Raw genomic sequence first — 66978 nt, forward strand, 5'->3', positions numbered from 1 at the left:
GCCTTTCTGCATATTTTCTGCACCAATGCAGAATAACTGACCTCTTCAATAGATGTCTCCATTCTAAGAGATTGATGAACTTTTTCTCTTGAAATCCATCTTAGTTCATTTTCCCTTGTTGCATAATATCCCCCGTAATCAAAAACGATGATTATCCGACGATTATTATTCATTGTGCCTGAAATAAAATAAAAAACTCACATTGGAACCTCTGTCGTGTAAATAGTATTACCAAGTTGTACCAAAATTGTATCAGTTGTACCCGTTTAAGTTGTACCAAACTATTACCAGTTGTACCCGTATCAGTTATACCTAGTCTACGAGTTGTACTACATCGACTCCACAAAATCACTATTTATTTCGGAATATTTTTACGATTCAGTTCGAATGAAGTGTTACAATCCACTTAGTATGCGACCCATTTCGACACTAATACAAATGAGAATAAATTGAATGAGCATTCAAGGTATATATCCTAATTGCTTTAGGATGAACCTCAAGAACCCTAATTGCATTGGTAAATAAATGTAAGAATATCACCTGAATCTTCTGCTTTGCTTTGCTGTTTGCTTCAATTCCAATCTTTTGCTTTCGTCTGGAATCAAATCGATTTCTATGGACTCGATTTGTATCAATTGGAAGGGGGAGAGGAGCAACAATGGGGGAGCGGGGACGAGATCGGGAGAGAGAGGGGAGAGAGAGGGGAGAGAGAGGAGAGAGAGAGGGGAGAGAGAAGGAACCCGATTGGTGGAGAAAAATTGATGGGGTCCACATGGTTTTCTTTTTAAAATTTTATGATTTATTAAATAAATAGTTAGGGGTAAAAATGAGATATGTTGGTCAATCCTTTGTCAAAGGGTACTTAGACCACAAAAGATATTGATGAATAAACTTTTGATTGCAAGGGTATTATAGAGTTTGATCCAAATTTTTTTTGAAAAAGGTAGCGAAAAAGGTCTCTCTTTGGAAATTTCATCTTTAGTCTAGAGAATCAAAACCAAGAATTACGAGGGGATTCAAAGGAACAAAAATGTTGTTTAAATTAAAGGAAATAAAACGAATATACAAGAGTAATAAAAGTGCTAAGAACAATGAAATTATATTAATAGAGGAAATGATAGGAAATAACCTTTTCACTTTTCACTTAAAAAAAAAAACAAGTCTTCAACTTTTTAGTTGGCTGATAATTACTTAAATTTACATCGACCATACAAAACTGGATTCCCCATAGCCAACATTGAATATTCCAAAAAAGAAGTTAAGCCCCGGTGAAGCTTGGGGGCTTGTAGGCAATGAAACTAATGCATTGGACTTGACGGTTGTTGTCGAATCCGATGATCCTAATGAAGGCGTTAGGGTACTCTTTCTTGCACTCTTCCACTTCCTTCAACACTTGAGCGGAGTCAGTGCATCCGAACAATGGAAGCTTCCACATTGTCCAGTACCGTCCATCGTAGTATCCGGGAGTGCTTCCGTGCTCACGGTACACGAACCCGTGCTATACACACATCAGAAAACCATTTAATTCAATTGGTATTGGGCGATTCACATTTTTTTTTTTGGTTTAGAAAATCCGGCTATTGACTTTGGTTTCTTGCAATGTAAGTAAAATTAGAGAAAAAGAAAGAGTTATGTGTTAATTTACCTCCAACTCGAATTCAACACAAGGAATCCACTTGTTGCGGAGAAGGTAGTCAACTTCCTTACCCAATTCGACATCGGTAAGGTCAGGAAGGTAAGATAGAGTCTCAAACTTCTTCTTTCCAATTGGTGGCCACACCTATATAATTCCCAATTCCAATTATTTTCAGTTTTGTTTAATTGTACGTGACAAACGAGTGTTATTATCAATGACATTTACCTTCATGCAGCTAACTCTTCCGCCGTTGCTTGCGATGGAAGTAATGTCGTTGTTGGCCTTGCGGGTGACGGGGAAAGCAGCGGATGACTTCAAGCCGTTGAATGGAGCGACCATGGTGGCTTGAGCTGGGGTGGTAACCACAGCAGCGGAGGAGAGCATAGAGGAAGCCATTACTACTTCTTCTTCTTTTCTTTCTCTTTTGTCTTACTTAATGGTATTTCTATTGGTTTCCTCACCTATATATAGTGAGAGCAACAAGAGGCAAAAAACCCTAAAGATAAAACGCTTCATGATAACGTGGTTCACTGCCACAGGATTAAGGAGAGGTACAACCTTATCTTATCTTTCTTTTGTGAATAAACGAGTGAATGTGTATGCTTTAGTACTAGTCTCCACTTGATCGGTTTGCTTTTGGCTCCTTCCTTTTGGAAGAATATAAATTATAAGCATGACCGTAACTTTTTTGTTTTGGACCTTTTATTTATCTTGTTTGTAGTTTAAAATTTTAGTTTAACGAGATTAAGTTAATAAGTTCATAATCAACAAATATTATAGACAAAAATATCTAAGCAAATCATTTTAATTAAGCGACTAAATGTTCACCTCTATATTTTTGTTTTAATTTCAACTTACAATCAATACAATAAAAGAAGGATGTGTTGCTCTCATGCTATGACACATCAGCCTCAACATTAAATCTATAAAAATCAATAATCTATCAAAATATAAGAAATTGCTAAGGTGGAACATAAACAAAAATCACCCTTTTAGCATTTTTGACAAAGGAACGAAATTGTCATATCTGCTACATCTTCTTCCACTTGAGAATTTAGAGATGGATGAAAAACTCCGATTTGTTAGCCTCGTTTTTTTTAGTTCTCAGTCACTCTTGTTGTCCTCAATGCTTGTGTTAAGGAAGGATCTGGTGTCATCTATGGGGTTTACACAAGAGGATTTGAAGCATCAAGAAGGAAAACTGATACTGCGATGATCTGGTGTATTAAACCTGGTTGATAAACTTTAGGATCTGATATGATCTGATAAGAAACCTGATTATCCTGCGTTAATTTAGACAAAAATATGATCTGATGATCCTAAACTGCGATGATATGAAAACAATCTAAAGTTTTAAGCATCATATATATTATTTTTGAATCACTAAATCATATGATCATATTTTAGTCTAAATTAACGGATGATTTGAGTCAAACGTCAAACATACGGCGATAAGAAATCTACAAAATATAAAAATAAAAATACCTCTTTTGTACTTACAGTTAGATCTTCTTTATACTTTGCTTCAAACACTGACATGGCAGCAAGGGAATCAAAACCCATTGTAGCAAATGGTAGAGTATTAGTGGAACCATGTGGGTATATCTTTATTTTAGTCAGAACGTTAGAGATGAATACAAAATGAAAGAACCTGAACTATAAAAGCTTTTAAGAGCATATAACTTTGATCAGGAGTTAAAAAGTTACTGTATGAAGATGATGCCCGGTAATATCAAATCAACCAAGCACAAAAGCAGCTGAGACATGACCTTGATAACTGAATGATAGTTCAGAAGCTCAGTTACATATGCCTATTAGTAAACATAACAAGATTTTCTGGTCATGGTGAAGCGAAAATACCTGAAAAGATGTTTTTTGAGAAGGGTCAACGCAATAATGACTCGGGAATCTCGACCTGTCTGGTATCTATGCAACCGTGCAGATGTGAGCTTACCATATTTGTACAGTGAAATGGTAAACAAATTAACTATTACATGGAGCAAGTGTTAACTTCTGGTTTAAATTAACAGGGGTTCCAAGGAATAAACTTCGATCTGGCATAGCAGTATAGAAATTTGGTAGGTGAAAATTATCAATTTCTGCTTCAGTGTCAACATCAGTTCATGCACCACAATAGTATATATCTGGTGCCATATAGTGAATCTTCTCACAGTTCTTATCGGCCACAATGGGCCCTTCAGTTGCCCATGTATCAGCTCATAGTATCACACCATCCTATACAAACAAGTAAAGGAAACCAAAACAGGTACTTAATCCCAGCTCTAGTAGTTAAACATTTTATATCGGGTATAAAAAAAAAACCGGTCACTACGTTGGTTTTTGCTCGCTGAATCTATCATACAAACATTTGGAGGATGCATATATTCATAATTCATTATAATATGGGTTCTAAAATGACAGCGGTTGACACTACTCTGTACAAACGGATGATCGGAAGCTTGATGTATCTCACCGTCACGCGGCCTGATTTGATGTTTGTGGTGTGTCTTGCAAGTCGCTACATGGAGAATCCTATGGTGGTTCACTTTTAGATGGTCAAACGGATCCTAAGGTATGTGAAGAACACTACAGGAATTGGGATTATGTACAAGCATGGAGGAAACTCAGGGTTTCAACCTTATACAGACAGTTTCTATGTGGGAGATTTGGATGATCGGAAAAGTACTTCAGGATTTGTGTTCTTAATGGCTAGAGGAGCAGTTTGATGGAGTTCGAAGAAGCAGCTGATCGTTGCATTATCAACAACAGAAGCCAAATAGATGGTTGCAGTCTCGTGTGCAAAACAAGGAGTTTGTATGGAAAGAGTACTTGGGGATATCGAACATGATCATGAAGAATATATCACCATCAAATGTCATAACAGTTCAACTATTAAGCTCTTTAAAAATATGGTTCATCATGGACGCAACAAACACATTGAGGTTTGTTTTCACTACTTAAGGGAGTTAGTTGGAGAAGGAAGGGTGGAATTGGTACATTGTGGCACCCGAGACCAGTTGGCAGATATCATGACCAAACCATTGAAGCTAGAGACATTTGTGAAGTTGAGGGAGATGCTTGGGCTTGTTGATGAGCCAAGGTAAATTGTTCTTGCTTACAAAAAACAGTTTAGGGAATGAATTTGTTAGTGTTATTTGACTAAGTCTTTTATAGTTCGAATAAACTCCGAGTTTGTAGGAGTCGTGGCTGTTGAATTGTTCTCTCATATTTCCTAGTTGTAGAAAATCCTATGTATGATGAGGTGCAGTGGTTTTGAGTTTAGCTATTTAAAACCTTATGAAATAAGAACAAAGGTACGGTTTTATTCCATTTGTTTTGCTCTGTTTTCAACAAATCTCAGTAACCCATTTAAAGGTATGATTCACCAAAACTTACATTGAATCAGTTTAAACAAGAAAGAGGCTATACTAAAACCTAACCACGTAAAATATATCCCTAAAAGTGATTGACATGGTTACTAACATAGCTGAATCCAATTTTAATTAGGTTTTCCGGATCGGGTTTTGGATATTGAACTTTATTCCCAAGCCTAAGGGATGCACGGTTGAAGCTTTTTTTCAATTGACATTTTAAACCTTTTTATGAGTTAAGAAAGTTTAGGGTTAGGGTAATGGGTTTTAAATTTATCTTCAGGGTTTAGGGTGTGATTACCCTAATTTAACTAGGCATGTCAATTAGGGCCAAAGATCGCGGGCTGACTCGGCCCAATCCTGAAAAATACCGGGCTCAGACTTAAATATATATGTTCAAAACTAAAATACCTGAAATACCCGATCCAAAACAGAATGGATACCCGGTTGTCCACTCCTATTTTATATGATTTATATACATTATTTTATTTGGTTAAAGTATTAAAAAATATTTGGTTTTCAAATTTTTATTTGAAATTAAGTTGGTTTTAGTGAATATTCATGAGTTATTTAAATTTTAATTGATTTGTTTTATAATGAATTTTTAAACATTGCTTTTGAAGACGTGTTTTTAACCTATAAGTTTGAATTTTTATTCGTTAAGCCCGAAAAAGTTTGAAAAACCATATAACCATGTAAGGACTAGGCGAATTTTGAAATATATGCTCGAAAATATTTCAGGTAGGACCGAGCCAGACTCAATTACCGGACCGGGCCATGCCAGCCCGATTGACACCCTTAAATTTAACATCCCTATTTGGCTACAACAATCGGCTAAGGTGGTTAGGGATATTTGAGAGAGTATTGTCAACTGGACAATACTGAGGTTCACCCTATTTTCTTATAAAATAAGGGAACAAAATCTGTGTACAACATTGTAAAATTAAAAATCCAAACCGACAAATAATATCGTTTTAATTGTAAAATCTAAATGCTAACCACTTCATTTGTAAACCCAAACCGATATATAATTGCGTTCGAATTGTAAAACCTAAACCCTAGTCATCTCATTTGTATACCCAAACCGACATATAATTTTGTTATAATTGTAAAATCTAAACTCTAACCACCTCATTTGTAAACCCAAACCGACTATAATTTCGTTTTAATTGTAAAATTTAAACTCTACTCACCTCATTTGTAAACCTAAAACCAACAAATCTAATCCAAGCTAATATTTAATTTTTAATTAAAAAGTATACAGAATTTGTTTTCTTAATTTGTTCTGTTTTTTTAATATAATTTTGATTTATTTTTCAAATGAAAGATTATCTAGAAGATTCTGATTGGTTGAAATGAGGAGGTGAATAGAAGGGATGTTACTTTTTTTGTTTTATGTAGAGTTTTAATGACTTTAATTGTTATGTAAGGACGAAGACGACAAGATCGAAAACCATTGGTGCACCCTCTTCAATCCCGAGGAGAATGGCAGCTTTACAGAATGCCAGCTGATGTGTTCGAATTCGCAAATAGTTGTTGTTTAGCAACATGTGGAAACTGTCTCCTTATGGCAGATCATTGGTCTGATCTCTACATGTTGAATTTGTTTACCCACGAGTGGATCTATTTACCTCCGGTGGAATCACAACTTTGTACGACAAAGGTGGAGCGAACCACCTCGATAGGTTAATTTTGTATTTCAAACGGAAACGATCAACCTCACCACCGCCCAAGGAAGTTCAAAGGTATTAATATGAGTCTGCATTCCCTTGTGTTTTGGATTGACGAGCAAACTAAAGAGTATGTGGGGACTTGACGAATGGTGTGTGGTTTATTCCAAGAAAGGAGATACGTTCTGGAGTTAGATTCAAATTCCCCAAGGTTATTTTGCTGATATTTCTCAGATGGTTTCCAAAGATCACAAGCTTTACTACCTCCTCCGAAATCGTAGAACTGGTGGTTGTATCAAAATATTCAATTTCTCCAGAGAGATTCCGCAAGAGAATTTTCACTGTGGTGTTGCTGGTGACCCCTCTCTACTTCATCCAGTAGTAACAACAAGCGATTCATGGCGAATATGGCGTACAAAACTTGTAGTCACAGTAACCAGAGGTGTCCTCAAGGTTGAACAATTGTTCAAGTGCGAACAACTGGTAAAAATCTGGTCCTTCCACGTCTACAATGTTTGCTCATCAGTTTTCATTAACAAGCATGATGAAAAAGCTGATTCTTGATCTAGGCATCACTTTCCTCGCTAATGATGACATTGTGGGTTTTAATGGAAACTCCATCTACTTCAATGATATTTGGTATGAAAAAAACTACTCAAATTTGCATCTTTAATCTCGTGACACAGGAGATGGAGGAGTGATAACAGGATTTTCACCCAGAGTATCAATTCCCTATTCAGTTGTAGTACAAAGGGTTATCAATCCAAATGGTTGTTATGCTAGCATATGAGATATGATCAGAACTATGCAAGTCAAGCCAAGCAATAAATGGGTTTGATCTAACAATCCTAAAATAAATTAAAGAAAGCAAATGAATAAGAACCACATGACCTAAGCACTCGATGCAAGCATTCGAGTACAGGATCGGGTGGGGTGATCGAGTAAAGAAGAAAAGTAAGAACAGCTCGAAGGTATACTCGAAGCAGGTGATCGTGTACCTGTTCGGGTAAGTGATCGAGTTATGAATAAAAATGTAAACAATCTAAATACGAAAGCTCCTAAGGATGGGGTAATCGACTCCTAAGTGTTCCTGACCAATATGGATGCCCTACATGCCTCAAGCAAATATTCCCTAGACAATGAATCTCTAAAATCTTGTTAAAACACTCTCGTGATAGAAACTGATAACTCTCTAATTTACATGTTTTAATCATCACTTTTTGTCCATATTTTGCATTGTTTCTATCCTAACCTTAGTGTTTTAGGTCATTTACTGTAGGAATCCACATTTAGGCCATTTAGGGTGTTACATTCTTGCATTTGCATAATTTGGATGAAAAAGGTGCTTAAGAGCCGAAAGAGGGGAGAAACAAGGTCAAATCCGAGCATGTACCCAAAGGAGCTATGGAGCAGGAAGAACAGTCCGAACGCCAACCCGATCGAAGATGATCCAAGAACAGAAAGAACAATTCGAGGACCTACCCAAAGAGCAACTCGAGCATATCCTCGTGCACCCCATCGAGCAGACCCTCGGGCAGGACTGGGAAGCTAGGGTTAATGTGTTTCCATATATAAACCCCCCTCTTCTTCCTCTAGCCCTAGCACGCCGCAGACCCTCAAACCAGAGAGCGAGAGCTTCTGAGAGAGATCTAGAGCGACTCAAACCCTTTTCCACTTTTGTTAGGATTTATTTTATATCTTTTTGTTATTTCTTGAGATTTCTACTTTGTACTCTATTTTCTCTACTCTATCTCTCAATACAATGCAAGTTTCGTTTATCCTTGTTTCTATGTCTTTTGCAATGATTTCCGAGTAGTGTAGTAAAGTTTCTAGGGATGGGATAGATGATTTTGTGTTCTTGATCGGTTAGGATGTCTTAATTTGATTGTTTATGTTTTATAAATTCCCTTCTATATTGGGGTTCTTAATGCTGTCAACAAACCGAGAGGGTGAGATTAGATCTAAGGTGTTTTACCGCCTAGAGGTGAAGATGAAATGCTTCNAATATGGATGCCCTACATGCCTCAAGCAAATATTCCCTAGACAATGAATCTCTAAAATCTTGTTAAAACACTCTCGTGATAGAAACTGATAACTCTCTAATTTACATGTTTTAATCATCACTTTTTGTCCATATTTTGCATTGTTTCTATCCTAACCTTAGTGTTTTAGGTCATTTACTGTAGGAATCCACATTTAGGCCATTTAGGGTGTTACATTCTTGCATTTGCATAATTTGGATGAAAAAGGTGCTTAAGAGCCGAAAGAGGGGAGAAACAAGGTCAAATCCGAGCATGTACCCAAAGGAGCTATGGAGCAGGAAGAACAGTCCGAACGCCAACCCGATCGAAGATGATCCAAGAACAGAAAGAACAATTCGAGGACCTACCCAAAGAGCAACTCGAGCATATCCTCGTGCACCCCATCGAGCAGACCCTCGGGCAGGACTGGGAAGCTAGGGTTAATGTGTTTCCATATATAAACCCCCCTCTTCTTCCTCTAGCCCTAGCACGCCGCAGACCCTCAAACCAGAGAGCGAGAGCTTCTGAGAGAGATCTAGAGCGACTCAAACCCTTTTCCACTTTTGTTAGGATTTATTTTATATCTTTTTGTTATTTCTTGAGATTTCTACTTTGTACTCTATTTTCTCTACTCTATCTCTCAATACAATGCAAGTTTCGTTTATCCTTGTTTCTATGTCTTTTGCAATGATTTCCGAGTAGTGTAGTAAAGTTTCTAGGGATGGGATAGATGATTTTGTGTTCTTGATCGGTTAGGATGTCTTAATTTGATTGTTTATGTTTTATAAATTCCCTTCTATATTGGGGTTCTTAATGCTGTCAACAAACCGAGAGGGTGAGATTAGATCTAAGGTGTTTTACCGCCTAGAGGTGAAGATGAAATGCTTCAATTAACCAATGCTAGAGATTTACTCACTTAGCCTAAGAGATTAGATGAGTAAGGGATTTATTGACAATAATGAATCGGTTCTTATTGCCTGCTTGGTCATGTTTCTCCAACGAGAGTTGGGTAGGGAGTGATCAAGGTTGATTGTTTCTATCACGAGAGTGTTTTAACGAGATTTTAGAGATTCATTGTCTAGTGAATATTTGCTTGAGGTNGGAATCCACATTTAGGCCATTTAGGGTGTTACATTCTTGCATTTGCATAATTTGGATGAAAAAGGTGCTTAAGAGCCGAAAGAGGGGAGAAACAAGGTCAAATCCGAGCATGTACCCAAAGGAGCTATGGAGCAGGAAGAACAGTCCGAACGCCAACCCGATCGAAGATGATCCAAGAACAGAAAGAACAATTCGAGGACCTACCCAAAGAGCAACTCGAGCATATCCTCGTGCACCCCATCGAGCAGACCCTCGGGCAGGACTGGGAAGCTAGGGTTAATGTGTTTCCATATATAAACCCCCCTCTTCTTCCTCTAGCCCTAGCACGCCGCAGACCCTCAAACCAGAGAGCGAGAGCTTCTGAGAGAGATCTAGAGCGACTCAAACCCTTTTCCACTTTTGTTAGGATTTATTTTATATCTTTTTGTTATTTCTTGAGATTTCTACTTTGTACTCTATTTTCTCTACTCTATCTCTCAATACAATGCAAGTTTCGTTTATCCTTGTTTCTATGTCTTTTGCAATGATTTCCGAGTAGTGTAGTAAAGTTTCTAGGGATGGGATAGATGATTTTGTGTTCTTGATCGGTTAGGATGTCTTAATTTGATTGTTTATGTTTTATAAATTCCCTTCTATATTGGGGTTCTTAATGCTGTCAACAAACCGAGAGGGTGAGATTAGATCTAAGGTGTTTTACCGCCTAGAGGTGAAGATGAAATGCTTCAATTAACCAATGCTAGAGATTTACTCACTTAGCCTAAGAGATTAGATGAGTAAGGGATTTATTGACAATAATGAATCGGTTCTTATTGCCTGCTTGGTCATGTTTCTCCAACGAGAGTTGGGTAGGGAGTGATCAAGGTTGATTGTTTCTATCACGAGAGTGTTTTAACGAGATTTTAGAGATTCATTGTCTAGTGAATATTTGCTTGAGGTATGTAAGACATCTGTATTGGTCAGGAACACTTAGGAGTCGATTACCCCATCCTTAGAAGCTTTCGTATTTTAATTGCTTTCATTTTTATTCATCACTCGAACCCTTACCCGAACAGGCACACGATCACCTGCTTCGAGTAACCCTTCGAGCTGTTCATACGTTCCTTGTTTACTCGATGACCCTACCCGAACCTGTACTTANATCCGAGCATGTACCCAAAGGAGCTATGGAGCAGGAAGAACAGTCCGAACGCCAACCCGATCGAAGATGATCCAAGAACAGAAAGAACAATTCGAGGACCTACCCAAAGAGCAACTCGAGCATATCCTCGTGCACCCCATCGAGCAGACCCTCGGGCAGGACTGGGAAGCTAGGGTTAATGTGTTTCCATATATAAACCCCCCTCTTCTTCCTCTAGCCCTAGCACGCCGCAGACCCTCAAACCAGAGAGCGAGAGCTTCTGAGAGAGATCTAGAGCGACTCAAACCCTTTTCCACTTTTGTTAGGATTTATTTTATATCTTTTTGTTATTTCTTGAGATTTCTACTTTGTACTCTATTTTCTCTACTCTATCTCTCAATACAATGCAAGTTTCGTTTATCCTTGTTTCTATGTCTTTTGCAATGATTTCCGAGTAGTGTAGTAAAGTTTCTAGGGATGGGATAGATGATTTTGTGTTCTTGATCGGTTAGGATGTCTTAATTTGATTGTTTATGTTTTATAAATTCCCTTCTATATTGGGGTTCTTAATGCTGTCAACAAACCGAGAGGGTGAGATTAGATCTAAGGTGTTTTACCGCCTAGAGGTGAAGATGAAATGCTTCAATTAACCAATGCTAGAGATTTACTCACTTAGCCTAAGAGATTAGATGAGTAAGGGATTTATTGACAATAATGAATCGGTTCTTATTGCCTGCTTGGTCATGTTTCTCCAACGAGAGTTGGGTAGGGAGTGATCAAGGTTGATTGTTTCTATCACGAGAGTGTTTTAACGAGATTTTAGAGATTCATTGTCTAGTGAATATTTGCTTGAGGTATGTAAGACATCTGTATTGGTCAGGAACACTTAGGAGTCGATTACCCCATCCTTAGAAGCTTTCGTATTTTAATTGCTTTCATTTTTATTCATCACTCGAACCCTTACCCGAACAGGCACACGATCACCTGCTTCGAGTAACCCTTCGAGCTGTTCATACGTTCCTTGTTTACTCGATGACCCTACCCGAACCTGTACTTAGAATGCTTGCATCGAGTGCTTAGGTCGTGTGGTTCCTTGTTTATATTCTTTTCTTTTATTATTTTAGGATTGTTAGACAAAACCATTTATTGCTTGGCTTGACTTGCCTGCTTCTAATTGCATCCTATCTGCTAGCATAACAACCATTTTGATTGATAACCCTTTGTACTACAACTGCATAGGGAATTGATACCCTGGGTGAAAAAACCTGTTATCAGAAACAATCAACCTTAATCACTCCCCTACCCAACTCTTGTTGGAGAAACATGACTAAGCAGGCAATACAAACCGATTCATTATTGTCAATAAACCCCTTACTCATCTAATCTTTTAGGTTAAGTGAGTAAATCTCTAGCATGGATTGATTTAAACATTTCATCTACACCTCTCGATGGTAAAACACCCTAGATCTAATCTCACCCTCTCGGTTTGTTGATAGGATTAAGAACACCAATCTAGAAGGGAATTTATAAAACATAAACAACCAAGCTAAGACATCCTAACCGATCAAGAACAGAAAATCGTCTATCCCATTCCTAGAAACCTTACTTCACTACTCAGATCTCATTGCAGAAAACATAAAAACATAGATAAACGAAAATTACATTGTATTAAAAATAGAAGTAGAGTAGAAGAGTATAGAATCAAAATGCAAAAAGAAACGAAATTAAATCCTAACAAAGTAGAGAAAGTGTTTGAGTCGTTCAGTTTCTCTCCCAGAAGCTCTCGCTCTCTGTTCTGAGGGTCTGCGGCGTGCTAGGGCGAGAGGAAGAAGAGGGGGGGGTTTATATATGGAAACCCATTAACCCTTGCTTANCTACAACTGCATAGGGAATTGATACCCTGGGTGAAAAAACCTGTTATCAGAAACAATCAACCTTAATCACTCCCCTACCCAACTCTTGTTGGAGAAACATGACTAAGCAGGCAATACAAACCGATTCATTATTGTCAATAAACCCCTTACTCATCTAATCTTTTAGGTTAAGTGAGTAAATCTCTAGCATGGATTGATTTAAACATTTCATCTACACCTCTCGATGGTAAAACACCCTAGATCTAATCTCACCCTCTCGGTTTGTTGATAGGATTAAGAACCCCAATCTAGAAGGGAATTTATAAAACATAAACAACCAAGCTAAGACATCCTAACCGATCAAGAACAGAAAATCGTCTATCCCATTCCTAGAAACCTTACTTCACTACTCAGATCTCATTGCAGAAAACATAAAAACATAGATAAACGAAAATTACATTGTATTAAAAATAGAAGTAGAGTAGAAGAGTATAGAATCAAAATGCAAAAAGAAACGAAATTAAATCCTAACAAAGTAGAGAAAGTGTTTGAGTCGTTCAGTTTCTCTCCCAGAAGCTCTCGCTCTCTGTTCTGAGGGTCTGCGGCGTGCTAGGGCGAGAGGAAGAAGAGGGGGGGGTTTATATATGGAAACCCATTAACCCTTGCTTACCAGTCCTGCCTGAGGGTCTGCTCGATGGGGTGCACGAGGATGAGCTCGGGTTGCTCTTCGGGTAGGTCCTCGGGTTGTTCTTTCTGTTCTTAGATCCTCTTCGATCAGGTTGGTGTTCGGACTGTTCTTCCTGCTCCATAGCTCCTTCGTGTACATGCTCGGATTTGACCTTGTTTCTCCCCATTTTCGGCTCTTAAACACTTGTTTTCATCCAAAATATGCAAATGCAAGAATGCAACACCCTAAATGGCCTAAATGTGGATTCCTACAGTAAATGACCTAAAAATGCTAAGGTTAGGGTAAAAACAATGCAAAACATGGACAAAAAGGGGTGCTTAAAACATGTAAATTAGAGAGTTATCAGACCCCCAAACTTAAATCTTGCTAGTCCTCTAGCAAGGAAGTAGGAGGATGAGGGTTAAAAATGGGACTCATAACCTTTTGAGCTAAGCGAAGGATTCAAGCTATGGTCCTTAAAGATAGTTTAACAGTGCTAAAATCAATCAACATACTTACAAATATTTTTCTATGCTTATCACCATGCATCAATCTAGTTCATCCTCCAACTAAAAGTAAAGACTTGCAATTCCAAGGAACATCTCTTTCACATTCATTAAAGTGTTTGGCGAATTCTTGTAAATAGAAGGTGAATCTAGCCCAAACGGGTTCAAGGGTAAAAAAGTCCAGGTATTTACAAATCATAAGAGCTTGAAGTACATTTTCACTCAGCCTTAGCTGAATTTGAGACAGAGGCGTTGGATGAAGTTAGTAGCAGACTATGATCTGGAGATAGCTTACCACCATGGTAGAGCTTACCTGGTTGCAGATGCTTTGAGTCAAAAGCGGGCGGCTTCGGTTCAGGAGCATGACATGGAGTCATTAGTGAGTGAGATTACTGCATTAAGGCTATATGCTATCTCACAGGAGCCTTTGGGCTTGGAGGCAGCTGATAGAGCTGACTTGTTGTCCATGGTTCGGTTAGATCAAGAAAGTGATGTGGGGCTGGTGAATGTCTCTAAGGCTGCAGGTTCATAGTATCAGGTCTCTGCTAATAGGACTATCCTAGTGCATGGTCGGGTTTGTGTGCCAAAGGATGAGAGTCTGAGGCAAAAGATACTAAGAGAGGCTCATTCAAGCAAATTCTCTATTCATCCAGGAACGACAAAGGTGTACCAGGACCTCAAGTGGTATTATCATTGGGTTGAGATGAAGAAGAATGTAGCCGACTAGGTTGCGAAGTGCGACACTTGCTGGCTAGTGAAGATTGAACATCAGGTTCCAGGTGGTTTATTGCAGAGTTTACCCATTCCAGAGTGGAAATGGGATATGATCACGATGGACTTCGTGGTAGGATTGTTAGTGTCGCAAATCTTTGATGCGATTAGGGTCAATGTGGACCGGTTGACTAAGTCTGCATACTTTCTGGCCATCAAGAAAACCGATAGAGCGGTTTTGGCTAGAAAATATATGAGAGAGATAGTCAGATTGCATGGTGTGCCTGCAAGTATCGTGTCTAACAGAGACTCTAAGTTCACTTCGGTGTTTTGGAGGGGATTTCAAGCAGAGATAAGTATGACGGTGCATATGAGTAGAGTCTATCATCCTCAGATGGATGGTCAGTCGGAGAGATGATCCAGACTTTTGAGGATTTACTGAAGATATGCATGCTGGATTGGGGTGGTCATCAGGCAGATCACTTGAGCTTGGTAGAGTTTGCTCACAACAGCAGTTACCAGGCGAGTAATGGGATGACCCCTTATGAGGTGTTGTATGGGGGAGAGGAGCATTTATGGTGCAGATTTTGTTCAAGAGACCTCCGAGAAGATTCGGGTTCTAAAGATGAACATGAGGGAGGTTCAGGATCGACAGAGGAGTTATGCTGATAGGAGGAGGAAGGATCTTGAGTTTCAGGTGGGTGATAGAGTGTACCTCGAGATGGCCATGTTGCAAGGTTCGAACAGGTCTTTGACTGATACTAAGTTGAGTCTGAGGTACATGGATCCGTTCAAAGTGGTTGAGCGGGTAGGACCAGCTGCATATAGGTTGGAGTTGCCAGATGTCATGCGTGCGTTCCATAAGGTGTTCCATGTGTCGATGCTGAGGAACTGTCTTCACAAGGATGATCAAATGTTGGCTAAGATTCCCGAGGATCTTCAGCCCATCATGACTTTAGAGGCGGGGCCAGTGAGGGTTCTCGATAGGAGAGTTAAGGAACTTCAGCGGAAGTGGATTCCTTTGATGAGAGTCTTTTGGGACTGTGATGATTTTGAGGAGCAGACCTTGGAGCCAAAGGCGAGGATGAAGGCAAAGTTCAAGAAGTGGTTCGAGAAGCAGGTCGCGGCTTGAACTTGTCAAGCCTGGTTCCAGTTGTTGTGGTAGATGTTGGTGCAGTGAAGTGCGTGGCTGGAGCGAAATGGAGTATTCCAGCGCATCTCTCTTGATACTTGGTCGCTTAGGGGTGGTTGGTTGTGCGACTAAGTACCAAGATGAGGTTGTGTTCGGGATACATGATTCTGTGAAGCGCAATGCTAAAAGTGGGAAGTTTCTAAAATAGAAAGCATTGAGGTAGATCCAGTCGGGAGATACTTGATGGCATCAGACTCGTTTGCTCAAGGCCATGTGGGCGCAACTCATGTGATACGGATAGCCCGATGGACTTTGTGGCCATAGGGTGGGGTATGTTAGCTTTGAATGTCTCTCCAAGAGCGTGCTCTAGGGTGATGACCCAAGAGCAGGATTTTGAGACTCCCTGGATACCGTAGTTGTGGGCCGTGACTCGTCAGTGAGTCGGTATCTCTCAAAGGTTGTTACCTGGGAGCGAGGGAAGAGGGTGTGAGTAACTTCCTCGATGTCTTAGCTTAAGGCGGATAGCCTGATAGAAAGCCAACAGGGTTTGTTGGTTGCGACCGAAGATGGGGGCAGCACTGAGTTGTGAGAAAATAACGTCTAGGGTGTGAGTATATTGACTAGAGGGAGACCTCGATGTTTCAGTTGAAGGTGTGCGGGCTATTGCGATAATTGCACGGGAAACATTGGTTGATGTTGTTCAGTCCATTCGAATGATGTGCGGGCCGTGGTGACGGTTGCAAGGAGGTCCTTGGCGGATGTAGTGTACTGCGGGATTTGAGGACGAATTCTTGTTGGCGGGTGAGAATTTTAACACCGTGAACCGGAACCCCGATTTAAGGTGTGCACCAATCGATGTAGGCACTAAGTGAAACACTCGTTTTGTTGCATTTTGGTTTTTGGAAATCCTATGATCGGGTATAAAAGGCGTAGGCTCGACATATGTGAGGGTGTTTTGGCCGTTCTTGTGTTCCAAAGGGTGTGATAGAAGGAGAGAAAGGTTCCATTGAGTTTTTGTGAGTTTTTGGTGTCGTTCTTGAGAGCTTTCCTCTATAGAAGTGAAGATCCCTGATTGAGGGGGTGTTAGGGGTTGCTGCGGAGTGGTTTTGGTGCTTCTAAGATCAGATTCGTCATTCTCAAGGTGAGTGCATGAACACGGCTTATCTGAGCATAGGATCTCTGAGTTTTCTATGTTTCCTCTGTGTTTTGGTGGATTGGTTCATTGTTGGATGTGATTTTCATGTTTTTCTATGCCTTGTTTTTGTTGTGGATGTGTTCATGGTTGAATTGTGGTGATGGAGGACAAATCTCGACGAAGACTGCATTAAGGAATATTGGCGCTAGGGCAGCTGCATCGATCGACGCAGTTGCAAGGATTCACGAGTAGTCGGTACACTGCATCGGTAGATGCAAGTAGTGCATCGGTAGATACAAGGGGTGCATCGGTCGACACAACTAGGGATTCGAAGGATTTCATCAGTCGTTGCTAGGAGTGCATCGGTCGACACAACGGAGTATCATCGATCGATGCACGGTGAGAGTCGGTCGATTCAAATCCACGTTGCATCGGTCGACACGAGCCGTGTGTCAGTCGACAGTGGATCACAACCGATGACTGTCATATGTGCTTTCTGGTTTGGTTGAATATGACTTATTTGTGATTGTTGTTTGTACTTAGAGTTCTTATTGCTTGTGTGTATAGCCCCGTTGATGGGAGGATTACCTCACTAAGTATTTCTTGTAATACTTACGCCTCTCTTTTGTATTGTGACGCAGGTAAAGACAAGGTGTTATCGTGAAATCAGAACAATGAAGAGGTTTGATTGATTATGGTCTAGCTGTTGTTAGGGTGCTAAAGTTGAGTCGTTAGAACATTGTAGAATGTTGATGATTGCTTCTTGACTTTGTTAAATTTTGGATTGTTAGAGTTTGGAGTAGCTTATTTATTATTGGAATTATTTATTGGATTCTTGATGTTGTTTATGTTATTTGCTGTTATTGATTGATGTTAGGTTGTTAGTTGGTATAAGACCACTAGAAATTTATAATATATAAAAAAAACGAGATGGGTTGTTTCAGGTGTAAGATGAAACACATTCCGAGTAGTTTGAGAGATGATGACACACACAGGTTATGCTTAGCTTTGACGTGGTGATGATGACAACTGCAGTGATGATAACACACACACAGGTTATGCTTAGATTTTAGTTAGAGTACGTAGTTGGGCTCTTAGTGGGATGATGGTTTGGGTCTCACATTCTGAGTAGTTTGAGAGATGTCCAAGAGCACCCCTAGCTAGAAGGACCATTTCCAGGACTTGGAAATTGCCTAACCACAATAAGAAACAAATCTGCTAAGAGACTAGATGGAAGATATCATTACAACCCTAAAAGGAGCAACAACCACCTTATTCAAAGTTCACATTAATTGGGGATCACTAGAAATCTTAAAGAAAAGTGACAATTCTAAAGAAAATAATCGGAAAAAATTGAACGTTCAAAGATCAACACGAAATTAAATGTAAATTAATTGAATTAGTTAAGTTATTCGTGATTTATTGTTAAGCCTCATAAATAGTTCTACATATATTTGTAGCATTCTCAAAACAACTTAAGTACTATATGGAAAAGATTCAACTGGATTCAGTTCGGAAACATCATAAGAAAAATAAATCAGCTTGAACGATCACTACAAAATACATAATGAAGCATGAAAAAATAGTCCAGCTTCGACAAATCGAAACTAATTTAATATATTAATATACAAAAACTAAAATTAGATACACACAAATCACAAACATAGGTAAGTTATATGACCAACACCATAACCATCATTTGTAATTTCTTGATTGATCTGAGATTCTAGTAAATTTTCTATATACTATTCATCAGAGATATTTTTCTTTACACATAATTATGCATCTTTTTGATATATGTCTATATAATAGCCAAAAAAACCATATTAAAAATAATTATATTCGTTGAGTTATACATTTTTCTGGTTTTTTATTGATTTTGCCAAAATCATTTTGGTATCAATATTAAAATAAATAAGTAAGAAGCCAATAAAAAAAAAATAGAGATTATAGCGTAATCTCTTGTGAATGTTAATAAAATAATTTAGTCAAGTGTTAGATAGTATTTCGTATAATTTAGTTAAGCAGAAAGCAATTGAAAATGGTTGAGCGAAGAAGATCAAATATATAAAGACACAATATATATATATATATATATATATATTTATTTACACGATATGGAATAGAAGGCATATACAATCGAGGGATCGATAACCTTCTACTTTTTTGTCATATACATGACAATTATTGAAACATAAAAAAAAAAACACATTGTGAATGACGATCACACGCTTCACCTCAAGATATATGTGGTATATTCATCGATATGGTTGTTTAGGCAGTTTCAACTGCATTCATTGAGCCCTTGGTGCAGACTGTGGAACATGCCATGACACATTTTTCAACCGCTCCCCATTGACGATTTCACTTGAATCTAATCACTGAATATTTTTTAAATGGATTATCTATTCTCTTAGCGATTATTTTTAAAAAAAAAGTTGATAGCAATGATAATAAGTTTGAGGAGTTTATTTTACCGGAAATCTGGAGAGTCGTTAAAGCACCGCACACAGAGGATGTACACCCAACCTTGCAGTATTCATTGACAGCATCACCTTGAAACAAAAAAAAACAAAACAAAATAGAACAAAATGAAGTCTCTATCCCATCTTATAACAAATAACATTTAATAATGCATAATATTAATCAGTTTACCTGAGTTTTCGAGAATGTCGTTTGTATATCCGTAAGGACATGAACCGTTAACAATTTTGCAGCCACTGAGTGTAGCACATCTCTCCCTGGAAGCTCCCGCAAAGCGGCAAGTATTATAGATATTTCTAGCAGTGTTGGACGTACAGCAGCTCTTTGCGTCAACTTGGATTTGTGCCATGAAGAGACTTATTACTAGCACACTTAGAATCAAAGTTTTGCCTTCCATTTTCCGATTGATTAGTTGTTTGATCGCAAATGTATGTGGAGAGAGTTATAAGCTTGTATTGATAAAATGGTGAGGAATCAAGGCTCTCTTAAATACTGGTTGGTCTACAATTAGCAACCACAAACTTTGTTTGATACCTTTGTCACGCTGTACACGCTACGTGGACCAACCTTATATTAAAGGCTACTTCACCTCCATGCAATCTGATTCAGACTAAGGATAGTATTCTTCTTCCTTTTCTATTTAATTAAAACAAAAACAAAAGTTGTTAAAGTTTTGTGTGTTACTTAATATTTGAATTATTAGGATACTTAATATTCAATATTCCGTACTAGTTTTTCGTGGTTAAATATTGTATGTTCGTGCTAACCGTACAATAAATTATTTTGTACGTTCTTAATTTTGGATTATAACAACGAGAGTTGATATAATGATTTTTCTGTCTATAAAGTTTTATATGACTTCTCGTGTAAATATTTTTTAATTAAAAATAGCTTAGGATTGGAGGGAGGGAGGAAGATAAGAACGTAGTTTGTTACAACGTGTTTTTTTGTTTCTCCATTTAATTTTTTACCAACTCTCTTGTGGTTTAACGACGTAATGGCAAATTAAAATATGAGTTTTGAGTTTGTTAGAACGTGTTTTGTGTTTCTTTTTGGTTTAATTTTAACCAACTCTTTTGTTTTGAGTTCAAATTTGTATTATATTCTGTAGTGGAGTTGTCTTTTTAACCAAAAAAAAGAAGTAGTGGAATGGTCTAATCGTTTATTTTGAGTTTAAATTTGTTTGATCTTCGGTAGTGGAATTGTGTTTTTGAATTGAACAATTCTTCGGTTCACTTTTAGAAGTTAACACTTCACTTCTCCTTATTTTAATCAATAAAAATCTGGCATGTCATAATACATTTAATAACCTATTTATTCAATTTTTTATTAAAAAAAGAAACAAAATCTTTATATATTATTATAAAATTCATAACTCAAACCGGTTTTTTTTATAAACTCAAACCAATATATATTTCCATTTTAATTGTAAAATCTAAACCCTAACTATCTCATTTGTAAATCCAAACCGACATATAATTTCATTCTAAGTGTAAAATCTAAATCCTAACCATCTCATTCGTAAACTTTTCTAATTGTAAAATCTAAACCCTAACCATCTCATTTGTAAACCCAAACTGATATATAATTTATTTTAATTGTAAAATCTAAACCTTAACCACTTCATTTGTAAACCCAAACCGACGTATAATTTTGTTTTAATTATAAAATCTAAACCCTAACCACTTTATTTGCAAACCCAAACCGACATATAATTTTGTTTTAATTGTAAAATCTAAACTCTAATCACCTCATTTGTAAACCCAAACCGACACATAATTTAGTTCTAATTGTAAAATCTAAACCAAACCAATATTTAACTTTCCTTAATTAAAAGTATACATAATTTGTGTTACTTTAATTTGTTTTGCTTTTTAATTTAGTTTGATTTATTTTAAAAATGAAATAATGTATAGATAATTCTAATTGGTTAAAAAGGAATAAGTTAACAAAAGTAGTGAATACGAAGTGTTGTTTATTTATTTTTCAATAGCACATCAAATTAGAGGGTTATTCTTTAAATCTGAAGAAGCATTGTTTCCAACAGCGAGATAAATAAAAAACGATCGAGTTCATGGAATACAAGATAAATAAGCAGCCTTATCAAGCAGAAAACATGTAATATGTTTTGGAGCAAACCAATCTCCTCTATAATAACAGATTAGAGAAAATTTGTAACTCATCAGGAAATTGTATCACTAAACCTAACTCTGCACTCATCAGTTTTTTTGTTATATATACATACATCAAAAATAGGATATCAGGTTTTCGTTTAAAGATATTGATTGGTTTGTTCATGCGATCGGAAATTAATTATATGGGTTTCATCAGTATTATAACTTGAGTGGTGTGCCAAAATTTTGAAACAAATTTCGTATGATTACAAATAACATCAGATGAGATCATTAAGAAAACGTTTGCAATTGATTGTAATGTGGTGTACGGCGAGTTAAATTGTAGTATTATATATTCTTCATCAATTCTCAACGAATGCATTCTAAACCTAGCCATCTCCTGTTTCTACACAAACCTAAGATAGAATGAGAAAACTATGTATTCTTCAAGAGTTCTTTTGGTCGAAACAATGTCTTGAAGATTTATTGATATCAAACGACGACCAAATTGTAAAAGAAAGGGAGGATTAGAAAGGTCATTTACTTTGTTTTGGGTCTTGATGAGTCTCGTTTTGGTAGTGTTATGGGTCCGAAACAACAACTAGCTTAGGCCCCAGTAAAAATATGAGACTTAGCACAAGAAGAAAACTGTTCAGAAATCTGAGTAGGGGTTTTCTCGGTTTTGACAGATAAATCTGATTCTTGGCAAACAACAACCAACATGGGGAAAGGTTTACCTCTTCTGGTATCTTGTATCATCACTTGAGATTGTTGAGTTAAGCTTGATAGCCAAACAAACCTAAAAAGGGATTAGAATTAGGATATGTTAAATTTGAGATCTTAACATATCCTTAGGAGAGAGTTCAGGAAATTATCCTTTTAAAGGAAAAGGAAAAATAGGATTCTAAAAGCTTATAAATAGAAGCCGCGTGTTTTGGTTTTTCAATAGAGAGAGAGATTTGTAAGCTTGAGAGAGATAAGAGAATTCTTTAATAGAGAGAGAGAGCTTAGTGTTTTGAGCAAGTTTCACTAAGTTTGATACTCGTACTTCTTTGGTCTCACTTTCTCCTCATTGAGGTAAACCACTTCGTGCATCATCAACTCCTCAGCTTCTTGTGTTGAATCACAGTCATTCTCATGAATTTCTTGCAGTTTTAGCAACCTCTCAGGGCGATCATACGCCATGTGCCCCAACTTATCACATTTAAAGCAAACAATTCTTGATTTATCTTGAGGTCCACGTTAATTCTGTCTCCCACGCCCTCGTCCTCTTCCTCTACCAGAAGTGCGACCACCTCGTCCACTGTTATTGCTTGTAGACTCATGATATGATTGAGAATCATTATTCGCATACATGAGTTTCCCTTGATCCTCTAAGTGATTCTCTTCTTCATTACCTCGATAACGGGACGAGTAATCACATGACTGGCAATAGGGCGTTCTTTAACAATCTGGATGAAACAATAACAGGGAAGGTCCGGTTTGGTGATGACTCAAGAGTTGACATTATGGGAAAAGGCTCTATATTATTCGTCACCAAGAATGGTGATGACAAGGTCTTGGCCGACATTTATTATATACCAAAGCTGAAAAGTAATATCATTAATCTTGGACATGCAACTAAGTCTGGATGTGAAGTCCGAATGCGAGACAAGTTTTTAACTCTCTATGATAACAAAGGGAAATTACTTGTTAGTGCCACAAGATCGCGAAACCGGCTCTACAAGGTTCTCATGGAGGTTGAGAATATGAAGTGTCTTCAGACCTCTGTTTCAACTGATGTTGAACGATGGCACGAGAGACTAGAACACATTAATCGAGAGAAAATGAAGATGATGGTCAAAGAAGAAGTGGTTATAGGTATACCGAGGATAGAAGTTGCAAAGGAGACTTGTGAATCTTGTTTGCGTGCGAAACAAACGAAGACATGTTTTCCCCAAGCTACATCATTCCGAGCATCAAAACCCTTGGAACTTGTACATGGCGATCTTCGTGGTCCTCTCACACCCTCTACAGCCTCACAGAAGAAGTATATCTTTGTCTCGGTACACGATCATTCACGGTACATGTGGTCACTTCTTCTAAGAGAGAAAAGTGAGGCTTTCGAAAGATTCAAGGTATTCAAAGCAACGGTTGAACAAGAGACGGGGCTGCTAATCAAAACATTCCGAACAGACAGAGGAGGAGAATTCACTTCACTTGAGTTCAAATATTTTTGTGAAAAGAACGGAATTCAGAGACACAACTCCATACTCGCCTCAACAAAATGGAGTTGTTGAAAGGAGAAATAGAACACTAATGGAGATGACTAGGAGCATTCTTAAGCACATGAGTGTTCCAAATTTCCTATGGGGAGAAGCAGTGAGGCATGCAACATATTTAATAAATAGATTCGCAACTAGAGCTTTGAACAAACAAACACCCTATGAGAAGCTAAAGGGAAAGAAACCGAATATCAATCATCTTAGGGTGTTCGGGTGTATTGGTTACACAAGAGTAGAGACACCACATCTCAAGAAATTGGATGATAGATCAAAGACGTTAGTGTACCTCGGGACAGAGCCAGGATCAAAGGCATATCGACTTCTTGATCCAACAACAAGAAGAGTAACAGTTAGTAGAGATGTGATTTTCGATGAGAATAGGAGTTGGAAGTGGAACAATATCGAAGGTGATACTAGTGAACCTGGTGGGTTCAAACTCATGTTCGGAGAAACAAGGAACAATGGTATTAGGGAACCACATATTGTTCAAACCTCAATAACAAGTGGTGAGAGAGGTAATGGAAACAACGAGGAGGAAGAGAAACAGATACCAGAAATTGTTGAGGTTTCCGATGATGATGAGACAGAGCAACAACCAGTAGCTCTTAGAAGATCAGCTAGAGAAAGTAATCTATCAAATTACTTAGAAGATTGTGTTCTTCTTGCAGATTTAGAGGGTGAACAACTTTTGTTGACATTAGCCGAAGAACCATGGAGCTATGAAGAGGCTATGGAGCTAACCGTTTGGAGGGATGCATGTGGAGAAGAGTTACTCTCAATCGAGAAGAATAAAACATGGTCGTTGGTCGATCTTCCACATGGTTCGAAACCAATAGATCTAAAGTGGGTTTTAAGGTTAAACGCAACTCTGATGGCAGTGTGAACAAATACAAAGCTAGGTTGGTCGCGAAAGGCTATGTTCAAAGACATGGGATAGATTATGATGAAGTGTTTGCCCCAATAGCTCTTATTGAAACCATATGTTTCATAATTGCTTTTGCAGCTTCTAAGGGATGGGAGATACATCATCTTGATGTTAAAACAACGTTTCTCCATGGTGAATTAAGGGAAGACGTCTACGTTAGCCAGCCGAAGGATTTGTTGTAAGTGGAAGTGAAAAAAAAGTTTACAAGTTGCATAAAGCTTTGTACGGCTTAAGGCAGGCGCACGAGCATGGAACAACAAATTAAATCAGATCTTGAAGGAGTTGGGTTTTGTTAAATGCTCCAAAGAACCCTCTATTTACAGGAAACGAGAGAAGGAGAAACTACTTGTACTAGCAGTCTATGTGGATGACCTGTTAGTGACTGGTTCTAGTCTTGAACTAACTTAGAGTTCAAACGAGGTATGTCAACAAAGTTTGAGATGAGTGATCTCGGTCTACTGTCTTACTATCTAGGAATAGAGGTCGAACAAAACAAGGAAGGAATCACTCTAAAGCAAGAAAGATATGCACTTAAAATTCTAGAGGAGACTGGTATGAAAGAGTGCAATCATGTTCACATACCGATGGATCAAGGTCTGAAACTTTGTAAAGCACAAGGTGAGAAATCAGTAGACGAGAAGCAATACAGAAGAAACATTGGTTGTCTGAGATACCTGCTACACACGCGTCCAGATTTTTCTTTTAGTGTTGGGGTTCTAAGTAGATACATGCGAGAGCCAAAAGAGTCACATGCAGTAGCTCTTAAGCAAGTCTTGAGGTATCTACAAAGAAGGACAACGTTTGGACTTAGATTCAGGCAAGGGAACACTTGTGGGTTGATCGGCTATAGCGACAGCAGCCATAATGTTGATGAAGATGATGGTAAGAGTACTTCAGGGCACTTGTTTTACTTCAATGAGTGTCCCATAACATGGTGTTCTCAAAAGCAAGAGATTGTTGCCTTATCATCCTGCGAAGCTGAGTTTATGGCGGCTACGGAGGCTGCGAAACAGGCAATATGGCTGCAAGATCTTCTAAGCGAAGTCATCGGAGAAGAGAATCAAAAGCCAGTAGTACGAATCGACAACAAATCAATTTTAGCTCTCACAAGGAACCCAGTGTTTCATGGGAAGAGTAAGCACATTCACAAGAGGTTCCATTTTATACGAGAGTGTGTCGAAAACTAGCATATAGATGTGAAGCATGTTACCGGGAGTTTACAAAAGGCAGACATTCTAACTAAATGGCTAGGAAGAATCAAGTTCAAAGATATGAGAGATCTCATTGGATTTCAAGAAGTGAAGGGCAGTGACATCAAGCTTAAAGGGGAAATTGTTGAGTTAAGCTTGATAGCTAAACAAACCTAAAAGGCGATTAGAATTAGGATATGTTAAATTTGAGATCTTAACATATCCTTAGGAGAGAGTTTAGGAAATTATCCTAAAAATTTGAGATCTTAACACCTCTCGCACATGCATGTTTTGCTTTTTAGAAACACCTCTCGCACGTCCATGTCTCACCATCTAAAAATTGAGAAAATTAAAAGTTCAAAAAAATAAAACAAAAACAAAGGTATTACTCTGTAGAAAGATTTCTTGTTAAGGCTCTTAAATTTTGTCCATTTAGCATTCAACAACTAAAGTGATGATGTATTAGTATTACTCTGTAGAAAGATTCAACCAAAACATTTAACTTACGCACAGTGTCGGTCCGGCAAAATCCAGGGCCTTTAATTTGTAAGATAGTAGAACACATAAATCTTACCAGAACAGATAAATCTTATTTTTATTACTAGGATATTTCGGGTATTTTTAAAATAATCAGCGTGTTCTTGTTTTATATTACAGAAAAAATGTAATTACAAAAATGTCATTGTCACGTCAAACGCCACGTCAGAAATCGCTGACGTGTATTAAATAACTTAGTCGTATCGTGTTATAGAGGTAATGACGACTGAGTTACAGTATGTTGCGGCTGATTTATGGAAAAAACATTTGAGTAAAAGCGGACGGCTAATTTAGAGCATAACTCAGCCAAGCGTTACGACCGACTTAAAGAAATCTGGTTGAGTTACGGTTGAGTTTTCACCCAATGGTTGAGTTGTCAAAATTTTGGCTGAGTTATCACTAGACATGGAGTTACGGTTGAGTTGTCAAAATTTTGACTGACTTATGAGATGTCGTTACAGCTGAGTTATGGTTAAGCACTATAACTCAGCCGTCATAAGCTGACTTATTGGACAACTCGACCATTTTACGGCTGACTTAGTAGCGAAAGATTAATTACTAGAATATCATTCAGTTACGACTGACTTATTAAACGATACGGCTGAGTTATGACATTAAGCGGCTGGATTTGACATCTATTTTTTGCTTTTTAATTACTGTAATAGTATTCATGCTGCGGCTGAGTTATAATCTTGTTTGATGGCTGATTTAATTAGGCTGATTTACATGTTCGTTTTGTGGCTGACTTGGCACTTCGGACACATCATCCATGTCATCATCTTCTTAGGAAATACGAAACGTCGTTCCTTCGATTCTTATTCTTCAACTGGTTCTAAAGTGAAAGATTTACATGTTTTCTACCTTCTTTTTCACCTTATTCTTCCCCTTGTTTTTCTCCTTGTTTTTCACTTCTTAATTACACTCATTCTTATTAATTTTCCTCATTCTTATTCATTTTCTTTCATGGATCCAATTCTGGTGATTGTTGTTTCCGGTAATTGGGTAAAGAAATACAAATATATATTTAACACCGATTATAGAGGGTGTCGAGTTGTGCAGATAGATGCAGAAACAACGCACACCAAGTTTACTTTAATTTTATTTCTTGTTATAAGTCAGCCACCAAACATTATAACTCAGCCGTCATATGAATCTAAGAGACCTTACGTTTTCCATTAAGTATTATAACTCAGCCGTGAAGCAATATAAATCAGACGTTCACTTTCAGTTTATTTCTTGTGATAAGTCAGCCACCAAGCATTATAACTCAACCGTCATATGAATGTACCAGACCTTTCATTTTCTTTTAAGTATTATAACTCAGCCGTGAAGTAATATAAATCAGACGTTCACTGTCAATAATGACGTGGAATCGTTTGCTGATGTGTATTTTTTTAATCAAAATAAAAAAAAAATAAACCAAAGGGTAAATTGTAATTATACCCAAGACACTAAACATATGAACAATTTTTAAAAGATTTGTAGATATCAGGAATAAACTAATTTTTGGAGTATATCTGAGTAATTCTTTCAATTTTTAAAGTATACGATGAAGAGACAAAATTGCATTAGTGTATTTTGAAAAATAAATTGCAAATTATATCGCCATACCAGTTAACTAAACCAGTTCGGTATGCTGCCGAATCATGAACGCAAACCAACCATAAACCAATAGAAACTAACTCTGCACAAACAATAGTAAAAGTAAAGAAAGAAAGAGATCTCACCCAATCATGTTATATATGTACAACATATATATAGCACATCGTAGTTTCTCTTAGATATATGGATTGGTTTATTCATGCAATCGGAAATGAAGTATATGAGTTTCAGTACTATAACTTGACTACTCGAGTGGTATGCTACAATATTTGAAACAATTTTTAGCATATGATATTATTGAGATGATGCAGCTCCTGCTTTACATAAGCTTTATCTCAAAACAACTAGCCAATTTTTTGAATAGTTTATGTCACTTGTATAATATTTAGTTTCGCTTATATCTCATCTCAATTTTAGTGTGGGTCGCGTTTGATAAATGATATCAATAGATTATTATCTATTGGCACAAATATTTTATATAAAATGACAAATAAAATAAAAACGCATTCTATTTTGAAATTTCATTTACAACAAGAGATTTTTACATGTCAGTGTGTTCGATAATTGTTATACATGCAAATATATTAAATCAATTTCGTTGCACTCATGTTCCAGGCGTAAGTCCCCTTCTTCGAGATATCTACATACTGAATATACATCGGCAACTACGCTAATAATTTACGGAAGCGAGAGATAAAGAAGAAATGACTATACTAAGACATAAATTGTGGTTTACTACTAGAGTAGCTCCTTATTTGTTTCACTTACTAGAACAGTACACATTTGTTGAAAAAAAATATACAACCATATAGTTTATCATATTATTACAGAAATGTCATTTTGATTTATAAAAAAAGGAAAAATGAATAAAAGAAGAAAGAAGAAAATAAAATCGTGAAACCCTAGTGTCACTTAAAGTCTGTTGGTTGTGATCTCTACTCTCGTAGTGATTTCGATGGCGCTTTTGGTGGGGGTTCCGGCGGAGATTTTGGTGGGGATTCGAGGGGAGTTTTGGGTAGAAATTTGGGTGGCCTTTCCAGCGGAGATCCGTGTTATGACCAAATTGAGTAAGATTCGAGTATATATGAGTTACATAGTTTTTCAAGTGTTGTTTATGTGTGATATCTAATGAATGGTGTTTTTGATAGATAAAATCGGCGGCGAAAAACCGGTGAGAGTAATGAAAAAAATCAAAAGGTAAGTTTGTGATTTCAGAGAAAACTTTGTTATAATTAGGTAACAAAAACAAAAGAAATCGAATTCGGATGATTAGTATATAAAAGAATTCTTTATTAACTTATAGAATTCGGTGATTGGGATTGGGTTTGATAAAGGAGTTAATAGCGAATACGATAGAAGGGTAGAGGAGGAAGAGCTGAGCACATGTTTTGTTCAGTGTTTGTTGTCTAAAATGACATGTGATATTCTATTGTTGGGGGACTAAATTTGTTTTCTTGTCGGTCTAAATGTGAATTGGGTTTAAAGTATGACGATGGTTTAGTTTTGGGGTTTGGTGTTTTGAAAATAACTTCTCCTTTGTCGATGCTTTTTGGGATTAAGACTGTTATGTTGTCATATAGTGTGACCGAGTTTTTTGATGTACTTATGTTATAGATTAATATGATTGACATAAGAAGATTTGTAGCAAACTACAATGGAGAATATCTATCTGCATAAACTAACTTTGTATAGTGAGTGTGCCATTTGCAGTAAAGGAATCAAGTACAGAGAAGAGGTACCCTCCAAGGTTGTATTATGAAGGTAAATCACCCTTACAGAGAAGGAGCATGCATCATAATTGCAAATTAACCATTTTTGGACTTCTGAAGGAGTGTATTGGGGATGAGGTGTACACGAATATCAGAGAGAATTCACGAGTAGGAGTTGTCATAAAACTTGCAGATAGTGACTATGTATGGTGGGCAAAGATGGTGTGTTACATATTAACTCAGCAGTTGGCGATAAAGAGAAGCTATAAGATGTGGTCATTGATTGAAGGGAGTCCTATAAGGTTTTCTCTTTATGAATATGAAGACATATCCAACCTGAACTGTGAAACGATAGATATGGAGGATAAAGTAGATGTTGATCACAATCAATCGTGGGAAGAGTTAAAGGAGGATGTAGGGGTTGGTCCAAACTGGTTTGAGTTGAATGTAGCGATAAAAAATTGTAGGACTCTTATTCCTAAATAGATAAAGATGATTGGACTGTTGATTGTGCTTCATGTTGGTATATTGGGAATATCTTGGTCTAGCAGGAATCCATTAGAGTATGCAAAACGAGTTCTTGATATTGGGGCTTATGAGAGATTTCCTTGGCGTCGTGTTAGAGTTAAGGAATTGATTCAGTGAATTAAATTTGTGTATGTTGATAACAACACATACGCTATTCATAAATGTGTGCATGTCATGGTATGGGCTTTGGATGGTTTGGTTAACTTTGGGAAGAAAAAGATAATTAATGATTTTGATGTTGAAGAAGTGGTGCCGCTTCTTAGCTGGGGTGGAGGGCGCCCAAGGATTACAATTGAAGTGACCATAATTGTATAAAAGAAGTTAAAGAAAAAGGTATGATAGATATCCGAATTTAACTTATATTTTGATATGAAATTTAGTATGTTAACAATCTCTATTAATGCACATCCCTTATTCTAGTTGGTTATCCGTGTAGGTGGACGTTAAGCATTTAGTTTACAAATGTGACGAGGATATATGTCTAGTTTGGCCAGGGGAAAATGTTGTATTTGGAGAAAGATTTGGTGGAAATAAGCTGCTGGATAATCTTCTACATGATCTTTTCCTCGGATGTGTAAATGATAAAGAATGGTATGATGATGCAGAGCAGATTTTTGTTGATAAGAAATTGGAGAAGAGGAAGGCGGAAGCAAATAGTAGAGATTATTTTGTGGACTCACTTCGAAAGAAATTTTCTAAGACAATCTGCTCGTCTACTCACTGGAGATCAACAGGTCCCGTGAATCTGAAAGAATTAAATGATGAAAGAGGTGATGATGGTGAAGTGGAGGGCCGGCAGAAAGGGGCAATAGAAGGAGTTCTAAAGTTGTTGTGTAGTCTACACGGAAAATTGATGAATTGAAAGAAAAATTTCGGAACTAAATTGGAAAGTAATGGTGAGCAGGTGAAAGAGATAGAAAAAAAGATTTCAATCCTTGAGAATGATGTGGTTGAGTTGAAGAAAGGGAATAAAATGTTACCTGCAAAGGCAGATACGAAAGGGAAGGCAGTTCAACAAGAAGTTCTTGTTGCTCATGATGAAGAATCTAAAACAGAAATATATTTTATAAAAGGCATTTCCATTTTTGAAATAGTTTACAAAGAGAAGTGGTTTATCTCCGCGGAAAATTGCTTAGTTGGTGGGCATTGACAATTTTGAAGCTTTTGTTTCTTTCTTAGCCCTGTGTTATTTTTTTTCATTCTTTTTTTACTTTTCCTATTGCCTTACAGATAGACTTCTATTCGATATAATGGCAAGCCCTTTATCATCTTGAATAACACGGCTTAGTTGTCTATAAAATCATTCCCATGACTCATTATTTTTTTGTATCAACCACAGCAAAGGCTAGAAGAAATATGTTATAGTCGCCAACTTGTGTTGTTGCAATTAACAATGTTGCCCTTCAAAAAAGTACCATCAACAATGAAAGACTCCGACCCGGACGTATAAGCGTCCACGATCACAGCTTTCGTTAGGCCCCATTCTCGGCTGAACATTTGATTATTTGACCCATTTACTTAGTTTTGGCTCATGGTTTTGCTTCGTAAACTCTTAGAAGCAGCGAAATATAACTTTACCCTTGACCCATCCCTTCATGACTTAGCCATACCACCAACCAAACCCATAGACTTTGCACTCATTAGAGATGGGGACTTATAGTCCCTTCGGTTCATGGTGATCGGTTGCGTTATAGGCTTCCTGAACCACTCGTGTTCCCAAAGCTTGGCACCGGACATGCCATTAGTTAACCTATCGGTTGTATCATCCATAAACCTATCGGTCATATCTTCAAACCTCTATCGACTCGTCGGTCTTGGTATTAGAGTTAGATTCGATCGATCGATCCGACCTCATAATCAAATCACCGATCAACCATCGACCATGCTAATACTTTTGAACGACTTGTCAACCACCCGACCGATCAATCCAACCTGCGGCTCGAATCGTCGATCACCCGATTTGACTAGCGATTGAATCATCAATCAACCCTCGATTGATCCGACCATTGGCACGGATCATTGCTGACCTTTCGATCAGTTTGACCCTATGATCAAACCGTTGCTGACCTTTCGATTTGTTCGACTCCATTGTCGAACTGTCACTTATCCTTCGATCATTTAAACCTGATTGTTGAACCGTCGCTCATCTCATCGTACCTTCGATAGAGAGATAGCATGCGCATCAGCTCGGACGAGTATCAACGTTCTCACCAAGCCGCACACTCTTTTCTTCTTAGGTATAGATCAACAAAAGATGGATAATGGTGTCTTGAATGGCCTGGGCGTCCACCCCTTATATAAGACGCCAATGGGTGCATTTCATGAAAGGACAAGCCCATTCCTCGCCCCTTTTCGATGGGTCGCGTCTTTTCAAAGAGTCGCACCATTTTTTGGTAACCACTTATGCTATCAAGCTATAACAGTCCTATAGCTCGTGTGTTAGCTGACTGAACCACCCAGCTGGTTTGGCACTGGATCAGTTTGCCGAGCTAAGCTGAGCTGTCGGCCAGCTAATCTAGCTGAGCTAGCTGACATTCCATCTGGCGTAGTTCAGCTCAACTGAGCTAACTAGTTCATCGAGCTTGTTAACCTCGTTCAACTTTATTCCAGCTGGTTGAGCTTGTAGTTTAGCTACTTAAGCTCACCTAGCTATCATTTTTATTTAACCAAATTGCCCCCTTTAGGATTGCGGGATAGGGATGTTACAAATAACAATGACTTTCCTCATGAACGGAAATCCATCAATGCTTGCACCAAATACTATGAAAACAGATTTGAATCTATCTAACTCATCCACTTCTAGCCTAGCGAGAGTTCCGAGATTAGCTCTTCAAATCATGTATAAGTAAGATGGTAGTTTCGAATATCCACTTTCATCACTACGCCTGACTAATTCACGAGCACACTTGAGGGTACGATGACCTTTCAAATAACCCATCTACAAAAAATTATTGGATCCAGCACGAAACAAGAATAATATAAGAAGTGTTTTCATTTTGTTTCAAGTTTCATACACTTGCCTTTAATTCTATACCATAGATTAAGGACAGCTGCAAAATGGTGTGGCACAACACCATATCCAATACCACCAAAAAATTCTTGTAGAGTTCTCCAAATTTATATGGGGTTGCTTTTCTTGAATGTCAGGAACGTTTGGTTACCGAACAAGTGTGTTGGCATGCATAAATCTGAATACGAAAAATTGGAGAATCTCCTATCGTTGAAGCTTTCACTCTCCACTGACAACCACGAACCCAACATTTGACAACATACAAATTAGGTCTTGATTGAGGCACAAAGAAGTCAAACTTTTGGACCACACTTAAGATCTTCAATCTAACCAGCAAGCTTTTTTTGAGTCATATGTTTGCCCAACAACTATATCGATATCATTGATCTCTAATTCCTCAAACATACTCCAAAAACTACAATTACTTTTTGGAAACAAAAAACATTGCTTTCTTCAATTGTTTCCATAATTACCCGTCCTTCGCCATCCTTATTTTTGTCTACTCCACACATAGTAGGCAAACCATATTCTTCATCCCTATAACTTGCTCCATCTGGGTCATCACAATAATCAAACCTGATTTGATTGTCTTCATCGTCATCTTCCCCTTTGTCCTCGTCTTCTAACTCTCTTGTTTCCCCAGCCGCCTTCACTTTATAGTAATCGTCAGTAGTAGATATCTCCACTTTATGGTAATCATCAGTAGTAGAGATATCCACTTTCTCCCTTGAATCACCGATTTCAACACACAGCCGATGAACTCCTTCTGATTGACTTTGTCGGATGAGTCCTTCAAACGGTCGACAATTACAAACAAACATCGGCGGGGTGTCCTCTGGTAATGAAAACAACGCACTCTTCGATGACAATTTGTATGATAACTTGACCTCACAAACTCTTCTTTCCAACCCGACGTCCTCATACACCATATCAAGAAACTCCTAATAAAAAATTTGTCTAATAAGACCTAACACCCTACAACTTCTTTTATCATCAACTCTAAACAACCTACGGTTTTTAGAAAATAACCACTTCTCGCATAAGAGAGGGATCTCAACCAATTATTCACAAAATTCGGAAAAATTTTGGATACTGGTTTCGACTAAGGAAGGAAGAAGACGACCCTTCGAGTTATTAGTTTTCTCTTTGTTTAGAACAATTTTTTCTATTCACCATTTAGGGAACCCCATGTAACCTACAAAATACTTGTAACCGATGACTGAAATCTACGTCCAATTACTAACTCTATCACCACTGAAACGCTAATTCTACGAATCTTTTGTTATTTTAGTATGCGGTCTATCATAACATCATTCAAAAACTCTATTCTCAAAGTTAACTTCACATGGCAGGTTTCTTGAAGCGTGTGACGCGGGTAGTGGCGCCAAAGAGGGTCATAATGTTTCTTTGGTTGGTTGCCAATCAGGTGCTCATGACTAATTATGGAAGATTCTGAAGGCACATTGGGGGTTTAAGTGTCTGTCAAGTCTGCAAAGGAGGGGAGGAAACTATTATTCATGTGTTGAGGGATTGTACAGCCATGGTAGGGGTATGGCAGCATGTAGTTCCGGCCAGTAGGCGACTTACTTTTTTCAACACTCCTTTATTGGGTTGGTAATACAGAAATTTGGGGGAGACAGAAGAGATCGGAGGTTGTGTTTGGTCGACTCTGTTTGCCATGGGTTTATGGTGGGGATGGAAATGGAAATGTGGTAATGTGTTTGGCGTTATTGGAAAATTTCGGGATCAGGTCAAATTTGTGAAAGAACTAGCAAAGGAGGTAATCACAGCGCATCTTGTCCACCAGTCAAGGGACAATAGCTTGGGCAGGGTTGAAAAAATGATTGCTTGGAGAGCCCCGGATGAGGGTTGGATCAAGATTAATACGGATGGCGCATCACGTGGGAATCCAGGTTTGGCTACAGTCGGGGTGTGTTGAGAGATCACACGGGCCGGTGGTGTGGTGGTTTTGCTCTGAACATCGGGATTATAGGGGATCTACTATGGTAGTTACTTGGCTTGGGAGAAGAATTTTAGGCAATTAGAGGTTGAGGTGGACTCTAAGTTGGTGGTGGAATTTTTAACCAAAGGGATCAGTGAGAAGCATCCATTATCTTTCCTGGTACGCTTGTACCATGGCTTCCTTTCTAGGGACTGGGTGGTTTGGATTTCACATGTGTATAGAGAAGTTAACCGTCTTGCTGATGGGGTAGCTTCCTATACTTTTACTTTACCGTTGGGTTTCCATTTGTTAGAGTCAAGTCCAAATATTGTGGATTGTATTGTTGGTGAGGATGCTCGAGGGATTGTGTTCCCAAGACACCTTCGTTTGTAATTTTTTTCTAGTCTTTGAATAAAACACAAGGAGACTTGTTCCCCACCAAAAAAAAAAAGTTAACTTTATCACGATAACTCTGCGGTCACTAATAATTATTATGCCCTATATCTTTTATATCTACTTATTCTACTACCACTACAATTAAATATATCGTCTATCTCTATCTTGCCCATAATTCTAATAATGTGTTTCTTTATTACTCTACCACCACTACAAATTAGTCTACGGTTGTTCCTAACTTTTCCTCAAAACTCTGTGGATTTTAATAACTCTACCATAACTACATATAACTCTTCCACTTAACTCTACTAATTTCTTAACTCTCTCAAAGAACTATGACTCTACTGCCACGCTACATCAATCTATTGCTTTACTCTCAGAAAAAATCATAAATCAATAAACTAACTCTACCGTTCTTATCTAACTCTACCATCATTACAATGGTAGACATATAGATTGGTGGAACATTTTCCTCTAAAAACAATTCTGTTTCAATACTCTTTCTCCCACGTGGCTTTTAATTAAGATGACATGTTTCATAATTCTTTTTCCTAATACACGATTCCAAGGGCGAAATAGCCATTAAAAACCAAATCTCCTTACCCTCCAAACTAGTAGTAAACCACAATTTATGTCCTAGTATAGTAAACATCCCAAAGATAAATGATTTTCTTGTATTACTAATATACTCAAGTCTTTGCTTCTTGTATTAGCTGCACACATTTAATTACAGTTTACTACCATGAGAAATAAAAGTATAAAAATATTAAGTGAGAAATTGAGAAGATTAATAAAGGATGTTAATTAATGGTACGTAGAGAAAGATCGAGCAATGGCCTATTTCGCAACCATTGTGCTTGTCTTAGCGTTCTCACTTTACTTTGTATCTTATACCTTCAGAAATTACTTTTACTCTTCTCCTTCTCCAGCAATCAAAAACAATTGTCTGTGTTTAGAAATTACCAATCCCCTATATAATAAAACGGAAGTACACAACATTTTTTTGTAAACTATATAATTTTTATAAGTTGGTTACAAAATAAATTATACATTAAGAAGGCGTATTCAACCGATATTTTAGAAGATTCTAGAGTATTCTTAAAATCACTTGTCTTTCAATTGATGATTTTAAAAAAATCTATTAGAATCCTATGTTATTCAACTTGGATTTGTCGTAAAAAGGAATAAAATCTTGGCAATTTGTCGAACTTAATCGTGATTTCTGAGATCTTATTGCAGTTGAAAATAAAATCTTACCTAAGCAAGGGTCATATTAAAAAACTTTCACCAAACATGTTCAAAAATTAAAATAAAAACAAACAATAAACTTAATTGTTTCTTATATATAAAATTACAAAATTAACAATATAAAACTTACAAAATATGTGTGTTTTTCAAGCCATTTATTGCATAATGTTTTATCCAAAAAAACTTTTACAAACAATCATATAAATTATATTTTATTCTAAAATTATAATATAAATAAAAAGAATTTCAAGAGCACGGGTCCAAATCTAGTAATGCTTTTTAAATTTTAACCATTTGTAGAAATTTATGAACAAAATCTATGTGTGTTTAAATAAAATTGAGAGATAAATGAATATATATTCACAAATTACTTGATGCTATTAACGGAAGTGAAAGTCGTAATTGGATATTAAGATCTTTTACATAAACAGTCAAAGTCAATATCACAAATGTAAAATTCGAACGTTGAGTTAAATCTATTAGAGGCATTAATCCTTTAAATAGATGCGAAACAGAAAAATCGATAAGGGCGAAAAGAAAACAGCAAAGGCGATCAACAGATTCATTTTAGTCAAAACAATCATGTTTAAAAATAGAAAAGGCCAAGAATTAATGAACAACGAACACTCTTGTACAAAAAGATATTGTGTCCCTCTTAATTATCTATAGATTACTTTTACCTTTATAAGAAAATTATAGAAGGAAGGTCAATTCAAACAGATAAACAATGAATCGTCTCTCTTGTTTTCTGTTTGTTATTGGATTGTGCGTAGGATGTAGTGACGCAAAATTTAAATGGAATGAGAAAAACTCTGTATTTTTCAAGAATTCCCTTGGTCACAACAATGTCTTGAAGATTCATTGCATATCAAATGATGACAATTTAGGCTTCCATTTTTTGCGTACGGGAGAAACCTACGATTTTAGTTTCCATGATAGTGTTACGGGAACAGAATTTTTTTGTGACTTATGGCAAGGACCTAATTTCAAGTTTCATGCATCAGTTATGGCATATGAAGGTGGTGGTATCATAGTTCATTATGGTAAAAAAAACTTTTGGGATGCTAGAGAAGATGGAATCTATTTCACACATGGCAAACAAATGCCTAAGTTAGAGTACAAGTGGAAATAAGGACCACTCAATGGACTTCACCTCATCTTTATTTGTTCCAAAACTTATTGTTCTTATGTATTATTGTGGAAGGGAAACAAATATATTATCAAAGACACATTTATATAATATATAAAATCTGTAAATACGTGAGTATTTTCACTACAAAAACTTATCTAAACTTTTGTGACACCCCGGTTTCAGAGACTTGCGAAAAGGTTTAAAATAAATGATTTGGCCACATATGTCACAAAAGTGCACTTATCTTTTCGGTCAAGGATCCTGAGAGAACTCCAAAGTTAAGCTTACTTGAGCTGGAATAGTCTCAGGATGGCTGACCTTCCAGGAAGTGATTGTCGGAACTGTACGAGTGAGGAAAAAACACAGGAAAGATCATGATCACGCGGTGATTTGTAGGAATGGTAACAAGTCTTTAAAGCCTCCCAGACGTAGCAAACTGGTTGTCGGATATAAATGGACTCACGGGCCTAGTGAGAAGACGTGAGGCCCATTAAAGAAGATTGCCCCATAGATTGGGATTAGACATGGGCCCACTAAGAGGTGGCGGTCGGGGCGTTACAAGTGGTATCAGAGCCGAATCCTGACGCGTCTGTCAAATGGGCTCACACCATCGAGGGTGACGGTCTTGGTGCGCAACAAGGACGTTGTGATATGTTACTGGAGGTGAATTGTGACACCCCTTTTTCAGAGACTTGCGGAGAGGTTTTAAAAGAATTGATTTGGCCACCTATGTCACCAAAGTGAACTTATCTTTTCGGTCAAGGGTGTTGGTACCGTGATCCAGCACCTCGGATCATGGGCCTGGGCCCGAGACGGACGGACAAAATGGGCCAAGACGAAGTAAAACTGGCCTGCTATGCCGGAGCGTAGAGAATCGAAGTGAGAGTATAACGGCGAAGCAAAACACTCCGGAGTTCGAAGGACATTCGAATAATCAAGTAATAAATTAAGTTAATGGGAGTGCGAGATTTACGGAGGAGATTGATTATATAATAATTGTAATAGGGCTATAAATAGGAGGTGAGGGGGAATGAGAAAGGGATCGGAAAACTTTTTTACCAAAGCTATAATATACATCTTTTCAGTACCAAACACTCTCAATTTAGTCTGGAACTTTGACGGTGGTGAGCTCCTCCATTCATAAAACATTTTAGAAGGAGAGATCTGGTTTCAGTTCTCACATTTGGCGCTAGAAGGAGGGGAGTCATCACCTATACTCCATATAGTTCCGACGCTTTTTCACAAATCCACATCGAACAGATTCTGCTATGGCCGAAGCATCTGCTAATCAGGTAACTCTAGAAACAATCCAAAAGCTTTTGCAGGATCTAACAGAAAAATCTGATCGCCAGCAAGCTGTATCTGCTGCTCTGTCCAAGCGTTTCGACGGCTTGGAAGGTCAGGTTTCCACCCGGCTGGGAGCGGTCTCAACTTCGATCGTTGATCTTTCTGCCTCTCACCAGGCATAGGCCGATCGGGTCGACCTCCTGTCCTCCGACCAAAACCCACGGCGACGTGCTTTAGACTTTATCGACACCGTTCCACTTAGCACGTCGCAGCCGGTAACAATACCAGCAATTCCAAGGAATACTTTCCCGCCACAAGTAATTCCTCAGTCAGCTCCACCATTGGCTGGGGTTAGTAACGCTCTGGTTCAAGACGAAGTGGCTGGGTCCTCCGGGATTCTAGTTCAGATCCCCCCTCCGGTGGGAGGAAGTGTTCGGCAAGAGAGCCTGGCGCCGGGTTACTCTTCTATACCCGAGTTCCACAAAATGCAGAATGAGATCCGCGACATGCGATCCATGGTGCATAGTGCAACCACTTCGGCACCGGACATTTCTCGGGTGATTGAAGAGTCGAAGCGAACTCCTTTCTCTGATCAAGTAGCCCGAGTCCACGTCAAAGATACTGGCAAGATAAAATTCTCAAGCTACGAGGGAAAAGGAGATCCGACCAGTCATCTCAAGACCTTCTTGATAACAGCTAGCCGTGTGGACCTCGAGCCTCATGAAGCAGACGTTGGGTACTGCAAGCTGTTTGTAGAAACATTCTGTGGACCAGCTCTACTTTGGTTCGCATCCTTGACAGCTGGCTCTATTAACAACTTCACGGAGCTGTCAACTTCTTTCATTAAACAGTATTCTAGCTTAATCAAAACCGCAGTAACAGACGCTCAGCTTGGGAACTTGAACCAGGCTGCCAGAGAATCTCTACGTTCATACATAAAAAAATTCAGGGAAATTCAGGTCCAGATTCTGGGGCTTTCAGACTCAACTGCTTTAGCCGCACTGAAAAATGGCCTTTGGCACGAGTCCCGTTTCCGCGAGGAGCTGACTGTAAACCAGTTCCCTACAATCCAAGACACATTACACCGAGCTTCTAACTGGATAATTGCAGAGGAAGACAGGGTTGCAGCTGCACTAAAACATAAAGTTCCACCAGCAAGCAGACCTCGATTCGAAGCACCTGCTAAGAAAACCCCGCCTTCAACCCCGAAGTCCGGACCTAGCACATTTTCGGTGAACCAATCTCCCAAGAAAATTTTTCCAAAGAGTTCACCTTCCAAATCACGATTTTCACCACGCTCGAAGAGTGGAGTGCTCCCAAGTAACAAATGGGTTCGAGATGAGGATACGTACTGCGAACTCCACAAAACTAACAGCCACTCAACTCGGGACTGCAAGAAGCTGATGCACCTTCTCGCAGAAAAGTATGTGTCTGGTGAAATGCCAAACATGACTATCGAGGAGCTGGAGCAGAAGGCAATCTCTGAAGTGGATGAAGATACTCCACCCCCGAAGAAACCAAAACAAATAGACGGATACGAAGCTCCTAAGAAAAGAATCGACATCATAATGGGGGGTTCACGCCTTTTTCGAAACTCCATCACAGTGATAAAAGACCATCAGAGGAAGCTCACGAACCCACAGCCAAAACGAATCAAGGTCACTACAAGCAATTTGCCCGAGGTCACCTTCTCGGAGAAAGAGACCGAGGAATTAGACACTCTGAACGATGACGCACTCGTCATATCGTTGGATGTAGCAAACCACGAAGTATACCGGATCCTAGTAGATACCGGGAGCTCAGTTGACTTAATATTTCTTGAAACACTTACTAGAATGGGCATCGGAAGAGAGCACATCGCAGGACCACCTTCCCCTTTGGTTTCGTTCACAAGTGAGACGTCGATGTCATTAGGTACAATAACGCTACCTGTCTCCACTCAAGGAGTTGCGAAAATGGTGGAGTTCACGGTCTTTGATCGACCTGCGGCCTATAATGCAATAATGGGAACCCCCTCGCTTTTCCAGATGAAGGCTGTAGCTTCAACATACCATTAGTGCGTCAAGTTCCCAACCCCTCAGGGAGTTCGGGAAATCCTAGGAAGCCAGAGAATGGCAAGGAGCTGTTATCTCGCCAGCCATAAGCTTTTGGTTGAATAGCAACCACAGCTCGAGGTCACAAGGAATCCAGTTCGGAAGCAGCTCAAGGGTGACCTCACTGAGTCAATTTTTATTAACGCTAAGTTCCCAGATCAGGAAATCAAGATCGGAGCAGGATTAGGAGGCGAGCTACGAGCCAATCTTATTTCCTTTTTAAAGGAGAATATTTCCACCTTTGCTTGGTCCGTTGACGAAATGTTAGGGATCAGTTCGGAGGTCATCTCGCATGAGTTGAAAGTGGATCCGATGTTCAGACCGGTAAAACAGAAGCGAAGGAAACTCGGCCCCAAGCGAGCTGAAATCGTCAACAAAGAGGTGGATCGCTTACTGAATGCAGGGCAGATACGCGAGGTAAAATACCCCGAGTGGCTTGCAAACACGGTGGTAGTAAAGAAATAGAACGGGAAATCGCGAGTTTGCGTCGGTTTTACTGATCTGAATAAGGCGTGTCCCAAGGACAGCTTTCCACTTCCGCACATCGATAGGCTAGTCGAGTCCACTTTGGGCCACGAGCTGATGTCTTTCATGGACGCCTTCTCTGGTTACAACCAAATCCTCATGAACCCGGACGACCAGGAAAAGACCACATTCATTACGGACCACGGGACGTATTGTTACAAGGTGATGTCTTTTGGATTGAAAAATGTCGGAGCCACCTACCAACGTCTAGTGAACCGGATGTTCAAGCATCAACTCGGAAAAACCATGCAAGTCTACATTGACGATATGCTGGTGAAGTCCATGGAGGCCAGCTCGCACCTTTCGGACTTGAAAGTTTGTTTCGACATCTTGAACCAGTTCGGAATGAAGCTTACCCCCAGGAAGTGCACCTTTGCAGTCCCATCAGGGGAATTTTTAGGATACATCGTCACAGAACGAGGAATTGAAGCAAACCCGAGGCAAATTAACGCCTTCTTATCCATGAGCTCCCCTAAACCATTACGCGAAGTGCATCGTCTTACCGGACGAATTGCAGATCTCAATCGTTTCATCTCCCGCTCTACAGATAAATGCCTCCCGCTCTACCAGTTATTAAAAAAAGGGGGGAAAAATTTCTTGTGGGATGCGAAGTGCTAAGAAGCATTCGCTCAGCTGAAAGCGTACCTACCTGAACCTCCGGTCTTGTCTAAACATGAATTAGGTGAGCCACTTTTCCTTAACGTAGCTGTCTCGGACAGCGCAGTAAGTGGAGTCTTAGTTCGGGAAGAAAGGGGGGAGTAGAGACCAATCTTCTATGTCAGTAAGTCGTTTACAGGGGCAGAGTCTAGGTATCCTATGATGGAGAAGTTGGCCCTAGCAGTAGTTACTTCGGCAAGAAAGCTGCGACCTTACTTTCGAACCCATACAATCGTTCGGACCCTGCAATGACAAGAATTATCCCCGTCGAAGTCATCGAATTTCCAAGCATATGATTAGAGAGCTCGAATGTAGTAACTCGGGCAATGAAGAAAAAATTATCCGCTGAAGAGGTAGTTCGTAGGACGATGTAAGACTCCTCACCACAGGTGGATTTGGCTCCCGTCACACCCGCTCCGGATATTATTCATCCACCTCTAATCAAACAAAACTCGGACCAAGTTCAGGAAACATCCACCCCACCAGTTATCAACCAATCGGATACCCCTTCGAGCAATACGAACACCAACAATTGGGGGGCAGAAGATTGGTGGAGCCTGATATGGGCTTACATGGAAAAAGGGGAACTCCCAGCTGACAAGTGGGCAGCCAGGAAACTCAAAATCGTTTGTGCACGGTATTGCATCTATGGCAGAATTCTCCTACGTAGAAGTGTGGCTGGTCCATTCCTAACATGTGTAGCCAGTGAGGAGCCCGCAGCATTAATGCGAGCTGTTCATGATGGCCCCAATGGAAATCACTCCGGAGGACGAACTCTGGCCTACAAAATTAAAAGACAAGGGTATTTCTGGCCTACTATGGTGTCCGACTGCGAAGAATATTCCCAAACTTGCGAGAAGTGTCAAAAGCATGCTTCGTCGATCCACTAACCTACCGAACTATTGTCTTTAGTGTCTGCACCTTACCCATTCATGAGGTGGTCTATGGATATCATTGGCCCTTTGCACCGGGGACCGGGAGGAGTTCAGTATGTTCTAGCTCTTACTGATTATTTCTCCAAATGGGTAGAAGCAGCGGCCTACACGAAAGTAACGAGTGAAGAGGTAGAGCAGTTCGTGCTAAAAAGCATAATCTATCGTTATTGCATTCCTCATGAAATCGTCACCGATAATGGTCCGCAGTTCCTCTCCTCGCAGTTCGAAGGGTTTTGCGCGAAATGGAAAATTCGACTCAGTGAGTCAAGTCCTCGTTACCCACAAGGTAATGGGCAAGCCGAGGCAATGAACAAAGTCATATTAGCTAACTTGAAGAAACGGCTCGATTCTCGTAAAGGGTACTGGCCGGACGAGCTGCAAGGCGTTCTTTGGGCAATCCGAACAACACCTCATCGGGCTACTAATGAAACACCTTTTTCTTTGGTTTACGGAGTCGATGTTGTAGTCCCAGCTGACATAGAAATACCCGGAGTCCGTACCTCGCTAAACCCGCTCCGAGCTGTGAAAAATGAAGACAGGATACCCTTGACACAATCAATGAGCGCCGGGATCGAGCTTCAGTTCGGATTCAGAACTACCAGAACGCAGTAGCCCGTTATTATAACTCCAAAATCCGAATTAGGCCCTTGGCAGTTGGTGATCTAGTCCTTCGGAAAGTCCATGAAAACACCAAAGAGAACAATGCGGGAAATTTGGGGATCAACTGGGAAGGTCCGTATAAGATCACCTGCGAAGTCCGAAATGGCGTTTATCGTCTGGAGGATTCAACGTAAAAACCGTGCCGAGGTCCTGGAATTCGTTACATTTTAAACGTTTTTATATTTTGTTCGATTTAAATATTATATCGAACTACGATTGGCTTGATCCTGAAAGGGTACGTAGGCAGCCCACTTCGGGTCGAACTATTAGCATTTAATAAAACAAAAGTTTTTTATAAACTTTGTGTGTTACTTCGCAGACACTAAAAACCGAAGTCACACTTCGTATTCTTTAAAAACCGAAGTCACGCTTTGTATTCTTTAAACCGAAGTAACACTTCGTATTCTAAAAACCAAAGTCACACTTCGTATTCTTTAAACCGAAGTCTCACTTTGTATTCTTTAAACCAAAGTCACACTTCGTATTCTTTGAAAACCGAAGTCACACTCCGTATTTTTTTAAGCTGAAGTCACACTTCGTATCCTTAAAAACCGAAGTCTTACTTCGTACCTTTAAGCTGAAGTTCTAGTTTAAAACATTTGTGGACTGGTTTATAAAGTCCTGAAGTTTCACTTCACATCCTTAAAAACCAAAAGTCCCGTACATCGACAGACTCCAAATCTAAATTTGTTTTTCTTTGGCAATGTAAATTTAATGACTTTGTCGAAGAACACTTCGCTGGAAATTCACTTGGCAATCTATATAGCAAAAAAGTTCATCTAATAAAAGCATGCAATATAATGGGAGGGTCACCAAGACCAAAGAACTCCCGAATCAAGTTTTAAACAAAAAAGCAACAAGAGGGGAGGCAACTCGGGCCCAAACCAACCCCAAGAAAAAGCAATTCACGAAGTGGAAGGGGGATCAGGGGCCGAACTGCGCTCCACAGCACCCACGGTCAACTCCTCAGGAACATCGGGGAACAGCTCGGACAACGACACCTCGGGCGCGTCAGCTTTGGGAGTGTTAGCCCTAATCACCTCCAGTTCCTGGTTTGACATCTGTCTGATGTTAGTCTCGGATTCATCGATTACGATGCTCAGTGGGGGCTCGCTGCATAGCAATTCAGGGGGATAGTTCGTCAAGAGGCTGGAGAAGGCTGAAATATCAAAATCACGGAGGGTTACCTTCGCGACATCACCATCGGCCTTCTCTTCGTCAGCCCGGATTGATTCGAGCTCTGCGATTTCACCCTTCGAGATATCTTCGATCAGCATTCGGTTCACCTTAATTTCAGCAGCCCTGACCAAAGATGGGGTTAGACGCTCCCTCTCTTCAAAATGAGCGCTTACATCTTCAATCAAGGGGCGGAGGGATCGCCTTAAGTATTGGCGCTCTTCTCTCTGAACCTTCTCCATCTCACAGCTATGACTGGCCTCTAGGAGTTGGTTCCGGAGTTTGATCTCATGAAGCCTGTCCTTGGCAGCCTTCTAGCCCGCCGAAGCATCATAGTAAAGGTCGCTGGCTTTCTTCAGCTTCCCCCTAAGATCCTCATTTGCAATCCTGAGGTCGAGTACTTGGAGCTCAGCTTTCTTCATCCGAGACCGAATCTACTTGGCCTTCTCCATGCTCTTGGCGTTTATCGCCTCTAGACGGGTGAACTCCTCCACCTGGGTCTCCAGCTCGGACACTTTGTCTTTTAGCTTCGACAGTTCGGAAACCAAAGGGGCGGCAAAAAGTTGGTCCTCATACGAGGCGACCGAACTGTTGAACTCAATCATCATCTGCAAAAATAGGGAGTTGGTACAACCCTCCAGCTACTGTTATCTAAGATGAGGAGAGCTAAGTCTAGACTCACCTCGCCAACTTTATCCGCAAATCGGAAGAAGTTTCCGCAGTTAGTCTCGGGGATGTCCGCAAACGGCGGAACACGAACCCCGGGGCGAACAAAACTCCTCATTAAGTCCGCGGGTGAGGGAGGAGGAACTGCATCAAAAGAAGCTGTTTAACTTACGGTTTTTTCTACGTTAAAATAAATAAATAAATAATAACGAAGTGCTTACCTTTGGGAGATTGACGTTGTTCCTTCGGCGGAAGTCTACTGGAGGAGCCTCCGGACTCTATAATCAGAGAAGGGTCCCCCGATTTCTTCTCGGAGGGAAGTACGCCTTCCCTCGAACCAGATCTGCTTTGCCCGTCTCCAGAGGAAGAAAAAGTTTCAGGCTCTTTCCTCTTATTTGACGGCTATGTCTGTTGTGAACCACTAGCAGCCCGACCACTCTCGGTAACCGTAGCAAGAATACCGCCTTCTCTGGGTTCATCAGTCGAGTCCGAGATAACAATCAAGGAGGGTACGGTAGGTTCCAAGGTCGGTTCAGCACTGTGCTCCCGAGCAGGAGTTGCGGTAGTCACCAAAGTTGAGGGTGGAGCTTTGGTCGATTTCGAAGCAGAAGAGTCCGCACTTCTCGTTCGAAGGCGAGCTTTGCCCTTCGCTAGGGAGTTGGACATTAGCCTCTTCGCCTCTTTCTCGGCGTTATCCAGCTCTCTCCTGAAGTTTTACTCCTCTTGGTAAGCCATGGAGGAGGTGTCAAAAAAGCGGGGTTCGGTAGAGAAAACGTAGGAACAGCTTCTAAGTCGGACTCCTGACTCTCTGATTCGTTCACACGAGAATGAATCCCAAGCAATCCGACCTTCGCAGAGCCTAGAAAAATATTCAGCGAAGGTAGGGGAGTGCTGTCCACGCTCGAAGTGAGCTGCAAAAATGATGACAAAAGGGTTAGAAATGGAAGAAAGAGAAAACAAAATCTAATACCGTACAGAGTACTCTACGCTACCAATTTTCGAGGCCCACTTTGACACGAACAAATTCTTGTGGGCCCGAAGGTGAGTTCGTTCACAGGGAAAAAGAAAAACGATTTTTGCCACTATTCGTCCTTCTCTGGGAGGTCGTCAAAGACTTTTAGACCGAAGAAGGGGCTCACATATAAAGTGCCCTTGGTTCGCCCCGTCTTCACGGTGTATACGTGGAGGAAGTCCGCAAGTGACAGCTTAAAGCCGTGCTCTTCCGCCAGAGTCTGGAGGCAGAGGACAGTCCAAATGAAATTCGGACACATTTGCGGGAGAGCAAAACCTAGCTCGGACATCATTTGAACGATGAGCTCCGGGAGTGGGAAAAAAGTCCACATGCAGAAAAAAACTTGACAAATGCGCAGCAGTAACCGGGAGGAGGATTCTCCGGTGACTCGTTGGCACCCGGGATGCGAATTTCAATCTCCGACGAGATACTACACGACCACCTAATCTCCGCAATATCGTCTTCCGAGAGGATAGAAGGGGGATGGGGGCCGTAAACTCCGGGGATGTCCGGTTTCGCGGCTTTGATCGGGGTAGATTTGAGAGGCAACATGATCTCCGTTTAAGAAATAAGGAGAAGGAACAGCTTTTTCCAGAAGATAACGAGAGCAAAGAGGAGGAAAAACCAGAATACAGGAAATGACTTTGAAAAACAAAATGTCAAAAATAAAATAAACGACCTACCTTTATACACCGGGTCGAGAGGAAGCAATGATTACCTAGGGAAGCGAAAGGTCCCGGTTTGCTCTCTCTCTTTCTTATAGTGTGTTAGATTGTACTAAGCCGCGTAGTGGGACCCAGAGCTTGTTAGGGAAGGCAAATCCCATCATTATCGCAAGACGGGAGACTTGGGGGGCAACTGTTGGTACCGTGATCCGGCACCTCGGATCATGGGCCTGGGCCCAAGACGGACGGACAAAATGGGCCAAGACGAAGTAGAACTAGCCTGCTATGCCGTAGCATAGAGAATCGAAGATAGAGTATAACGGCGAAGCAAAACACTCCAGAGTTCGGAGGACATTCGAATAACCAAGTAATAAATCGAGTTAATGGGAGTGCGAGATTTACGAAGGAGATTGATTATATAATAATTGTAATAGGGCTATAAATAGGAGGTGAGGGGGAATGAGAAAGGGATCGGAAAACTTTTTTACCAAAGCTATAATATACATCTTTTCAGTACTCAAACACTCTCAATTTAGTCTAGAACTTTGACGGTGGTGAGATCCTCCATTCATAAAACATTTTAGAAGGAGAGATCTGGTTTCAGTTCTCACAAAGGGTTTTGAGAGAACTCCAGAGTTAAGCGTGCTTGAGTTGTAGTAGTCTCACGATGGGTGACCTTCCGGAAAGTGATTGTCGGAACTGTTCGTGAGAGGATAAAACACAGGGAAAGATCATGTGGTGATTTGTATTGATGGTAACAAGTATTTAAAGTCTCCCGGATGTAACAAAGTGGCTGTCAGATATAGATGGATTTACAAGCCTAATGAAAGCATGTAAAACCTATTAAAAAAGGTGGATCCATGGACTGGATTGGACATGGGGCTACTAAAAGATGGCGGTCGGGGCGTTACAAATATTAACGAATATTGTAAGACACTGGTGGAGAAAAATGTGTCATTTATGAGACTATGACTAAATGGGTCGATCGAAACTTATATGGCCTATAAATTATAATGGGTTCGATATTTTGACTACAATTAGTTTTCCTCTAATTAGCTAATAGGTAAACTAAGGCTTTAATAGGTAAACTAAGGCTTGAATGGTTACTAGTTTTTAAGTATATTTTGGTTTTTGATTGTTTAAGAAACTATTTTTTACCATTGAAGATTTTTAAAAATTATATTTCTTCAAAGTTAGAGAAACTAGTTTTTACGTAGGTTTTCCAAATTTCAAAGAGAAACTAAAACCATAACTTTGAGGTTTTTGTGGAAAAATTTTATATTCAATGTAATGTTTGATTTTTGATTTTTTGGTTTATTACTTTTAAAATATACTGCAAAAACCAAAAACCAAATTTTCAAAAACAAAATTTTCAAAAACAAAAATCTAAAAACTATAAACCAATGAAAAATCTGTTGTCTTGCCTAAATGAACTTAATTATAACTAGGTTAGATCCGCGCGATGCCGCAGGATGTTTTTAATACATTTTTAGTAGATTTGATGTTAAATATATGATTTTTAATTTTCTGAAATTATATTAATCATAAAAATTATGATTTACACAATGATAAAATATAGAAATGTACTGAAAACAACTACAATGGTTTGTAACTTCATAGTATTTGTTATGCGTGTACATTTTAACTCAGGATAAATTTAATTGTATACTTGGCTTAACGAAAATTCAAACACTGCAATTATCATCGTAGCAGAAATCACATCTATGTTCGTAGTAAATGCATGCAATAAGATAGACATATGATAATTTTTGTTTGATAATACGTAAAGTTTATGTATGTTGCTCCAAGAATCCAATAACTGATGTTTATCCTCCACACATGCTTGAGAGATGAACGTAGCTCACTTTTAGAATGAAGTGTAGATTAAGCAATTGTAAGAGTTTTTTTGTTTCTTTTTGGTCGAGAAGCAATTGTATGGTTTGTTCTCAAATTTAGAATACCAAAGCGTTCACAAAAATATAAAAAAGAAATGAATAACTTAACTAATCATAACTTGCTAATATCACAAATCAATACTATTGACTACTGATAAAAGTGATGTGGAACATAGAAGGATTTTTACTGGACATGAAATGCTTAACTGTATTATTTAAATTTAATTAGCTATCTATTTTAAGATTTTATAAGTTATAAATGAAATGATAAATGTTAATTGGTATTTGTTTTTATATTTTACTTGTTGATCAACTTATTAAATGAATCATTAGCATGCAGGTTTTGATAACATTGACTTTGTTTGTATTTTTTATTGAATAAATGACTTCTTGTGAGTTATATGTTTTTTTAAATTCTATTTTAGCAACTTCGATGCATTTTAGTGATTGTGCTACATACTATTGGTAGATGAGCTAAAACAAATTGTGTAGGTAATGTAATAATGTAAAAAAAAACTTAATTACGATTAAGAAAAAATTTCTTAGTTTTCCATGTACAGTTGTTTTTGCGATTAAGAATACTCCAATTGAAACAGAGGTTTTGATGTCAATCAAAATCGTTAGTGGACCAAAGTATAAGAGAGCCCAATTGAAAAATATTGAAAATGAAACACAGCCCATTACGAAGACCAATCTTGTACCACTAACAAGCCTGCAACAAAAAGACTTAAGCATACACAGGGCCATAATAGAGAGCCATGAGTAACACAGTGGCTTGTTCTTCTTCTATGTCGTGCTTCCGTCGTTGCTTCTGCAACAGTGATCAACTCTGCTCCATAACCAAATCAATCAACCTATGTTTTAACAATCAACAAATTTAGGGTTTCGCCGCGCGTGGCCGAAACTTGATTTTTTCAGTTTCTTATCATCAACCTCTGTTCCGTTTCTCTTATTCATGTTTCTGATCCCACACGCGTTGTGTACTACATAGAACAAAAACATATAGATTAGAGACCAGATCAAAAACGATATAACCCCCAAATGGGAGTGAAATTAGGGTTTATATATATGTCTGAACCTTGGGACCATCAAAACCACCACGCTAAAGAGGAGATGAGATATTGATATTGGAAGTAGAAAAAATCGATTTTAACATTGAAAAATCGATTTTGACAGGAAAGAGTGACAATTATGTGTCCATGTAGACAAACAAAAAAGTGATGTGTATTAATGTTATAATTTTATTGATTGCAGTATATATTTTAACTGATGTGTTAACTTTTTCTTCAACTAAAAAGCTGAGGTGTCAACACTCGAGAGAAACACATCCTTATTGTAATGATTGTAAACTTATAATGAATTTTTTATGCGTCACAAGAAACTAATTATGCTTGAACAGATACTCTAAGGCTTTGTCAAAATCACTAATCGATTCAAAGGTATAAGATTTCGTCAAAGCCCAGTACATATAAGTATATAACATTTTATCTTGTCGATTATCGACCCAATTTAATTCAAGACAGAATATTTTTATAATTTTTTTCTATTTCACGCTAGGACTCAGACCCCCTCCCGATATCGCGGGGAAAGTATTTTAGAAAAAATAATAATTAAAATTTAAAACTATACATTATGAAATCATTTGAATGTAATATAATAGTTTGAATACATAAAAATTAAACAGAAATTGTTACTAAAAACACAACCATCCAAATGAAAACTTATAACAAAAAATATTTTGTAGAATAAACGCAACTTTTCAAAAAACATTGTTTAAAATTATTATAAATATAAGAAATTTTATGAAGAATTATGGTAAATAGCTACAATTACAAAATAATCCTAACTGAGAATATTGAACTAAGAGTTGTAATGAGTAAATGTAATTTTCTATTAAATAATTATAATTAAAAATATATTTAATAATGAGTGAAATTGTATCAACGAAAAACTAAAATTAAAATACACTTTAAAAAAAATATATTAAAATAGTTTTTGAAGAAAGTTACAATAAATAGACGCAACTGTAAATTCTATATTAATTTTTATTAAATTTCTATATTGCTATAATCATTTCTGAAATTTTAATTAGATTATAAAATAACATTGAATATTAGATATTAATATTCAAATTATTTAGATTCAACATAAAATTGAAAATTTGTCTCAACAAACAGTGATTTGTTACTTATTGATGACGAGAAAAGTATATAGAAAGTTCAAAAGATAAGACTATTTAGACAAACCTATTAGAACGAAAAGTTGTGATGAAAAAAACGAATAAAATATAGTGAAAAGACACAACACTACAATGAACAGATAAACCTGTTTGAGTTTACAAAATAACAAATAAAAACAATTTTTTTACAAAAACGTACTACGAAAAGTTGCAACTATTGTTCGCATTTATTCACATAGTTAATATTATTTTGAAATATTTAAATATATTTTTAATGAAAATTTATGATAAATAGACGCAACTGTAAATTTGATATTAAGTTATATTAAAAAAATTGATTACTATAATCATTTCTAAAATTTTAATTAGATTATAAAATAACGTTGAATATTATATATTAAGATTCAATTATTTATGTTCAACATAAATGGAAATTTTTTTCAACGAACTTGTTAGTTGAAGAGTGTTACAACGACATGACTATTTAAACAGATACACCTATTAGAACAAAAAGTTGTGATGAAAAAAACATAAATAAAATATAGTGAAAAGACACAACTTTACAACGAACAGATACAACGGTTTGAATTTAAAAACAAAAAACAAATAAAAATAAAAATTTTACGAAAAGGTACTACGGAAAATTGCAACTGTTTTATCTGCATTTGATTATACCTAATAACCCATATAAACTGCTTTTAAATAGAAGATATCTTTATTACCATATTGAAAAGTCAAATCCAAAAACTCACTATATAATCCAAAAGTTATAAATTAAATTCATCATTCCAAAAATCTTTTGTTAAATCAAGAATTGGAAGAATTTCTTTACTTTTAAAAGAATAAATTCTAGAGAATAATTTAAAAAGCTGTAAAAACCGTTGAGATTAAAATTTTATATTATTTTGTGATATGGAAAAAATGAAAACAGTTCAAACGGACATATATATATATATATATTTCAGAAGATACGAATATTCAAATAAACACAATTTTACAATGAATTGTTGCAACTTTAAAAAAAACCGTTATAATGAACAGTCGCAACTTTTTGTAAAACACACAATTTAAATTTTCTACAGATTTGTTTTGGGAAAATCACATTTTAAACCTTCAAAGTGTCATTGGGTAGCACTTTAAACCTCAAAAGAATTTCACTAACACTATAAACCTTTAAAATGATTTCACTAATACTTTAAACCTTAAAACTAACTTTTCTGTTTGTACCGCCATGAAAGATGACGAAACAGTAATATCCGTCAATGTGAAATAGTTAAATTATGTTGGTTTGATTTAAATACTTGTTTAATTCATTTAATTTAATTTAATTATTTATGACGATTGATAAAAGAAAATTAAAAATACATCAAAGCAAGAAAAAATGAAGAAACAGAGATCATGTTAAAACATTTGACAAATGTAAAATTAAAGACGACAATATATTTAGAAGATTCATTGGTTTCCAAGGAGAAGTCAATCGATTTGAATCAGAATCCAGTGGAGATACATTTATTAAAAGGATTAATAATGTGAAGAGTAATGTCGTAAACGTTTTATCTATAATGAAGATGAACACAAATTTATTTTTTATCTTTTTATTTATTGATAAAAACTAAAGCTAATTAGAATTTAAATTAAATCAACATAGTTTAACTATTTCGCGTTGACAGATATTATTATTCTATTATTTTTTATGGCGGTACAAAAATGAAAGTTAGTTTTAATGTTTAAAGTGTTAGTAAAATTATTTTAAAGGTTTAAAGTGTTAGTGAAATCATTTTAAAGGTTTATAATGTTAGTGAAATTTTCTCGAGGTTTAAAGTGCTACCTAGTACTTTGAAGGTTTAAAACGTAAATTATCCAAAAGGTACGACTGAAAAGACACAACTTTTGATGGCATTTATTCGGATTGCTATTATATATAGATTACTTGTAGGATATCATGTTTTTAAGATTCAGTTTATCTTTAAATTATAATAGGAAACGACCCGCACGTACGAAGTTAATTTCAAAAACTAAGTTTGATAATCAGTTTGTGAACACACTTTTCTTGAGAATAATATTAATTTATTTTTAATTCGATTCAGACAAAAAGAATGATCAGATTAATTTTTTTTATCATTAAAAATAACTACACTAGCATATAGTAAGAGAAATATGGTAAGCTTAATCATGACAAAAAACTATTTCCGTCCTATCATAAGACTATGTACAATGGTTTCATTATTCAACACCCTCCACCTCAACTTTTAACATTCCACATCATTTTCTCTTTCTTCCACCTAATCATTCAACACCCAACTCAATTTTAACCTCTCCAATAGAATTCAACACCTTACCCCACTATTTTCATTTTATATTTTTATTTTTACTTAATTTGATAACAACACATTTATAATAATATAAAATTAATAAAAGTTACATTATTATTTTTTAAATTGAATTTTATATTTTTAGCTAATATTTTAATATAACAAAAATAAAAATTATTATTATTAAAAAAATAAAATTACACAAACTTCAAATTCGGAAAATACAAACACACAATACAACTAATAAAACGTACATAACTTAATTAGTACAATCATCTTAACTTAAATCACACACAGAAATTTTAAAACCTCTTTAATCACGGAACATTCCGAATTTTGCACGCACGTAATTGACATATAGTGAGAAATGAAGTTTTTTTTTATGTCCAAATGAAACGAAAATAGTCTCTATATATAGATTTTTTAAAATTATGAATTTTGATATAAATTTCTTTTTTTAAAAAAATTGATTACAACCAAAAAATTGAGTATAAATAATTGAGAAGAGATAAAAAAACACAAAAAAATCTGGATAGCCAATGGGAAAACAACAGATTAAAAAAAAACAAATTATGTCGGTAAAAAAAAAAAAATCTCTTACCCTTCCCTCCAATCACCAGCTGACACATGTCACTGGAAACCCCACATCATTTGCATTCAACCGGTTGAATTTATTCAACTCAGATCAATCCACGTAGATTTTCTTTTTTATTCAACACCCTTGTTGTAAGCATTAGGCTGTTGAAAAAAAGATTCAACAGCTCTATTGTAACTAGCCTAATGGATATAAAACCATTGAAATGATTAAACCCCGTTAAAGACAAACAAAAATATTTTAAAGATGAAAATAATTCATGTTTCCTTTCATCATGTCCCATTTTGTCATATACGCGTTCTCAAATCCATATCGCATGAAACATTGCATTCCCAATATGGAATATTCCCGATATGGGAAACATTTTGTATTCCTTCAAAATAGGACGAAACGAAAACAAAAATTCATGAAGTCCTGTTTCAGACAAACACAATATAATATACAGTATATAGTATATTTATATACCATATCTCATAGTAAAAATATTACAAAATTAATTACTCTTTTCTTCTTATTACTTTATATTTTATTCATTTATATGAGATTACATTTTTTTATTTTTTTAAACTATTACAAAATATCGTTTAATGTATTTTATTTTTATAATTTTTATCACTTTACGCTCGGTAAATTGAAAGAAAAAAATATGTTTGATATAAGATTGCAAGCGTTAATTTATTTTAGTTGTAAGTTGTAACATGTTTTAGATATGTTTTTTTTGCAAATTTATGTTTCCATCCCGTTTCGTCTCCTTCCATCCTATGCCATGTATTTCCATCTCGTCAATGTTCATCAAATTCTTATTCTCATCTCATTTCCTTAAAACTCAGGTTTGTGAAAATTATCACACAATCACATGACAATTTGATTTAAAATAAAATAATATTTTTTTATTAACAAAATAATGTATTTTATTAAATAAAGTAATATATTTGGTTTGGCTAATATATTTAATATATTTTATTTTACTCAATTTAATTTGGATTAGTGATATATACTAATAAGGATAATAACTACCCGTTGTAAAATAGAAATTTATTTTATAATATTTTTAAAAATATATATTATTTTATACAATTAAAATTTAGAGATATATATTTTAAAAACTTTAGTGACAATTACAAAAAAAAAACAAAAAAAAAAATATTTTTGGCTATCTCTCCTCTCTTCTGTCTTGTTCCCTCCTCTTGACTTTCACATTTTCATCATTGTAATTTCATTCCCTCGCTCTAAATATTCAGTCTATGTCCCAATCTATCAGTCTTAATCTCTATCCATTATCAATCTCCATTATTGTTCCTTCTCAATCTTTGTTCTCTGTCTCGTTCCCCCACCCTCAATCTCGTTCCCTCTTCCTAATTATCGTCATCTTCATCTTTGTAAATCGAATAGTTGTGGTCGAATTTGACAAATAAGGTGAAATTGTGTTTTGGTTTTTTGATTTGCACATATTTAAGGTTTAAAGTTTAGATAATTTGGCTTTTTTTTTTTGGTCAAAAATAATTTGGCATTAATCCATCAATTATTTTTATATTTTGCAGGAAGAGCTCAGTGATATTCTAGTTTCAGTTTTGGGTTTTGATTTTAAGATTTTCTAGATCTGAGGTTGCTATTTTCTTAATTATATTTATGTGATCACAAACTCATGTATCATTATTTGCACATGCTATTATGTCATTCACTAAACTCATGTATACAATTTAATTAAATTAGTAGATCTGAGGTTGCTCTATGTTTGTTTAATCATCAGCTGAAAGTAAATGGTTGTGAGACTTAAATTTGTTAAAAGTAAATTCAGACAAAAAAAAAATATACTTTGTATTTGGGTTAATCTCAGGAGCATCTTAAAGAAGAATTTGGCAAGATATTCACCATATGATTCTAAAATTGCCAAGGTTAAAGGTACCAAAACCATACTTGTTTCTATGTCATTTTTTCAATACCAAAACCAATCCAACCAAAGTGTTCTGCTTCTATATCTAAATGACTTTAACATCCAACCAAAATGTTAGTCGTGGGTACTAAAACAAATCCAACCAAAACAAATCCAACCATAGTGTTTTGTTTCTTTGTCTAAAAGACTTCAACATCCAACCAAAGTGTTAGCCGTGAGTACTAAAATAAATCCAGCAAAGAGTTATGTTTCCAATATCAGTCACAAGACTGATATTTATTCAGCTGCGGGTCCAAATTCAAACTGGAAAATATTTCCAAAAGAGAATCTGACACAATACCATTAGTTTGAGTGTTTGTCTTGTGATATCTCTTGGGTTCTAAAGAAAACCAAACCACGGAAAAAAAACATGAGCAACAACAAATCACAAAAACATACTTCATTTTTTATTTTAAAAAGAAATCGCTATTGAGAATACGTTTTGGTTCTGGAGATATTGGGATTTGATAGTTTTTGGTAAATTGTGAGTGATACAGATCCTAATTTCAATTCACACAATGACTATATTTATAGGATAGGTTAGTCGGTTTCAGAATATTCTTTGGAATTTCTTAATATGCCTAATTGTTTAATGTATTCAATAATTTAAATAAGAGAATTTAGTGGAAACTGCCACATTTCATAAAAAAAACTTTTCTAAACTACCACATTTGAAAACATCTTACCAAAACTACCATAAATCAATTTTTTGTCACAGATAAAAAGACAAAATTATCCATACAGAAAAAAACAAATTTAAAAAGACAAAACTATCTTTATGACGTGGGACCGATGATGAAATATTAATTGTAAATATTTTTCAGATATAAATTATGAAATAAGAGGGAAAATAACTAACGATGAAGAAATTTGATTGGTAAGTTCTTATGTTCTTTTGTGGACCAAGTGATAAACAAATGTAGTGGACAATAATTATTGTCCATCAAATTTACGAAATTTGTTTTGTTTCAAAATTTTGTCCGCTAACATAATTTATGTGATATGTCCATACATATTAGTAAAATAAAATGTCCACAAATAAAAGTTAGAGAATCATAGTCCAAACGATCTAAGTGGGTAGCTTGTCCACGAGCAAGAAATTTGTTAACTTGTCTATGACAAGAATTTAGGAAATAACTTTTGACGGCTACGACAAGATTCCACATGATGGACAAAATTATAATGGTGGAAAAGAAATATAATGGACCGAAAACATAATATGATGGACCAATTTAATACTATGGACAAAATCGTTATCGAAAAAATAAGTTTTGACTTGTCTACAAACAAATCTAATAGAGTATGAAATCTGGAGATGAATGTAGAGAGAGAGAGATGATATATTTATATTTCTATATTAAATAAAGGGTATTTTTGTCATTTTCTTATAAGGTTATGGTATTGGGTGAAAGAAGTTATCAAATGTGGTAGAGAATAAAAGAAAGATTTTGCAATGTGGTAAATTTGTTTAAAAAACTCTTTAAATAATATCATTCAAACTAATTATTTGGTATGAATGATTTCCAATTAATGTTCTAGCTAATAGTTATGGGAAAATACTGATTTATTATTTATTTCCTTAAATTTTTTTATATTAATAGTTTTTTCCGTTTAAATCAAATTTATATATATGGTTGGTTTTTACAAATGCATTATTTGGTATGAATGATTTGGCGATTAATGCTCCCAGCCAATAGTTAGGGATACTAATATGGTTTTGGTTTCCTTAAATTTTTATATTAATAATTTTTCGGTTAAATTGTTTTGCAGATTTGGAATCTGTTTGGATCAGCGTATATCGATTCCAAATCTGAATAGCAACACATGATCCAAACTCAGACATATTGGCTAACAAACAGATCCGCAAGTTTAGTATTGAAACGACCCGACCCGTTTTTTTGTTTTTTTTAAATAATAAATATAAATATAATAATAATAATAATAATAAATACTCTAAACTAGTGGTCCCATATCCACTAGTCACCTAACCACAATCAAACCAATCAGCGGAAAATATACAATGCCAATAACCAATAAATATCCAATAATCAAATAACCAATAATATACCATAACAAATATCCATTAACCAAACAACATAAAACATAGAACCAGCAACCTAGCAAAGTTCTATTGACTCAACTCTAGCAATCATGCAATGCCAGACAACAACCAATCGAGACCCTAGAACATCCTCCTCTGCATTGTCTTGATTCTACGATCACACTTTGTCTTTAACTGTACCACAAATACAAATTGAGATGCATGAGTATTTGATAAACAAAGTGAGGCAATCCTCCTATCTACTGGGCTATACACACAAGCAACTGAGATACCAAAATCCAAAACAATCAACAAACAAAGCATACAAACCAGGAAGCAAACATAGACTCGCTGGAAGGGAGGTGTCGACCGACACCAGCCAAGTGTCGACCGACACTAGCTCTTGGTGTCGACCAACACTACCCCACAGTATCGACCGATGCTGCTCACTGGTGTCGATCGACACTGACTCTGCAATCACGAACCAGTCGAAGCCGAGAGCCGAATTTCGCTTCCCATCACCTCCAATCCGTCCAGTACTCATTCCCAAAGCCATATGAATCCGTAGCAACCCTATAGCAACCATAACAAGCAAGAAAACACCACAAACAACACCAAACAAGCAAGACAAAGGAAATCTCAAGCTTAAATAAGTCATGGTCATGCACTCACCTCTTTGCAGGAAGATTCTGACCAACAGCAACGAATCCAACCCTCGTAGCAAGCTTCTTGCACCTTCCTAGCTTCAGATCTCTCAAGCACAGCCAAGAAATCTCACCAATCCTCCCAAAAACTCAAGAACGCTACTTTTCTCTCTTTTTCTCTCAAAACGATGAAACAGCGACAAACAAAACTTGCCAAAACCCTTTATGTCGACAAATCCGTTAAATATCTTGGTTCAATGGTTTTCCTTAAACCAAACCGACCAAAATCGACAATTAAGTCGAACTAGTCGAACCAGAAATTAATGGTGTCGATCGACACTACCCTTAGTGTCGATCGACACCCATCCCCAAAACGCAGAGTTTTGGTTCGCGGATGTTACAAGTATATGCTAAGTTTACGATTTGCCCTTTTTGATTTTTTTGTTCTCCACACGTTTTTTATAAAAGAGCATTTTTTTTCTTTTTTTTTCTAAGTGTATTCCCCGAGTTCCAAAAAAAAGACATATTGTTATAAGATTATATTTCCGACCAATCACAATAAAATATAGTTTTGGAATTGCTTAACTTATGATATATGAATTTCAAATTTAATTTTTTTTTTTAAATTTCGACTTTGAGTAGTTATGGCAAGTCTAAATAATTAGGATCCTATCTTGGATTCTGATTTCTTTATTAAAGTATCCTAATAGAATTTTAAAACTAGTTTTAAGGTAACAAACTATATTTGATCCTGATTGAAGTTTAAATGCTTGATTATTAAGGTAACAAATTAAAATTATTCACTAAAATATAGGTTTGTTTATTTTATTTTAAATTCAGCATACGGTTTTTTGCAACATTGATATATTTTTAATCAAAAAATAGAAATCATACAGTAATTAAAGATTTATTACACAAATAAAAATAAATAAAAATCTCAGTTTAAAGAGCTGAAATATGCTAAATTTTAAAGGAAAAATATATAGTAAATATATACTAAGGTTTTCATTTGGTAACAAACAATCAACTTTTTTTTGTTTGTTTTTTGCATATGTGTTAAGCCGAATTAATTATTATAGTTATGTTACGAAAAAATGAAAATCTAAAATAAAAGATAATTTTCAAATATAAAATTAGATTTCTATAAATATCTCAAAATCTCGAACTAAAATAAATATGTTTACGTTATATATACAATTTCAAATTTAATTTCTTTTTTTACGTAACTTTAAACAATTTCCCAAAATATCGGGTAATTTTTATTTTATAATTAATTTCGTAATTAATCTTTCCATAAATATTAGATTTTCGACTAACAGTTTTGGTTTACCATATGTTGTTTATTTTTTATTTTTTAATCATATAGGCAATTGGACCTGTTTGGTAATATGGATATATGATATAGTTTTTTTTTAGATCTCTATTTTGTACTCCCCAATTGATAGTATATATGCATTTGAAGAAGATTCAACCCTCAATTAACAAATTTGGAAAGGATATATATTTTTCCCACACATTAATTAATCAATCTCATTTGAAACGATCTGAACCGTTTTTTTATAATAATAATAATTACACTAGTGGTCTCATACCCACTAGCCACTTAATCACAACCAAATCAAACAGCGGAAAATAACCAACAGATACCAATATCCAATAACCAACAAATAATAAACCAATAACTCAATAGCAGTATTAAACCAACCAACAGAAACATAAAACATCAAACCAGAAACCTAGCAATATTCAACTGACTCAACTCTAGCAACCTAAGATAAGCCAGACAACAACCAATCGAGCCACTAGAACATCCTCCTCTTCATTGTCTTGATTCCACGATCACACTTTGCATTTACTTGACCACAAACACAAATTAAGATGCATGAGTATTTTATAAACACTCCATAAGGCAATCCTCCCATCTACATGGCTATAAACACATGCAATTGAGATTCCAATGTCAAACAATCAACAAACAAGCACACAAACCAGGGAAACAAGTATCATCTGCTCGCTGGAAGGGAGGTGTCAATCAACACCAGCCAAGTGTCGACCGACACTGGCTATTGGTATCGACCGACACCCACCTGGTGTCGATCGAGACTGACTCCGCAGACGCGATCTACTCGAAGCCGTGAGTCGAATCTCGCTTCTCATCACCTCCAATCCGTCCAAAACTTGATCAAAAGCCATATTAATCCGTAGGAAACGTATAGCAACCATAACAAGCAAGAACACCACAAAACAACATATAAGAAGCCAGAAAAAAGAAATCTCAGGCTTAGATCAGCCATGGTAATGCACTCACCTCTTTTGCAGGAAGTTTCTGACCCAAACTGACGCCCAAACACTCCTAGCAATCTTCTATCACCCTCCTAGCTTCAGATCTCTCAAGAAAAACCAGCAATCTTCCCAAAATCACCAAACTATCAAGCTTTTCCTCTTTTTTCTCTTTTTCTCTCTGGAACGGCGACAAAACAAGCTTTCCCAAAACCCTTTCGTCGACTTCCCATTTAAATACCACGGTTTTAAAGTTTTACTTAAACCAAAACGAACCAAATCGACAATTTAAATCAATTTGGTCGAAAAAATTAACGGTGTCGATCGACACCCAACTCCAAAATTCACAATTTGGTATGGAGATGTTACATCATTATTATTATTTTCTTGAAGTCATTTTTATTTTTAATATATATGAGTAGTCAGTCAGTCACCTATTCGAATTTTATGGTTTTCATAAATAATGAATGATGGATTTATGATGTTGAAATAATGTTATAGATTTATGGTTAATCTATCTTGGTTTTTTTTTTGGTATTTTGGATGTACATATTACTTGAATTAATTAAGTTATCTACTACTTAGCCATTTTGCACTTAACACACAAAAAAAATTATCTAACTGGTTTTTAATCTGTAACATACTTAGGACATGTTGGTCATTTGGTGGCATCTTCATCCAAATGATATATCCAAATGATTCATCTAAATTATGCATCTGAATGTCAAATGATCAAATGAAAAAAAAAAACAAATGATCTGAATGGACAAACGAACAAGGCCTTAGACGTATCAATATCATGTAGTTTGTTTTAAACAGTTGTACCGGAATTGTCTAAGAATACAAACAATTACAAAATCGAAAATAAAATTTCAAAGGAAAAACAACTAATACTACAGATTTTATATGTATAAATTTATAACCTAAAAACATCTATCAAAAAACCATTATCAAATATTTCTCAAATTATATACGCCGAAACACAATTGAAACAAGTCAAATATGTATAAAAAAAAAGTATTTTCACAATTTCCACCAAATCTTCTATAATCCCAAAGATTTGTTATGTTTTGATAGTGGAGGGATCTTTGGTTATCATCGTCAAACAAGATACAGTGACACTATTTAATTTAGATACACACGCGTGTGCATGTTTTTCATTTTACAAATATATTTTCTTAGATAGTTTATACATTATATTGTAGTGTATATTTTTCTAAAAACAAGAAAAATATACTCTCATATAAATATGCATTCTGACTTTAAAAAATAGTTGGACCATATATAGAGATCTAAATGGGATTATTTATCCAAATCTCACGACAACGAAGAACTGATTTGCATAGGATTTTATTGCGTTACAGAAAATTTGATCAATGTAGTTTGTTTAATATGTTCTTTATTGGAGTGTATCTAAAATTATGACGATATGTTTTTGAATTGTCAGTTCAGAAAAATGTTCCACTGAATTTTGCTAAGACCCAATAATCGGGCATTATATCATCCATTGTCCAAAAAGTATATACTCCCTTTACTTTAAAAAAAAAATTGATATCTTGTTCATTTATTAAAAATATGTTGATTTTAAATTAATATATATATACATATTTATTTGGCTAATTAGCATTAAACCAATAATAAATTGAACAGCAGGAGATAAATAGAAACAATTTTAAAACATCAGTTAAAATGAAACAATTTTTTTAAAGCATTACTTATTATGAATGGATGGAGTAATAATTATGAATTATACTAATAAATAAGTTTTTCATTGTCAATTAAATGTATAATATACACCAACTCGAATAAACATACTTAGAAGGCAAAATTATATTCAGTGAATGAAAACACATGAGCATCACAAATGTTCAAAAACAACCATGATCAATATATACCTTTTTTTTTTCTTTTTTTTTTTGGACAAACAAGGAATTTTCATTCAAATTAATCCCCAACAGGAGATGAGTTCTTACAACATGAATCAAAATAAACAAAGAGAGTTAAAGGATAGGGGTTCCATGAGCTTAACAGAAGGATTATCAAACTGAAAAAGTTTTACAACATTTGATAAGTCTATTGGAACCAAAGCGGATTCGTATTTGAAGGCAGGCTTCACGAGATCTTCCACCAGCAGGTGGTCATAAGTGGCTCTAGCGGAAGACGCACTGGAGCTTGTAGAAAGATTCTCCACTGGGGAAACATTTAAGAGGGTTTTCGCCAACATGAGGGGGTTCAAGAGCATGGGATCAATGACCATTAGGCTTTTAGGATCAAAACTCATGATTATAGATGAAACTACATCCGGGAATCGCAGGGAATGGGATTCAAAGCGTAACAACGCAGGTGAGTCATCCGTCTCATGGAAATAGAGGTAAATGAGTTCCACACAAAGCTTGTAAACGGTTTGGTCCTGGAGAATAACAACAGACCCAAGTTTTCAATCTAAAAGCAGTAGAGGATACAGGGGGTCAGAGGGTATAAGCATAATGTTCAAACAAACTGTTGGATTAGAGGAAGCTATAACTGGGGATCGCCGGGTCAAGGAGTCAAAGCTTAACCAAGCAGGTGGGTCATCCCTCACATGGCAATGGAGGTAAATGAGTCCCACACAAAGCTTGCAATCGGTTTGATCCTGGAGAAAATCAACAGACCCAAGCTTTCGGTCTAATGGTAGTAGATGATACAGGGGATCAAAGGGTTAAGGGTAGGGTTCAAACAGGCTGTCGGAGCAGATTCGTAGATATGAATATCAAGAGCAGGCATCCGGACAGAGCTAATAAAACGGTCTCAACAAGCAAAATTATCAAGCAGCTCTAAGAACACCAATGCTCTGCTACCGAGGATTCCTCGACTTGACCAAGCAAAGCTACTCGGGGCTAAAGAGGTGGAACTTGACTTAAGGCTTTCAAAAACAGAACTAGCTATAGAAGAACTAACGCTAGTCATACAATGTCGAGGGTGAATCAGCGAAATAACCCATTCATAAGGCAATGACCAAGCAGGATTCAGCAGCAGGGATTCAAGGTACTTAAGCGGTTGTTTCCAAAGGAAAGACAAAAGTAAGGAGATTGAGTGCACAGACCTGGGCTTTAGCATTTGAGAATGAGGATCATTGGTTTTGGCAGTGGGCCGAAGGGTGGTTACTGGGCCTAACAGAGAAAGCAGGTCCAGTAGTTGAAACCCTAGAATCTCACCATCTGATTAGGAGATGGCGATGGAGTGGCGGCGTACAGGCGAGTGGACATTCCGACTAGGGCCACTGGGCACCGGTGGGGACAGGGTCGGCGGAGATCGGGAAAACCAAGACATTACAGCGGAAATAATTTTGATAGGAACCAGGGTTAACCTCGCCATCTCTGGTTCTCGCGAACAGGGTCGTCTTCTCTCAGTCAAGACAAGAGATAGATCAGATCTAACCTTTAGGCTTTTCGACGGGGCTGAGAGGGGAGGAGGAGGGATTAGGGCGATTTGAATTGATTGAGACATGCACCAACAAAAGAGTATAAAAGAGCAGGACAAACAAACTACAGTGGAGAAAAACCTAGGGACCTGACGTCGGCAAGCTAGAGCTCCGCCGGCGTTGGAGCAGTAGAAATTTGGAAGCGTCTCGATATTTGGGCCTGGGAGAGTTTGGTTATTACTAAGAGGAGATCGATCAATATATACCTATGATTTTAAAATCATGAAAGTGTCTCTTTTAAAACTTGTTTTATCTTTCTGCAATGTGTAAACAAACTAATATATATGCCACACCCACATAACAGATGATTTTTTTTTTCATGCTCTCCTATTAAGACATAATGATTGAAGAAAATACCTAATTTTTAAATTTCTGAAATCAATTTCAAAGGTTACTTCGACCCCATTATATTCATAAAAATAACAAGATAAAGAAGCAAGAATCAACCTTAGTCACTGTAAGTGCAAAGACTGCCAGCAAACTTAACCAAGAAAAATGAAAGATGAACTCCTTTTCCCCCTTCACTAATCATTCTTTTTGTTCTTTGATTATTATATTTCTTGTGTTTATGTTTGTTTATTATTTTAAGGCTTATCAAGATTGAACCCATCTAAATATAACATTATGACTTTTATTATTATTGAATTTCGACTTCACTTTCTAAGCCAATAAAGGTGATCGATGGACATATGCTTTTGGCCATATGCCAGAAAGTTATTGATACCATTTGCAGTCTCAAAGAACATAATATGACCTTACACAAAGACAACAGTCATAACCTTACATATATTTCTGTGTTTAATTTATAACTAAAATATTTATTTATAAGATTACAACTAGTCTTTTGTTGAATATAATAAAACATAAGCTTTGGCCTAAAGAAAAACATAATCATTTGGAAGATGTGGTAATTATATAAGTCATTAGTTCGAAATCTCCTTTCCAGCCTTTTTACTTCGAAATCTCCTTAATATACCTATTTTTGGCATATCAATAGTTTTCTGAAGTTTTAAAAGTATGTGTGTGTACAAAAGAAGTTTAAGAATACAATTCAAAATTTTATCGTCATCAACTTCCACTATAGATCATATTAAATTCTCTTACTAGCAAGTTTATGTTTGATAAAATATAGGAAACAAGCACATACTATACATTAACATGTTAAAACAATCATGCGGGTTTTGAGTTTGTTCTCGTCGCATTTTGAATTATATCTTTCGTATGTTGTAGTAAACACTGATAAAAACAAGAGAAAATTTTTTTTGAGGAAAAAGAATTAACATAATAATTTGATGTCATACTAGTACACCATTTATTCCGATTTGTATCCCTCTCAACCCCAAAAATATATTTCCTCTCCCAGTGTTTTACCAAGGCATTCCAAAACATTCTTGTAACTGCAAAATCCTCATGAATCCAGTGGCTTCAATATCACTTGAACTCCGTACTTAGGTTTTATAGTAAGCACAACGATTGGGGCATGCCTATAATTATTTGATATTGTGAAGTTAAACTTGGAAATTAGCGTGGCTAATATTATTTTTGCTTCCATCAATGCAAATTGTTGTCCAATGCAGTTTCGGGGACCGGCTGCAAATGGTATGAAATGGCGACCGGACGCGAATGGTCTACCTCCAAAACGTTCGGGGTTGAATTGGTTTGCGTCTTTACCCCATAACTCTTCACTGTGATGGATGGCAAGAACCGGTATCCATATTGATAAACCTTTGGGAATTGTTAGATCACCTAGTTTTAGATCTTCAAATGCCATCCTTGGTAGAAGGGTAGCTGGAGGGTAAAGTCTTAGTGACTCGTTAATCACTTTACTTAACTGTTGCAAAGAGAAGAAAAAAGACAAAAAAAAAAAAGGGTTAGCAGAATATTATATTAATTTTTGTTGGAAATCATATCTTTGTAATCATGCGAAGTGCCTCTTGACTCTTTCTCAAACATCTTTTTTTT

At 36.8% G+C, this 66978-nt stretch overlaps 5 protein-coding genes and 2 long non-coding RNA genes across 8 annotated transcripts in view; 3 read left to right on the plus strand and 4 right to left on the minus strand.

The window, feature by feature from the left end:
- Nucleotides 1075-2080, minus strand: LOC104724195 (ribulose bisphosphate carboxylase small chain F1, chloroplastic-like). Its single transcript, XM_010442643.2, has 3 exons — nucleotides 1862-2080; nucleotides 1646-1780; nucleotides 1075-1498 (listed from the first exon to the last, which is right to left on the minus strand). Exons 1-3 carry the CDS (start codon nucleotides 2030-2032, stop codon nucleotides 1259-1261), a joined length of 546 nt encoding a protein of 181 aa, XP_010440945.1. The 5' UTR covers nucleotides 2033-2080; the 3' UTR covers nucleotides 1075-1258.
- LOC104724200 lies at nucleotides 2505-3581 on the minus strand. Its single transcript, XR_757576.2, has 3 exons — nucleotides 3497-3581; nucleotides 3137-3413; nucleotides 2505-2919 (listed from the first exon to the last, which is right to left on the minus strand). It is a non-coding gene; the product is annotated as an uncharacterized LOC104724200 (long non-coding RNA).
- On the plus strand, nucleotides 14199-14669 carry LOC104728309. Its single transcript, XM_010447307.1, has 2 exons — nucleotides 14199-14444; nucleotides 14532-14669. Exons 1-2 carry the CDS (start codon nucleotides 14199-14201, stop codon nucleotides 14667-14669), a joined length of 384 nt encoding a protein of 127 aa, XP_010445609.1.
- On the minus strand, nucleotides 19010-19845 carry LOC104724201 (thionin-like). Of its 2 annotated transcripts, none has more exons than XM_019232449.1 (3): nucleotides 19576-19845; nucleotides 19398-19475; nucleotides 19010-19294 (listed from the first exon to the last, which is right to left on the minus strand). In XM_019232449.1, exons 1-3 carry the CDS (start codon nucleotides 19799-19801, stop codon nucleotides 19215-19217), a joined length of 384 nt encoding a protein of 127 aa, XP_019087994.1. In that variant the 5' UTR covers nucleotides 19802-19845; the 3' UTR covers nucleotides 19010-19214. The 2 variants fall into 2 exon arrangements, with proteins under 2 accessions (XP_019087994.1, XP_019087995.1); XM_019232450.1 differs by having other exon boundaries at nucleotides 19264-19301.
- On the plus strand, nucleotides 28926-31492 carry LOC104724203. Its single transcript, XR_757577.1, has 4 exons — nucleotides 28926-29103; nucleotides 29185-29233; nucleotides 29747-30606; nucleotides 30710-31492. It is a non-coding gene; the product is annotated as an uncharacterized LOC104724203 (long non-coding RNA).
- Nucleotides 37564-38001, plus strand: LOC104724204. Its single transcript, XM_010442648.1, has one exon. The coding sequence runs from the start codon at nucleotides 37597-37599 to the stop codon at nucleotides 37999-38001; it is 405 nt and encodes a 134-aa protein (XP_010440950.1). The 5' UTR covers nucleotides 37564-37596.
- Nucleotides 66377-66978, minus strand: part of LOC109127337 (cytokinin hydroxylase-like) — a 3204-nt gene continuing 2602 nt past the window's right edge. The window contains exon 4 of the mRNA XM_019231943.1: nucleotides 66377-66847. Within this exon, the coding sequence (XP_019087488.1) occupies nucleotides 66425-66847 (423 nt within the window). The 3' untranslated portion in view covers nucleotides 66377-66424. The remainder of the gene's footprint in view (nucleotides 66848-66978) is intronic.

This window comes from Camelina sativa, chromosome 11 (assembly GCF_000633955.1).
Source record: "Camelina sativa cultivar DH55 chromosome 11, Cs, whole genome shotgun sequence".
Classification (NCBI taxonomy): Eukaryota; Viridiplantae; Streptophyta; class Magnoliopsida; order Brassicales; family Brassicaceae; genus Camelina; species Camelina sativa.

What these genes read in the sequence shown, in the direction of transcription:
- LOC104724195 (XM_010442643.2), bottom strand. Translation starts at nt 2,032, where the DNA reads ATGGCTTCCTCTATGCTCTCCTCCGCTGCTGTGGTTACCACCCCAGCT. An exon ending in GAAGAGTTAGCTGCATGAAG is followed by an intron (nt 1,781 to 1,861) that starts GTAAATGTCATT and finishes GGAATTATATAG; the next exon opens with GTGTGGCCACCAATTGGAAA. An exon ending in GTGTTGAATTCGAGTTGGAG is followed by an intron (nt 1,499 to 1,645) that starts GTAAATTAACAC and finishes ATGTGTGTATAG; the next exon opens with CACGGGTTCGTGTACCGTGA.
- LOC104728309 (XM_010447307.1), top strand. Translation starts at nt 14,199, where the DNA reads ATGAAGTTAGTAGCAGACTATGATCTGGAGATAGCTTACCACCATGGT. An exon ending in AAGAAAGTGATGTGGGGCTG is followed by an intron (nt 14,445 to 14,531) that starts GTGAATGTCTCT and finishes TGTGTGCCAAAG; the next exon opens with GATGAGAGTCTGAGGCAAAA.
- LOC104724201 (XM_019232449.1), bottom strand. Translation starts at nt 19,801, where the DNA reads ATGGAAGGCAAAACTTTGATTCTAAGTGTGCTAGTAATAAGTCTCTTC. An exon ending in CGACATTCTCGAAAACTCAG is followed by an intron (nt 19,476 to 19,575) that starts GTAAACTGATTA and finishes TTTTGTTTCAAG; the next exon opens with GTGATGCTGTCAATGAATAC. An exon ending in AACGACTCTCCAGATTTCCG is followed by an intron (nt 19,295 to 19,397) that starts GTAAAATAAACT and finishes TTCAGTGATTAG; the next exon opens with ATTCAAGTGAAATCGTCAAT.
- LOC104724204 (XM_010442648.1), top strand. Translation starts at nt 37,597, where the DNA reads ATGAATCGTCTCTCTTGTTTTCTGTTTGTTATTGGATTGTGCGTAGGA.